Source organism: Brachionichthys hirsutus, chromosome 13 (genome assembly GCF_040956055.1).
Source record: "Brachionichthys hirsutus isolate HB-005 chromosome 13, CSIRO-AGI_Bhir_v1, whole genome shotgun sequence".
Lineage (NCBI taxonomy): Eukaryota > Metazoa > Chordata > Actinopteri > Lophiiformes > Brachionichthyidae > Brachionichthys > Brachionichthys hirsutus.
The window spans coordinates 7,673,248-7,742,365 of record NC_090909.1 but is presented as its reverse complement, the minus strand read 5'-3'; the positions used below and the strand labels follow the sequence as shown (position 1 = coordinate 7,742,365).

At 43.4% G+C, this 69,118-nt stretch overlaps 2 protein-coding genes across 2 annotated transcripts; both read left to right on the top strand.

Annotated features, from left to right (window-relative positions):
• The first annotated feature begins 9,391 nt into the window (after window positions 1-9,391).
• abrab (actin binding Rho activating protein b) lies at window positions 9,392-12,933 on the top strand. The gene is made up of 2 exons (XM_068747189.1): window positions 9,392-10,297; window positions 11,494-12,933. The coding sequence occupies exons 1-2, from the start codon at window positions 9,531-9,533 to the stop codon at window positions 11,975-11,977; spliced, it is 1,251 nt and encodes a 416-aa protein (XP_068603290.1). The 5' UTR covers window positions 9,392-9,530; the 3' UTR covers window positions 11,978-12,933.
• Window positions 12,934-13,546: 613 nt separating this feature from the next.
• Window positions 13,547-43,341, top strand: samd12 (sterile alpha motif domain containing 12). The gene is made up of 5 exons (XM_068747590.1): window positions 13,547-13,636; window positions 26,408-26,625; window positions 32,600-32,729; window positions 42,886-43,026; window positions 43,310-43,341. The coding sequence occupies exons 1-5, from the start codon at window positions 13,624-13,626 to the stop codon at window positions 43,339-43,341; spliced, it is 534 nt and encodes a 177-aa protein (XP_068603691.1). The 5' UTR covers window positions 13,547-13,623.
• Window positions 43,342-69,118: the final 25,777 nt, after the last annotated feature.

Genomic DNA, 69,118 nt, shown 5'->3' with positions numbered 1-69,118 from the left:
GACATTTTCACACTACGGAGCCTGTCTGTTTTGTAATCCTCTAATAGCTTACCTTTCCGAGACAAAATATTCCGCGTCCAAAATATTTTTTCGGAGACACCAACATGTTACAACCTCATAGCCCCCGACATCCTTCTGTTTCTCGTCAATGGCGCTTTGAAAACAAGGAGCTGGAGTCGGATGTGAAGCATGAAATGAACGATTCCACTTAGCGATGCTTGTGAAAACACATTTCATAATTTCCATACAACAACAGAATCCACTGTGTAGAATTTACTAAGGGTACCATATGGTAAGAAGATAAAGCGTATCTGGAACTTGTAAAACTAGAATTGACATGTTTATTAGCATACTAAAATTTTCTAATTTTATGCGTGTGAATGCGGAGCAGTTTTCTTTTCTTTTTTCTTTTTTTTCATGTTTCGTCTCTGCCAGAAATTCCGTTGATGTTTTGAAGTTAAGTTGGAAGTTGAGATAATAACCCTGGATAAATGTGCCTTTGATAACTCTGCTTTTACCTCATTAAATTACAGATTTGCTGATTTATTTAAACATTTTGTGTGTGACATGTGGTCAATGTTGTGTTGCTATAGGTTAAATAAAAGCGCGTGTGATGCACTGCTTTCATTCTGATGATAGATGTAGATTTAAAGTCAGGGTTCCAAAGTTTGGCCCTCATTGCCTTTTTCTTTAAGCCGACGTGCTTCAGCTTCAAAACGCTTTCATTCACAATAGCATCTTTACCATCTGTTTAAATGTTCAGGCACAAAGGCCGCTGCGTATGTGATGCAGAGGACGCTTATTTGACATGAAGACGTGAGATAAATCCCACAGATAGACAGACGGGCTTTCTTCTGCCTTTGTCGGGACTAAACCAGATGGTGCAAACATAAAACTTCCTCCCTACGCTGGCGTTGGAGCAACTATTGTCTCAAGTGGCGACTCGCTTGCTGGCTCGGTGGCGGCAATGACAGATTGCCAAGTGTCAAACGAATGCTGTTGGGACTTGTAGTGTCTCTTCATAGTTGACATTCCTGGCCCTAATCAGAGGTTAAACAAATTATCGCCGCCTGCAAACCCCTCCTCGTCCTTCAGCGCCTGCACTGACCCGACACCCTCACCAGAATGTGGTCTATAGTGTCTGAAGCAGCCGAGTGTGACGAGAGTCCACGCAAGCTGGCAGACGCCTATGTGGGTCTTAAGCGTTGTCCTTTGTTGGTGCTCGGACAGAAGCTGGGGAAGTTTTGTCTCCAGCTGACGTTCAGGATATCAAGTAAAGTGCTCGTTCCACTTGTCGGCAGCACACATTTCACGTGCACGTGCAATGCCGCCAGCACACCCAGGTCGCGCTGCTGAAAGTGGATCCATTCAAGTGAACTTGGTAGGAGCTGAGGGGCCAGCGAAGCAAGGTTCAAAGCTGCATGCAGATGGACGGACGGCCTTGGACCCCAACCAAATCTGATAGTACAGTACCTGGAGTCTAAACACTCAGAGCTACTGAACCCCCCCGAAGAGACCACACATGGCAATGAATGAAAACACGGAAGATAGGAAGTGAAGTGGATGCAAATATAGAACATCAGTCTATGGCCTTCATTCAGAATGCGTCTTAAATGGCTGTTTTGTTTAGTGTAAAATATTACTGTAATCTATTACTACACGTTTATTACAAATGAAGTCACTGGTAAGTGTAGACATGTAGGCATGGAACAATGATCCGCAAGGTGATCAGAGTGATCGCAGTTAATCAGTCAATCCAACAGCAACAGAGGGGTTAAATAAAAGGAGCCAGACTGACGGGCCGACGTTTAGCAGCTAACGATGCAGGCTTATGTCATTTAGTTTCCCCCGTCGGTGTAAGAATTAGTGATTCTACCATTTCTCCCTCTTCTTTTTTTGTCCTTTCGTCACCCATTGCCAGTCGGTGGTCTCCGTTAAGACTGGCAAATGCTGAGTGACGGTGAGTAGAATTATGCTTCTCTAAATCTAACATTCCTGTTTATTCAGTGGTATCGGCTGAAACAATTCATTTCAACTGCTTTTGATGCCCATTGAAAATCAATCAGTACAGACATAGAAGGCTCTATAATGTCAGAAAGAAAAATAAATATTTATCTGACGGTAATAAAGGCCTCTAAACTCATAACATGCATGCGGGACAATGAAGGCTCAGGTTTCCCCGACACCCGCATTGTTACGTGAAAATCTCTCAACATTCTGTCAATATTCTGCAAACTGAATTATTTGATTTAAAAACATTATTATTAATAATAATATGCAGCTGACTGAAGCTATTAGAGGCATGCAACAAGACCAGCCAATCATATGAAAGGATTTTATGGCCTTACCTGTGAGATTTCAAGTGTCACAGTCGACACACACATTCACTCTGTTGGTGTGCTGTTAGTTTTTCTGTGAGCTAATCAAGTTCGCTATCATGTCAGCTGTCAGAGCCTTGCATGGCACCAATGATGCATTCACAGAAACAGTGAACCTGTATCTCTGGATTAAAATCATCAGTCTTCCACATGTGGACTACATTTACCAGATTGACAAACGAAAGCTTTATTTCCTAACATCGCCCTATGCATTCCCTGTGTGATTTGATTCATTGGTGTTAAATAGTATATTTCTTCAAGGAGAGAAAGGTCCATGTTTCGGCTTTCTGTGACAGTGACATCATTTTTGCTGTTTGCGTTTGAATTAATGAGGGGGTCTTAAATGCTTTCACGATGAGGGGGTGATCAACAAGTCGCCTGATCCTGCACACAACTGGCAGAGAATGCCTGCAGATGAAAAGCAAACATTTTAACAGAGCTGCCGCAGCAAGAATGTGGTTGTAAAAGGGGCACTGGGGAATGAGCTCATAAACCAGATCAGATATAAATCAACCTATAATCATCACAGTAAATGCTGACATCAGCAAATGCAATACACATCTTTTCACTGTACATTTTAAACCCAAACCATCTGTGTGGTCCCTCCAGATAAATATAGATTTCATGTTTCAAACTGAAACTGTATCCATTTTCAATATAGACCCCAAATCTAGTTTGGAGTTATTTGATTTCTCAGAATCACCAAGCTTGCCAACTTTAATTATTTCTCGTTTTATTCATTTATTCTGTGCAGTTGTGTGGAAAATAGATTAAGATTATTTTGGTGTGGTAATCGTAAAGTGATATAGGATTATTTCATTCTGGTTTTCAGTGGAAAGTCCTGTGGTTAAAAAAAAAACGAATGAAAGCGTGAGTTTAGGTGAGGGTCTCCCTCACGTAGAAAAAATGAGAAGGAGCTTGACATGATTGATTGTCTTTGGGGTTGAGATTGACATTTGTTTTGCACAGACACTGTGAAGCTAAGAAAGGCTGCAGGCCCCCCCGGAAGCAGCCGTTCAAACTGACAATAGCATGAAGGTATCCGGATATTTCACAGTAGCCCTAAAGTAGAAACTCTGCATTTAATTTTCCAAATAGATTTAGGCCAAATCACCTCCACAGAGATTTTGTGTTACATTCAATCATCCTTGAAACTTCATCCTCCAGCAATGCTTTATGAATTTGGGAGGAAAAACTAATTACATTTTTTTATTATTGTTAAATTGTGGAAAAATATGCTAAAAAACATATTGAGGACAGATTGCAGCAAGTTGGATATTAAAAAAAGGAAAATCAATGTACAAATACACTGTTCCTATTTTAGGTATTGATTTCAGTGCTTTGTGTCTTTACCAGTGTAAATGTTGATTTAACAAGTGAGAAGTGTGTGGAGGATCATTGCTCCGAAGTCTGTGGCGGTCAGAACAAATGAACTGTGATTGCTGAGTGATGTGATTCAGGCCAAAAGCAACATGTTTTTGTAAGAGCAACTCGGCCCACTATTTGGTCTTTGTGCTGTGTTGCATGACTTCCTGAAGCCTTTTTCTGGGGCTTTGTGGCGGTAAAACTTTGATTTGATTTGAAATTATAAACAAAAATGTTTCACTATTTCCTGATGCACCATAGTGCAAGCTTGGTTCTTAATTGCTAATCAGCAAATTTTAGCAGGCAATAGTAAAATGCCCCCCCCCCCCCCCCCCCCCATGCGCCAGCCTGTTAACAGACAAATTAATTTCCTGTAATTCTAATAGAAAGAAGAAGAAATACCCTCACTTGTGTGTCTCCAGTCACACAAGCTGCTCTCTGTGAGCAGCTTGTGTGACTGGAGACACTTCATCTTATTTAAAACCATTAGCAGTTATCAGTGACAGAGAAGAGACATATCTTTAACATAAAGCAGTGGCTTTAAAGCTTCTACAGCCATAAACAAACGTCAGTCCTAAAAGCTCCTGTTCTTTATTAAAAATCGTATTCTCTTCTCTTCTGCTTCCGTCTTCTGCGTCGTGTAAAACAGCGTCCTGAAGCCTGTCACATAAATCTGAACTAGGGACCTCAGGTTCTCTCTCGGCCCCTAATGGCCGTCTGGCCCCGGCAGCGCTCTCTGTCATCCTGTCTGTCCCTCTGCAGGGGGATAAAGCTTCCTCTCAGCCTCCTGGCCGTGCCTCACTAACCCCTGTATTGAGCTCACTCTAATTTACTGTCTTTTCCAACTTTATTTCTTTAGAGCCAAAATAGTAGAGCCAAACAATAACATGCAGCCTCTTCGGAAGGAAGTATTAGTGCATTACTTGGTGGTTTACTCTTCCAGGGGCCGGGACAGATTTGTGTAGCTGGCTTCTTTTGTTGAGGTCAGCACTGTAGAAGGAGTCCCCTGCTATTGGATCATAACTGCAGCGCAGTGCGGTTAATTCAGAGGATTTGTCAAGAGCCGTATGCTTGACAGTTTCTGACGTGATTGTTGATTCGTTTTGGAAAAGAAAGGATCCTTAAATCCTTAAAACATGACAGGAAAAACTTCATCCCCTGGTTTCAGCTGTTCCATTCGGTTATCTTAATGCGCCCTGCAAATGAATGGAATTTAAGCCACTGCTGCAATCACAGCCGTATTTATGTGAGATGTTGGTCTTATCGCTGCCACCGTATACTAGGACTCCAGTTGCGTTCATAACATCCCTAAATGTAACTCAAACCAGCATCGATGGAACAAGGTCCGTTACGCACAAACATTCCTGAGCAATTAATGCACAAAAAGGACCAAATGAAACAATCTCACGACAAGCAGAGAAAGCGAAACAAAGCAGCACCGGCAGATGTTGATAAGCACCAAACACAGGTGCATTGTCTCCATGGCTGGGCCTCCACGGCCTTCCGTGGAGTGGACCACCCAGCCTATTTGGCCCAAAGCTCCCCCAGAGAAGACTTTAATTTAGGAAATCCCCTCTTGCTGCATGTTTTTCTCTTTCTTAGTGAAAACATTGGTCCATTTGTCCAGATGTACAATCATCTTTTTTTTGCATCCAGTTTAATTTATATTATCTTGCACTAACTCTCACCTCGAGTAGGTTCTGGCTTCCCCTGTGTCCTTATTGTTTGGACTGGATATTCAGCAATATTATGGAAAAACAGATTCCCATGAATCTTGGTGGGAGGATGGCTCCTGGTCCAATTTAGGCTCCTTAAAAAAAAATTGCTTAACCAGATAAAGGTGCACATCTTGCATTCCGTTTTTCACTTCCTTAAGCATTGTGAGTTAAGGCATGTACTTAACACAATTTCCCAAGGAAGAATTTATGAAAAAAACATTGAGGAAGATATTATCCAAGCAAAAATCCAGATTGAATTGTTATCCAGATGTAATCACCGAACATAATCCGTCAAGTAGAGCCTGTAAACTGTGATGTATAAACAAGTTTGATTTTGGCCTTCACGTGATCTTTATTTTATTTTGGGGGGTTTTAAATATATTTTTTATTTTAATTCTACGTATCCATGACCAACAGAGAACATGTGTGTAAAAGAGAAGATTTCAGGGGGGACAGTGAATTTACAAAGAATAGACGTAAAGAAGGTTGAGGACTTCAGGTACCTCGGGTCAACAGTCCAGAGTGATGGGGAGAATGTGGAAAGGAGGTGAAGAATCGTGCAGGCAGGCTGGAACGGGTGGAGGAAAGTATCAGGTGTGCTCTGTGATAGGAGAGTGTCAGCGAGGATGAAGGGAAAGATCTACAAGACAGTGGTGAGGCCAGCCATGATGGACGGCTTAGAGACGGTGTCTCTGAGGAAAAGACAGGAGGCGGAGCTAGAAGTGGAGGAGATGAAGATGCTGAGGTTCTCCTTGGGAGTGACCAGGTTGGACAGGATTAGAAATGAGGCAATAAGAGGGACAGTGAAGGTTAGACATTTTGGAGATATGGTCAGAGACCAGACTTTGATGGTTTGGACATGTCCAGAGGAGAGACTGGGACTATATCGGTAGAAGGATGCTGGGGATGGAACTGTAAGGGAACAGGACTAGATGACGACCCGGGAGAAGATACATGGACGCAGTGAGGGAGGACATGAGAGTGGCTGGTGTTGGGGAGGACGATGCAAAGGACAGGGTGAAGTGGAGAAAATTGTCAAATTAGTCCTATTGTATCTACAGATTATGGATTATGTTGATCATTTGTTGAAATATATAGATTCCAATAGTTTCTTTATGTGAGAACATTCCACAGCGACTCAGACCTATTTGTGTCCGTATTGTGTTGCAGCACTTTAACAGTGAGGTGATGGCAGCCTCTGCTGGTGGGTCGGCATCCTCACATTTACCTGGAATTGTTTGAAAGGGCAATATTGGCATTGTCTTCTAACTGTAACTCTATTTAAAAATAGCACCAAATCAAAAAATGACATTAAGCTATTGTTTCTGCCTCGCGAAGACTCTGTGATAATAATGTCTGAAGCAGAATTGAACAATCTTTAAGTGCTTCAGAAAGGATTTTGCTCCTTCATGTGAAATGCCCAGATTGAATAGTTGTTCCATGAAAGGGTAAGATTCCAAAGGGTGCTTCAGAGAACTTTCCGCTGAATTGCATATAATTAGAGCGAATGAAGCAACACCAACGGTGACGAAATCATCCTTGGTTTTCACTGCATCAACAAAAAACAAAAAACAAAACCTTCTGTTTGTCATTTTTGATCACAAGATCTTACATGTGCAGGATCTTCCTACTGTGACATGGTTTTCACATAAATGACAGGAAGGATGTTGGTTCGTGTGATTTTCTGCAGACACACCGACAGAAGCCTATTTATGGAATGAATTATACAGTTTGATGCTGTTGCATAAAATGCTCACGAGAAGAAATGAGACCGCACACTTATGCTAAGCATGTCATTGAATTGTGCAGAGGAGGAGGAGGAAGAGGACCATGAGCTTTCTTGTCCTCCTGGTGGCGCCCTACACCTCCTCCCTGACCTGCATGTGAAATGAATAGTCTCGTGCTAACCTGTGCTGATGCTCGAAGAGTCACTTCCACTCTCTGTGACAGACTGCCAACAGCTGCAACTTTATTTCTCTGTCCGTGTGTGTGTGTGGGTGTGTGTGTGTCCGTGCGTACGCCCAGATCTATTTTTAAATTACCCTCCTCTGCACACACTGATATAAACAACAAATATGCATTACTGTAAGTACGGCTGAAAGCAGCGTTGAACACTCGTGTCACAGCAGCAAAGAACGATGCTGAGTGAGTGGGTTCATTTGGATCTCACTACCAGCTTGCAGGGTAAGACTGAACCCCATCATGGTTGAGCAGGAGCAGGAGAGACTCGTCTCCCCCAGGCATCACGTTCTTTCGTGGTTCTTGTCACACCTCGTATTATCCTTGTACGGTTGATACTCTCCATTTCAGTGCTGCTCGGCTCTCATTACAATTTTGTTTTTTCAGGCTTTGCTTGAGCCTAAAATTGCAAATCACTTATTTAATCAAGTCTCTTTGTCTAAGAAAATCAACAAGGGACTCACACTTGAACAGGTTTTAGGCCTCAATCTGTTTCTACGATCCAATATGTTTTTTGATGCTGTTGCATAAAATGCATAAAATGGAGTGATAACAGCGAAGGCTATCTTTAAATATTCTGTTCATTTCATCGACACTTAGTAGAACTTAGTCAACTTTTAGTCACCAAACTGTTAGTGATGAGTCCAAAATGATCACACCATGTAGGTGAAAGCATTTAATTTGGTATAAAAGGATTCTTTCTGAATTTCATGCCTCGTCTTCCAACAATACAATAAATAATAGTCCACAATGTTGTTCGTACATTTGTATTACTTCACTAATGTTTTGCAGGAAAATGCAAGTTGGATTGTGTTGTCTTGTACGTACTGAACTGCAGTCACTTTGGTCACAGCAACAGGCAGGCATGTCATTTTATAGCTATTACATATTGAGAGCAGTGGAATAAGAACAAAATTGGACACCACTAACATTTTAAAGGGAAACACATTATACTGGCATCCTTATTTAGGCATCCGAGAGCCAAGAGAAGGGAGGAGAACATTAATCCAGTTTTAGCTGCTCTGCGATGGCTTCCGGTTACATCTAAAATTGATTTTGAGGTGCGCTCATTATATATTGGACGCTTCTATTGGACCAGGGTGCTTTGCTAACTCCTGTGTTCACTACTTCTCTCCAAGGATGCAATCTTCACCTGCTGTTGGCTTATTGGGGTTTCATGGAAACAGAACACGAGAAAATCAAGGACACACCTTTCATCGATTGTTACCCAGAACTATTTTAAGAAAATCACAAATGGCTATCATGGGAAGATTTAATAGAAAGGCAAAAGCAGATACAGGATTGATACTGATTTAGGCCTTCCGGAGAATTTCTGCACAATATTTGATACCTTTAATTTGGTTTTCTATGAATAATCCTTATTTTGGCATACTTTTATTCCTATGGACAAGAGTGATGTATTACTTTAAAAAAAAATTGGTTCTTGGGTTTTTTGGGGGGACATAAGAAGAATTAGTTACATTAGTTAATTGGTTGGTTTTAGAACCTTTTGCCGATGATCCAGATCACCGTGCGGACGGTGTAAATCTAATGAGGGGACTGAGCTGCTTGGCGGACGTCTGCGCTCTCTGAGTGCTTTTGTCTTAAAATGTCTAAAAATAATTAAGCAGACATTTTTCAATTAATTTCCCTTGAGTACTTTAAGCCTGTGTAAATGTTTCACTTGTTTTTTTCTTGGAAAGGTTTTATTTGTTTAATAGGTGATAAATATTTAGCAGCATGCCTTGAATGATCTTTGTGTTTGTACACTTGCCAATCAAATGTACCTCCCTCTGCTCTACTGCCCCTTTTAACTCTCCTGGCAAGCGCCACAATTTGTGATGAAACTGGAGACCCGGGGGGGGGACTGGTGTCAGGGAAAGAGGATCAGGTTGGTAGCCTGGGATGACTGGAATACTTTCCACCGTCATGTTAGGGTTTGCTCTCCCCATTATAGCGCTGCAGCCTCAGGAGTGAGGGTGGGAAGCAGCAGAGCGAAGACAAGGGCCAGCAAACAAAGAGATTAATATGTTCAAGCTAATCTGACAGCCGTATAACAAGATCACATCGCTGGATTAATTGTGCCTGAATTAACAGATTAATACTAAAGATGTCTGGCAAACAGGCCGCTCAAGCTTCCCATAGGCAACCACCCGCCAACAGGAATATCAAGAAGCTCCGCGCGAGCATGGTGTGCAGCTTGACCAGCAGCTGGCAGCACTGGGCGAAGGAGAATGAAGAGAAGCAGGCCAGTGAACCCAGTGGTTGGTCCCCATCATCCCTGGGAGAACCAACAGAGAAGCCCAGACAGACACGGACTCTGAAAAAGAAACCTCTTGACCTTGCAGAGTCAACAGACTCCAACAATCATGTCACCCATCCTGGAGAGGCTCAACAGTTTGCAACTCCTCACGAGGAAACCTTTGAAACTTCAGACGAGCTGCTGGTTGCATCTCCCATCAAGGTGAGGCAGGTGGTGAAGACAGTGACCAGCGGAGTCCAGGAGAAAGGAGCTGGCGTAGGACTCCTGGCCGGAAAGATCAATAGAGAGTCTCTGCCGTCCAATGAAGAAATTGACAGGCTTCTGAAGAAGACGAGCTCTCCGACACGGCGCAGAAAGTGCTCCAACATGGTATCGTCTCTGACCAAGAGTTGGAGACAAGTGGAGAAAGGTCAGGAGCATGGAAAACAAGGAGAACCACATGGGGGATATGGCTATGTTGGTGATGAAGATAACGGTGGACATCCTGAGGGAAAAAAGAACACACTGAGCATAGAGGAGACTCAAGCACACGGGAGAAGTTCTGTTAAAGAAACCGAAGACAAAGACTCAGACTCCGAGGCAGCAGTGAAGATTAAACGGTCCACAGTCCAACGGTGAGAATGGATAGTGCTGAATGTCTTATTTCCAGTAGGGGAGATTCATCTTATTGGGTTCAAATGAAGCCTCTGCAGCTGCTAAATGAGACATTTCCTTCAGAAAATAGATATTGAGGTGCGACTTCTATAACAACTGTGAATGCAAACAAGAGCTTGTTGTAGAGAGAAAGACAGTGATAGACGACTATCTTTATTTACTTTATTCATTAAATGATTTGACACCCAGCTGTACACAGTTTGCAGAGTGGGAGGTAAAATGATATCAATATTAATATCACGTGCCTGATTCAGAAATATTTCATAGGATAATATTTCAAATGTTTCCTTTATTGGTTTGCTGTAAAATCACTCTTGACGAGGAATCAGAAACCAAAGATGAATTTTCCCATTTCCAAGCAATCGAGGATACTTTGGCTGCAATGTGAGTGTTTTCAATTTAGAATTTATGGGATTCAACTCACATGATTGACTTAAATGTTTTTTTTTTTACAACTGTACATTTTCAACTTTGACAGGGAAAGTAGCTGAACCACAATTTTAATCTGGTTTTCACTCTGAAGTTCTAAGTTACTCAATATATCTGAAGGAAATGCACCCTCAAAATGTGGGCACTGGTTCAGGCTAGACTGAAATGAGATGCACCGAAACACATGCGTTAGTGTAAATATTGAGTTAGCACAAGCACAAAATACTGAGAAAAATAAAAACCGGAAAAATAACCCCCCCATAAGAATCCCTCCACCTTCTCCCACAGAGTTATTTCTTGTAGAAGGAGTAATTGGTGAAGTGTCTCTGACAGGTGTCTATTCAGATGGTAGAATTGACAGACGCCACCGACACAGACAGCGATCCACTGCCAGGGACCCCCAGTGTCACCCAAGGGGTTGTACAGTCTTCAATGCAATTAACCCATCCTATTTTTAGAGGACAAATTAAATCCTCTAATAATTATAATAACAAATTATAAAGGTACAAAAATAATGTAAATTGTATGTATGATTCATCTTTGTTTAATTGTGACTTTAATATTCCCATTGATGCAGTCAGACCTAAGGAAGGTTTAGGAGATAAATAAGAAAACACAAATGAAGTCCAGAAATCAATGGGGGCAAAAGAAGAGAGAGGGAAGGCGTGTGTTTATTTCTTCTTCTTGACGCTCATTGAATTTTAATACAATCTGACATCCCTCCCAGGTACAAAGAGGAGGCTGGGGATGCCAGCAAGATTAAAGCCCTGTCAAAGAAAAACAGTGCTGTGGGGAACCTCAAGAGCCGCTGGCAGACCTGGGCCTCAGAGCACACAGTGAACCAGAAGCTCAACCCCTTCAGCGAATCTTTTGACTATGACTACTCCATGTCCCTTCGGATCCAAAAGGGCCAAGAGGGTTATGGCCGCCCCAAGGAGGGCACCAAAACGGCAGAGAGAGCCCAACGGGCCGAGAAGCACATCCACCGAGAGATAGATGACATGTGCTATGTGATCAGGACGATGGCTCATCCTGGCCCGGATGGACAGAATCGCATTACTTTCGGAGAACTGTTTGAAAGATACGTTCGGATCTCTGACAAAGTGGTGGGGATTCTGATGAGAGCCAGGAAGCACGGAAAGGTAGCGTTTGATGGCGAGATGCTGTGGCAAGGCCAGGACGATGGGGTGATCATTACTCTACTCGTGTGATGTTAACACCTGGGTCAAAGCTATGCTGGAAATCCTCTTACAGTGAGAGGCGGGGGAATGGAAGATAACACTCAAGAAGAAGGGTTTGAGGGTTTAAGGTGCGGTTTGACCTGGGTGTGTTCACTCGTTCATGTACCAAATCACCATGCGGCTTTGCAGCAGTGTAGCACAGTAATTCAGGGGTTGGGTTTCATTGCCTGAAGACCTGCAGCTCAGCGTTTATTATATTGTAGAAGACACAATGCGGAGGAACGGAGCAGATCACAGCCTGTTAGACTAGCCTGGTATGATTAATGCAAAGGTTGACCGTGTGGCAGACGCTGACTTTGCTTTCCACAAAGCATGAAATAACATCTACTAGGACATTTTAATTTAACAAGTCTATCCCTGTCATTGCACTTCATTCATAAATTAATAAAAAGTATCAGCAGGCACATTAGAAACAAGCATATCAAGCCTTTTTTATTCGTTGCGGAATTCTTCCCCCTCCAAAATGTATGTTCTGTTTGATCTTTTTTTTTTTTAACCTTTCTATTTTCTGTAATTGGCGCACGTGTGAAAACATTTCCTTGTTTGTGACGAGAACAAAAGACGAAGGACATGGTGGGAAAAACCCAGGAGGCTGGCCGAGCAGAACTTAAAACAAATCAGGAGGCAAAAGAAAAGAACATGACGTGATGCCTGGAATGCACCACAGACAACAAGCATGCTGACGACTTCCTCATACTGTCACGTTGTCTGATCTATCACTGAAGGATATCGGTCATAAAAAAAAAAACTACACAAACAAATTCCATGTGGAAAGGCTGGCAGGCTGGGCCCTGCGTGAAGCGTCTGTCCGGCTCTAAACATAAGCATGTCTTCCCTTGGACATGTTACTGCTGCAGGTGACGTATCCTCCTCTTTAATGAGAAGCTTTCATTAAATAAATAAATAAATAAATACACACTACAAAAGCTATACTGTAAATCTCTTCCTTCAGGGCGTAGCTGCGTCTGTGGGTGTGTGGCAGACGGGCTTTACGGCGTTCCACTCTGTGGGCGCAAACACACAAAGCCTGCAGCATTGTCTTCGTTCCACCAGTCTTTGTGTAACGCTGACTAACCTGCTCGACTATCAAGCCTGTAAAGACACAGAAGAGATAACAGTGCAGTCTTGAATGTACCTGCACTCAACAGATTGACTGCTTTTATTCCCCTCTGGATAATTATTATTTATGGAATGTGTTATATTCCCCTTAACTGTGTGTGTGTGTGTGTGAGAGAGAGACTTGGGGCTAAAGAACTATATTTTTGACCTTTTCAGAAACCTGTTTGTGTTCTTGCAGAAGCGTTGCCGTTTGCTCGCTGGAATCTTTATTGATTTCTGGCTTCTAGTTATCTTTACGCTTAAGTCACTAAATAAGAACGGGTCGGGTCGAACCTCTTAACGCAATGCAAAAAAGGATAAAAAAAAAAAAAAACCTTCCTTCATACAGCAGAAAGCAGCTGAGCCTACATTTCCCAGGATCCTTTGGGGGGCGCGGCACCAGCTGTGCGCTCCGGCTTGCCTGCCCGCAGCAAAGTAAGTGATGATAACGCACCAAGCAAGGCGCAATGAGAGCGCGTTGACATTCCACCTGCGCCCCGAGTCCGCGGAGTCGCGCCATGGCCGTGGAAGGTAAGGCGCGTGAACCTGCGCTGTCCGCAGTGACGGAAACGCTTCTATCTCCTGTTCACGCTCCATCACGCGTCCAGCCGGGTCAGCCTGTGATTGGGTGACGGAGCTGCCCCTGCTCTCTCCCCCCCCCGCCGTCTCCTATTAAGTTGACTACCCGCTGACAGTCTTGCGGGGGATCATCCGTGTTCACGCGCAGTTTAATCCCGCGTTCATGTTGCTGCTGCTACTGCTGTACGTGCGCGCCTGGTCGTGAGCGCCGCGGTTAACAGGGCTGTCACGTCGGAGCGTCGGGGCAGCCACGCCGTGTCCCCGGGAGGACACCGTTGCGCCGCGGGGCGGAGTGTTTCGTGTTTATTGATTGATTGAAATTGATTTGTTCTTTGCGGAGACTGCTGTGCTGCGGCGCGGCGCAATAGAGAGCCGTGTGCGCGCTCATCCTGTTCTACAAGAGCCAGTGCGGCTGAGGCAGCAGGTGTGTATGTTTGCGTGTGCGTGTGTCACGTGGACTGGCTGAAGTGATTGTCGGTAAGGTGATCCGGACATTAGAGGTGACGAACACTCGTGACTCGTGATGCTGGGCCAGTCTCCTCACCTGATCGGAGGCATCTTGTGGATCCAGAATCCAATGAGAGGTATGTTGGGGGGGGGGGGCGGGGGGCTGTCACACGCATTCCCTTGAGCTGACTCTGTCCATCCCAAGGCTTTTGTCGTGTGTGTGTGTGTGTGTGTGTGCGCGCGCGTTTTCTGCAGGTGTGACTGGCGTGACCTCATGTGTCGCTCAGTTTGCTCATCTCTGCTGTTGAAGGGCGTTTTGTGTCCACATCTGGTGTTTGGCCAGAATCTGTTTTCTCCTCTTCTTCCTCCGTTCGATTCATATGAGTGGACTTTTTCATTTTTACAAATCAGAATGTAAAGGCAGGAAGAGCTGCATACCGAGGGCTGTCGTTGTCCTACTTGCCCCCGATGAAGACCCAAAAAACAGACGCACATGTGAAATATCATGTTTTGCTTTGTTGTTTTTTGTACTGGTACTGGATTCGGACCGGAACTATTTGGACAACAACATAGTTGTCTTGCTCAGGAGGAAATGGGATTAAAATGACAGGGAATGCAGGAAATGTCATTGGAAAACATTGTTGTGTAATCATCTTGTATGTGTGTGTATATATATATATATATACTCTGTCTACAGGGTGACTCGGCTGGCATGTGTAGCCGAAGCCAATATTGTGTTGTGCTCTGGTGGGTAGAAATAGTGGATCTTTGGCTTCCAAACAAAATGCAGGAATGGGCTCTGGTCCTCTTGCACAAGTAAAAAAACAACACAAACAAGACAAGATGCCAGGGCAATGCATTGAAATCATGGAGTATATAATTCTAATGTTGAGTGTAATGCCTGAGTAAATGGTTGTCGCTTCTGTTGTGTTTCCTGCATGGCATGGGAAGAAGTAGACCTGAACTAGCGAACCGTTTTTCAGAGCAGAGACTGTGGAATATGAAAATATCTCTTTGTTTGTTGACTTAGTTTTACGCTTCTATGGGCGAGTATTTGGGTCTTGGCCTGGTTGCATTGTGTTCTAGTCTCATGTGAAAATGGGGCTAGACACATTAATTAGGTGTATTTCCATCCACGCAATGATTTTTAGGCAGATACAAAGTTCAGACCGGGCAACACTTCACTCCGCTTCACTGACACTCAACCCCAAATTACACACAGTGGGCCTGGCAGTGCCTTGGTTTGTAGCAGCCGTCCACTGGAGTGTGAATGAGTGCATGAATGGGTGAATGCGAGGCCTAATTGTGAAACACTTCGGGCTATATAAGTGCCGTCCATTTATTATCAAAGCAGATCAAAGTTTTTTCATGATTTTAAAATGAGCTAATAACTACTTTTCATTACTTTTGGACATTGTCAGGCTAGATAATCAGCATGCTAAGCTAACCTAACTGACTGCATGCTCCGGTGAAGTTTCATGTTCACCTTACAGGCATTAGTGCCACACGGTCAAGCTTCTAATGTAATTATAGGGAAACCAAAATGTCTATTTGAATTCTACCATATATAGAACAAGAGTTGTGCTAATTAACGCTGCAGCACCAGAACTTACAGATCTGAAAACCCATTTTAATTTGCAGAACTACCTTAGCAGAACTACCTTATCAGGATTTAAAACACTGCATCCGAAATAAGCGCAGCACAGAATCACAAGTAGAGGAGAAGATGTTGAGAATTGTACTGGTGCATTTCCATATTCATGTCGCTCACAGCGTGAATCTGCCACCTGTAGCCTCGACACGCTTCATGCTACACCCTTTAGTCAATTTGAATTGTAAATCACTCGCCGTTTTTGCATGTGAAGATCCTTTTCGTTTAAAGCTGATGCATTTTCTGCTGAGTGATGCACTCGCAGTTTAGAAGATTTGTGTCTTCTCTATTTGGACTTCTAAAATGTACCGTTAACATGTCTGTCAATGTGTGTCCTTGTCTGTGTCAAGAGACTAGAGCAAAATCTATCCTCTTCTTTATGGATGACGTCTGAGCGTCAAGTCGATTAAGGTCGAGGGAAATATTGCTCCAATCCTTCATCAGTCTTGCCACCATCACAAAACACTTTTAGCCTTCTGGCCGATCTCGCAAACGATGACTGTGCTTTTTGTGACTATGTTGCAGCATTTGGCAACCCTGTCATGTCAAGTGCAGAAAGTTGGCAGCGGGTTTGGCTGCAGTCCCTGATGAGCACAACGGTCTCTGTTCTGCTGACTGATTGAAGCTGCAGAACGCAGACGGTTTGTGTGCCGCTGAGTGGGTGTAGATGGAAGGAGGCTGCGTGTACATGGACAAAATGTCTTTAACCCGATCAGAGTTTGGATTAAAATTACCGGTATGACCGGATGCACTGTGTTCATGGACCGTAAAAATATTGATCCGATTAGGACTTGCGTGTTCATGCGTCACACTTTCGATGGGAATAAATTATTTTGACATGCACGATTTAACCAAATGTACTGGAAATGGAAGAAGAAGAAGAAGCCGTATCGGCTTCCGTTGTGAACAAAACATCGCTCCGCCCTTTTCTGCTTGAAACGTTGGCGTTATTTTGCCCGTTTCCCCCATTTGTGCCGTTACTTTCATCCTTTAATATCTCCGGCAACATTTTTGTCTCAGATACAGACCAGTTCTGTCTTCCGCTCGCTCTGCTTCAACTATCGCTGACGTCAGACATGCGCAGTAAGGACGGCTTGTACCGAAACATCGGAATAAGCGTTTTCATGCGCCCGGATCGGATTATAAATCGGTATAAACCACCCCTCTCGATCGGAATAAAATCTTGATCGGGTCAGAGTATTCCGATTTGGGTGTGTACATGAAGCATTTTTAATCCGATTAAATGTGTCCACGTAAACTGTCAGGTGAAAGGTGTCTTTAGCTGCCAGCGCTGCGGTGATTGTTCTAACACCATTTAAAGTAGCAGTGTGCGCTTTGGCAGTAATGCATAAGTTATATGTTTATGCTCTACATGGTCAAGAGGATGATTTAGTCAAAGGAGTGTAATGTCAAATTGAAATACAACAAACTAAAGTTAAAACAATATTTAACGGTGTCACTGACAGCAGTGCTCTACATGGTCAGAAAAGCTGCTGTATGTAATTATGAGTTTGGCCCTTGTCTTTTAAATGTAATGTATTATAAGTGGTGGCAATGGAACATAACATCTGATTCTAACACTGCAATTCTTATCTGGTGCTTTAAGAAAAAAAAATGTGTAAAAGATGGCACCCTGAATGAAGTTCTTCCAACGCACACTGAAAGCTTCCAGACAAAAACAGATTCTATTTCAGTTACAATGCAGGAGACCATTGTGAGAAGAAATGTGTCCAAGCAAAGAACAGAATCACTGTTAATGACAACTAGTGCATTCCTCCACTAATCCTATTGTCACTTCTAAATTGTTGTTTCATTGTACTCCAGATGATGATATCACGAGATGATTTTACTTCATTGGAAACCTGCTCCAGGAATTTTTAATGGTTTAACATTGGTAGTTTGAGTCAACTAAAAATGATATTAATAGGGGACCTTTCTTTTGACACATGTAATCAGTTTGAATGACTCCAAATTGGCATTATACGTCTGCGTACTGGTTCTACCTCTCTGCATGATACTACTGTCATTGCCCTCGAACCACCTGCGGGTCAATTTCCCAGTTCAGTTAGACAATGGATTGAGTTTGGCATTGATGCTCCAACCTTAATCACACTCCATGGGTACCTTTTACATAAAGGCGCGGGGAAGTGAACTGGCGCTCCAGATAGGGGTGTTTGTGTTGCTGTAAGGGCAGGCGGCGATGGGGAATAGAATAGAGATGGGGAACTGTTGCATTCTGTGTCTCGGGATGTCCGTGTTTGATGCCGTTTGGCAGAACCGCCGGCCTATTGTGTAAATGTTGTGTGTATACAAGACAAGTTCTTGGTGAGCTGTCAATGTCTAGGTGTTTTGATTGTTTGACCTATTATTATTTTTATAAAATTGTTCAAGAAAGGAGGTGAAGTAAGGGGAGAAAAATGATCCAGAAATTAAATCGGTTCCAAATTTTAATCCGCTGATCTTTGGCCCAAGATTCACACCGCAGCTCAAATGCGTGATTGACCTTCAATACGAAGGGATTTTTTTTTTTGTGTGTGTTTTTATATTCTGTGATCTCAGTCATTGTACATTCTTTTGTGGTAGGTTACTGGTAGAAATATCCTATGGTAGTATTATAAATTCTTTGGTAGCAGTTACCAGGATTAACAAAATTGTTTCTGTGAATGATACTTAACTTCAGTAAAATCAATCAAAACTGTTGTCAGATGTTTGTGTTTTAGTTATCATTGCAGAGTTTGACAAGGATGTGAATCCTATCCTTTTGATCACTTTTGTTTGATTTATTGACAGTGTCTGCAGCTTTTTTTGCAGCTCTGTGAACTTTGCGCAGTGTCTCGCTGTCATGACCCAGAAAAACGTTTCTCCTCTGCAATAGTCCCTTCTCATCAGGAAGAGGAAGTTTGTGTTGATAAAGGTTACTGAGCTCTAAATTAAAACAATACAGTTACTGAAGCAGAGAATGTTTGCCTCACGGTGCTTCACGCTGAGCCGGAGTCAACCGGGGTTATATTTAGCTTCTGTGCGTTTCTGCCGTAAAGTGGGTCGCTTCACTATTTTTCTTTCCAGCTCTGTCTCTGACTCATTTTCATTCTCTCACTCCTTACAACTCTTTCTTCCTCTTCACTTCCTCTCTACTACCTTTTTCTTATTCTATCCTCTCCTCGTTTGCTGCAGCTGAGACATTTTCAAAGCATAGCTCATCTGCTCCTGCCTGACGCAGGACCGAGTGGGATCTAGCCCCCCCGGGATTGGAGAGGGACACCCGTCTGTGAAGTTTGTGCAGTTAACTTTTGATAGGATGTCACGGTGAATTACCAGCCCGGCAGGGAGTCTGTCTGGCTGGACGAGTTGTCCCATGTCTTAACTTTCAAAGGTATGAAGGCGATCCTTATCGTCTTCATATCTGGCATATGAATGTAAAGGAAGCTCTGGTGCGTACCTGTAAGTAGAAATGAGCTACACATCAGCACCAAAACGTGAATGCTGCATGTTTCTCATTTTAAAACATGCAGCCTCATTTTTAGTGTCACTATTTATCTTTATTTTATTTCCCCTTTTTAAAATTTAGATTTTTCTACAAATCTGTTTTTTGATTTTTTTTTATCCATGAAAGGTTATTCTAAGACCAGTATTTCTCTTGGAAATCTTTCTTTGCCTGGCGGTTAGAGCTGACAGATTCTACTGTACGCACATGGTCCAAATCTTTGATCATTCATTTCCATGTTTACCCATAAAACAAAGCGAGGACAATAACAGGATGACAGTAAACAGAATTCTTCCAGGTGTGAGACGTTTTAGGGGTTTCTTGCATGTGCAGCCTGTTTCAAGTCACCTCACAGCATCTAAATGGGATTAAGATCTGGGCTTTCCGTTGGCCGACCCGGAACTCGCCGTTTCTTAAATCCTCTGTGGATTTACTGCTGTGTTTCGGGTTTTGGGTCCTTGTCATGTTGCAGGGTCAAGTTCAGCTTCAGCTTTAATGTTCTTACAGATGTTCTAACGTGTTCCTTAAGCACCCTCTGATACGTGGTAAAAGTTATGGTGTATTCTATGATGTGAGCCGCACAGGTCCTTCTGCAGCAAAGCCATTCCCTCACCGTGGCGTTGCTATTAATGTCTCTCCTGGAATGCTGCATTGGGTTTACTTATGAAAGTCCTGGTCTTACATTTATTCCTGCAAACTTCAGTCGGGCATTCGTGGTTGTCTTGGAGCGCAAAGGTTTCCTCCTTTTTCTGAAGATCAAAAATGACGAAAGATATCATCGTCTTTGGAAATCTTCTCTTTGCCCTGCATTTCCTCTCACTGAGCAGTGAGCCCCCCCATCCCCAAACGTCCCACACTGAAGCCGATGTGCTTCTGCGCCCATCTCGCTCTCTAAACTTCAACGATCTTCTCATTAAAATATTTGTTATTGTGTAACAGGAATCTGTATCACTCGTGTGTGTGTGTGTGTGTGTGTGTGTGTGTGTGTGTGTGTGTGTGTGTGTGTGTGCGTGTGCCAATTCTTGAACTGCTTTGCTCTTACCAGAATTACACTGATTAGTGATTCATGCACTAAAAGTGCAGCTGCAACGTCCTTCTGATGAGATCCTGTCGATTTGGTGCCGGGCCACCTCTGCTGCCAGAGTTGCTTTTGGAATGAAAACGCCCACGCGTTTTCCATTGTGCACATGACTGTGGGAAGGCTGTGAACTTTTTCCCTAAGGCAGAGGTTTCAAAGCTGGCGTTCAGAGCGTTTTCATTCTTTCCCGTTGGTCCACCTGGATCAGCATGGCCTTTCTTTTCTTTTCTGGGTCATACAGTTGATTTTATACACAAACGGTTCCTGCTGCTCCTCTTTGAGAATCAGCCAATGAGAAGGCCGTCACTGTGGCCCTGACTGCCCACACAGAGCAGACTTCACTTTTGATCACAGGGTGGTTTCCCTTTGAACCGGTACAGGCTGTGAAGCAGGCTTGGACGCTGCTTGCTTTAACTGTGTGTTGCTTCCCGAAAACATTTACTTTCAGCTGGGTTTCTGCATTCATTGCATTCATGATGACATGTTCTTATGGGTCCTGTTTAAAGCCAAGCATTTCATTAAACTCTGTTCCAGAAAATATTCACATTAGCTCAAAGTGCAAACAGACTTTTTATCTTGTTTCTGAACACTGTGTGTTCGGTCTTTGGATTGCTGATTAGACAAAACATCAACAAAGGACAGTGGAAAGCGGCAGATACGATTCCAGAATTTATTGTTGCGTGCAGATTAAACTTAAACGTCAGAGAGAGAAACAGAAGCAGGCTAAAGAGGAATCTCTAGAAAGTTCACCTCTGAATCGTCACATAAAGTGGATCATCTCCACAATGTTGGCTTCAGCGCATTGACACCTAAATATCATAGGATGAAGATAATACTGAAAGGAATCTGATAAATATTATGATCTTGCTGGTATCGTCATGTGAGCTCCATCTGACCGTTCTCTACTGACATGATGGAGACAATCCTGACCTAAAAGAAAACAAGAGAGCGACTCAGACATCTTAAAGCATCTGCTTTAAAAAAAAATATATATATATATATATATATATACCGTATGGCATGCCGTTCAGGAACTTATTATATATATATATATCAAAAGTGCTGGAATATATGGACCGAACTATGAAAAGTCTGAGAATATGGACCAAACTCTGGAATATATATATGAAAAGTCTGAGAATATGGACCGAAGTCTGAGAATATGGACCGAAGTCTGAGAATATGGACCGAAGTCTGGAATATATATATGAAAAGTCTGAGAATATGGACCGAACTCTGGAATATATATTTTGATATATATATATTTGGATATTTTCATATATATATTCAGACATTTTCATATATATATTCAGACATTTTCATATATATATTCAGACTTTTTCATATATATATTCAGACTTTTTCATATATATATTCAGACATTTTCATATATATATTCAGACTTTTTTCGGTGCACGGGAATATATATTTGAAAGCCGCGGTGTAGTGGTTAGGGCTCCGCACTCACACCCCTGTTGCGCCTGTTCGGTTCCCGGTCGCGGAGCCAGATCGATCTTGTGTCATAAATGGAGTCAGCTCGAAATCTAGTGCCGGCAATCCTCAGTGAGGAGATAATGAACGCCCTGAAACAAATCCGCAGGTTTTTTTTTGAAACGCTCCTCTTAGACAGGATGTTTGACTGTATTTGTAATGTAATGCATGCTGTGGGTGTCCGTCTGACGCGCGACAAGTCACGTGATGGCTGGCGTGCCGACAGCTGTTCGTCACGCCCCCTTGCTGGCCAAACTGTTCTGGCTTCATACGGCACTTGACAAGTCGCGTGATGGGGTCGAAGCTGCCTGCCCCGGAACATGCATAGTTCCGGTCGAGGCTGCCTGCATGCATGTTCGGTCGAGGCTGCCTGCCCCGGAACATGCATAGCGCCGTATAAAGCCAGAACGGCGCTATGCATGTTCCGGGGCAGGCAGCCTCGACCCCGTCACGTGACCTGTCAAGTGCCGTATGAAGCCAGAAACAGTTTGGCCAGCGAGGGGGCGTGACGATCAGCTGTCGGCACGCCAGCCATCACGTTACTTGTCGCGCGTCAGACGGACACCCACAGCATGCATTACATTACAAATACAGTCAAACATCCTGTCTAAGAGGAGCGTTTCAAAAAAAAACCTGCGGATTTGTTTCAGGGCGTTCATTATCTCCTCACTGAGGATTGCCGGCACTAGATTTCGAGCTGACTCCATTTATGACACAAGATCGATCTGGCTCCGCGACCGGGAACCGAACAGGCGCAACAGGGGTGTGAGTGCGGAGCCCTAACCACTACACCGCGGCTTTCAAATATATATTCCCGTGCACCGAAAAAAGTCTGAATATATATATGAAAATGTCTGAATATATATATGAAAAAGTCTGAATATATATATGAAAAAGTCTGAATATATATATGAAAATGTCTGAATATATATATGAAAATGTCTGAATATATATATGAAAATATCCAAATATATATATATCAAAATATATATTCCAGAGTTCGGTCCATATTCTCAGACTTTTCATATATATATTCCAGACTTCGGTCCATATTCTCAGACTTCGGTCCATATTCTCAGACTTCGGTCCATATTCTCAGACTTCGGTCCATATTCTCAGACTTTTCATATATATATTCCAGAGTTCGGTCCATATTCTCAGACTTTTCATAGTTCGGTCCATATATTCCAGCACTTTTGATATATATATATAATAAGTTCCTGAACGGCATGCCATAATACCGGTGTGTGTGTGTGTATATAAAGAAGAGGCTTCAAATCAAATACCATTCAGTATTCTGAGGCGTGTGTGAAGATGTGGAAGGTTCAGATCTGTGTGTGCATTTCTTCCTCTGATCTAGGATCTCAGTGAAATAGCACAGGTATCATGACTCGGCAGTTTATCCCACACAGTGCTCTGGTTGGATTTTTCTTTTTTTTTAAACGCCACATATCGATAACAATCCTGGTTGAAAGTCTTATTAAGGGAGATGTACTTGTATAAGATTAATCTGATTCTTCTCTCATCTTCCTCTCTTGCGCTGATGGAACTGTCCTTCAGCACATCCACGTGAGCTTCCATTCATTCTCTCCCCCTGTCTCTCTGAATCTCATTGAGAAAAAGAAGAAAGGGCAGAAAGGAGGCAGCCGTCCTCCCTCGTCTGTCTCACTATGCATGCAAAGTGCATGTAAGGGAGGAGAGGGGGGAGAATGGAGCTATATATAGTAACTGTCTCCCTCCCCACCCACCCTTCGTCTCTTAAAAGGACAGGGAGGGGTGCAACTGTCCTCCCTCTGTGCGTTGTGTTCCTTCCCCCCCCTCGCTTTTCATCTAGTCATCCGTCTATCCTTATAGCCTGCTTGCACCATTGTTTAGATGCTTTTAGCGGAAGATGTATAATTAATTTCTTCCTCCAGAGTTGTTGCACAGCATTCATGTGTTGAGTCTGGGTGAGGAGGCGGAGGGGAGAAGGATGGGGCTGCGAGGCGAGGCGGCAGGGAGAGGGAGCAACGCTTCGTGCCACGCATCTCAAGTTGGCTTCATTGAGAGTGAGGCCCACTCATGTATGTTCCCGGGGTTTTAAATGAGACGCCAGGGACACAAACGGCAGGTTCTGCAGCCTCGCATATATATATATATATCAGAGTAAAAGTAATCATTCCACAGAAAATAATTCCTGAGGCTGCTCAGTGTTGTGCTACGGCTGCAGCTAAACTGAGCTGAGGCTTAATGTTAAGTATTTTTATAGTTTGTAGCTCTGACAACCGAAGTGCAAACAGATGTTTTGTAACTTACTAGCAGTGTGTATTATTGGGGGGGGAAAGAAAATCTTTGCATAATGCATTGCCTCAGTGGTGACATTGCAGTATACCTATCTGAAACCCAGGAGTGAGGCAGCTTCCAAAGATCAGTTTTATCTCGTACCTTTGGGTCCTTTTCTTCCAATGATGGGTGTGATGTCAGTGATGTCACAGATGTGTATCCTCTCAGTTCTGCCTCGTCATGAATTATCAACCACGGCCGGGCGTATCCATCCAGTCTCAGTCCATGTTTGCGTTTGATGTCTAGAGTCATATGTCTGAATTGGACACTCCTATTGGCTGTCGTGGGTGCCATCACAACCAATCACTGTCTGATTCAGATGTTTGCTTGGACAGCAGTGATTTGGAGAAGACCGTCATGCCAGAAGCTTTATGTTTAATTAAAGAGAGGAACTACCATGATACCTCTATATAACATTATTCCTGAATAGATAATGCTAAAAAATATATTTCTAACACATTGCACAATAATTACAGTTTTCCTTTTTTTGTTTTTTTTATTGGTCATTTTTTATGAAATTCTGAGAATGGAGGAGGATGCAATAAATGCTCCTTTTCCGCGTTTTCTTTGCATCATGTCATGGCCGGGGACGGGACCTCCTGTTATGTTGAATGGCAGCAGCAGATGTTGTTGTCGTGTTCCCATCAGCGTCATCTGCGCCAGAGTTGCTGCAATTGTTCGCTGACAGCGACCTGACGCCGGTCGCTAATTGGCTGTTTTCCTGAACTTGTCTTTCCTGCCAGCAAACTGATATTTTTTGGGGGGGGGGGCTGGCATATAACTGTCATCATTTTAATCCTAGCCGTCACCAATTTGTCCAACAAATAGTCATTCAACATATCCATTTGCAACATGCGTAGTCTTTTTGTGTATGCTTTATTATGCATCCAGTTACAATGTCACGGCAATGAAATCTTGAAAAGTCGAATTCAGTTTCACGAAGCCAGCTTCAGGTGTGATCAGGGAGGTCTTCGGCTCAACTGAGATGAACTGTCCGTTTTTTTTAAGAACAAGGAGGCAGATTGCATAATTACAAAAGGCTTATTTCTGCGACACCTTGCGGCTCACCGCGGGCTGTCGCTCCCGCGCCTGCATCAATGAGCGATGAGATGAAAATAGTACCTGAGCCTGACTCGCCCAGTGAAAAAGAAAACTAAAAATAAACCTGGCGTGGAGGAAAGTGGACGCAGACGCATTTATCAGATAAAATCACTGAGATGTGTGACCTCCCCCCCCCCCCCCCCCAGGGAACTCCAATTAATGATATCCATCCCGCACTTCTCAGGATTTGAGCTTGAATTATTCTCTCAAGGCCCTGTTTGAGGGGGGGAGGGAGGGGGGGCATCAATTTTCTTCAACAAAATACCACAGCAACCACTTTGACAGAATAGATGCTTCTTTAGCTGAAGATGAAACCTGCTGTTGCAGCGATCAGTAATTAACTGCAAGCCAAACATCACCAGCATCTATCTAAGCATACTGGAGGCGTGGCTGGTTTTGAAATTCAGCCCTTTCATGTCCAAAATCCAGAGAGCATGTCTACTCTGGGTTTGAGGAAATGCCTCGTGAATATGCATCAATGCATGAGGTGAAAGGAGCACAATGGATAACTGATTGTGGCAAGGTACCGCACTCATCACAAGATATTCTACTTAGGGTTACATTTAAATATCATAGTTTCAGTTTCTTAAGTCTCCATTTGAATTGCAGTATTTATTATTATTATTATTATTTCCTGTTGTAATTTATTGCTAAAATACATTTTTAAATATCTGCAACTATACTGGATGACCGCCTTCGTGGTATTAATATGTAGTTTTAACTGGCTGGTCTTGGATCTGTGACTTACGGCCATGCATCCTTAGTGAGCTGCTTCCATCTAGTGGCTTTCTGATGGCATTGGTTAAATGTGGGTGGACTGATATGATTTAACGGCAATACAAATGGCATCAGTAGACGTAGCGGCGCAACACAGAGATGGATATCACCCAAGATGCTTTTAAAACAAGAGTGAAATATGAGAATGTAAACAGACTGAGAAAATGTTATGTATAATTTTTTCTGCGGGTACGAAAATACAGCTAAATAGCACCAGGTATAGCTTTGATTACAGTACAGTAACTGCAGCTGTGATTTGTAGTTTAAATACTTCTAGCTATACAGACAGTATACTCGATAAGTGCCCCTCGGGTTACTTTCATACAGTAAACCAGACGGCGGCCTCATCCCCTTCTTTACTTTTCCGCACAGCTGTTCACTGCAACCTGAACCAGAATGGCATCGACCACCAGGTGTGTCCGGAGGACATGACGTCACAGCTGGAGGAGGAGGAGGAGGAGGAGGAGTTGGTGGATGCTGGGGCGGTGCTGCTGGAAGACGACAGCTCGAGCTATCATGATGTCACGCCTCCGATGTCCCAGCGGCGTTTGCCGCCCCATCGCTCCGTCTCCGAGTCTGAGCTGACCCGGGTAAGTGTTGGTGTCTGTTTAATTCATTAGGATTCTACTTGCGGACACAATACCTAATTGCGTCTTCATTTTAATGCAGCGTCCTTTAAGTCACTTAATTGAAATATGTCAAATACAGCCGTCTCAACCATATTCTGTTTTCGGAGAGGAGATTAGGAGTTTGTTCTGCATATCTTATGATGGGTTCTTTTATTTTTTTATTTTTTTATCACAGACATTGTGGATGAGTTTGAAGCAGCCGAGAACAACAGGCTAAACTAGAAAAGCACTCGGGCAGCGCAGACCTCCGCCGAGCAGCTCATTCCCCTCATTAGATTTACACCTTCCACATGTTGATCTGGATCATCATCAAAGGGTTATAAATTGTTCTTTGTATCTTTATACACCAACATTAAAAAGTAGAAGTAAATCAGAGTTGATGTGTATTTGTAACAGATCTTTAAATGGGGTTTTTCGATGTTAAAATCAAACACATACGCTCACACTTACAGCCAGTGAAGGTTAACTAATTATAACAGCTTCATGCAAACTGAGTTGTTTAATCTGTGATAATACATCTAAATGTATTGATGGTCAGAATTTATATTATTCATGTTGGTCGTTCGGCTCTTCACCGAAGTTCAGTAATTGTGTAAATCTATCATCAAGTAGGTAATCAAATTAATAATCTGATTGCTTCAGGCAATCTCTTTTTAAATCCCATTTTTCTAATTGGAAATGTCCATTTTTTTGGTGGTCGTGCCATTTGCTATTTGTTTTGGCCACTGTGGCAAATCAAAAGAAGCAACAACAACAAGCGAACAAGCAAATGCAAACAAAAGCTACATTGACATAGCCCTTCATGAAGTCAATGATTAAGTTTACATTTGCTAACAGGAAAGAGATAAAAAACATTTGTTTTCATTTGGATTCGAGATTCTGAATATCTGATGGCTATGAGTCCATAATCGCTCCAGTTTGTTTGTTCTCTGAGGCAACCGCGCTACCCGTTACGCCACCGTGCCACCCTAATGATATGGTAAATTGCATATTTATTAATGAAAAATCATCTTCATAACTGTTCATCATGGCAACCAAAAGTACCCGAATTTAGCCCATATAATTGGTGCACTGCAGAATTATTAAACTTAACACAAATTATAAATTATTTAATTATGCATGATTATTTTCAAATGATCATGACATTTGAAAAGCCAACTGCCTCCAATAAACCCATCGATACGCTTGGTCATGTCGGCGTTATATTTAATATATCCGGTGGACGCTGTATCCTGTGAATGGTGGTATTTGTCACTGAGCCCAGGCTGAGCCGGGGATTGAACACGAGGGATCAAGTAGCATTTAGACAGAGTGGATGGTTGTAACATCCATAGCAAATCAGCTCATCTCAAGCGGAATCAATATCAAGCCCAAGGTGAGTATCTTGTTTAGTGTTAACATCCCTTGAAATGTTTCGTGCACCTTGTCGAATCCCAAGGTCAAACACTGTGAACACTCGTGCTTTCTCAGATCTAAATGGGGGGGGGGGGGGGGGTGAGGTTCGCACTGCCTGTTAACAGCAGCTCCTGATGAGAGCTTATTAGCTTGCCCAGCATAGCATGTTATTCGGTCAGGTCTCAGGACACGCATGCAGTTTCATCCCCTCCTCTGTATATAAGAGATTCATTAGTGGGGTAGAGTTTCATCCCCTGCCAGCCCTGGCTGAGAGAGATTGAGCAAGGTGGAGAGAAAGTGGAGTGAGTGGAGCAAAGCAGAGCTGCTAATTAGCTGTGGAGATAGGAGGGCCGACGACACGGGGCTCCGTGTCGCAAACAGCCATTCAGTCATCCGACATGGCACTAATGGCAGCCACCCTCCTCCTCCTCAACACTTCTCTGTAGTTGAGCTAGAGTAGTGACAGCAGGGTTCAGCTACACCACTAGAGGGCAGTATGTATCAGGAGATGAGACGGGTTTAACTTCTGCAAGCGTAATGTAATTCTGAGAAACTGACCAAATAAATTACCATTAGGCTACATTTATTAGGTCTGCCCCCCATATTCAGCCTTTATAAAAAGCATATACCCATTTAAGAATGTATTACTATGATGTCATTATAAGCCGATGGATATAAGGTCTTTAAGTGTTGATCATGTACTCTGATATACTTATAGTTAGGTGCTGCTAAATATATATTGTGTGTGTGTGTGTGAAAGAGATGGTACAAGAATGTCTTAAAATTCAAATTCTTACCTTTTTAGGCTCACTTCTATCTTAATAAAATCTATATCTGTTTGCACATAAAATAAATCAAACAAACATCTAAAGCTGCTGCTTCTCCACCTTTGCCGTGGCCATACATCCCAGTCTGTGTCATATTGCATTTTAAAAAAATCTGACTTGACAATGAATGAAAAATAAAATGTATTTTAGACACGGCCACAAACGATATTGCTCCTAATGAAGGCTGCTAGACAGCTGTAATGATTCTGAGTAAAAGTACCAGCTCTCATGCTGTCAAGGAGCTATTGAATATTTGTTTTTCGCCCTTGCATGAATTGTGCTCAGTAAAAGAACTCTGCCCACTTCTTTTGTCTGGGGAAATATCCAAAGCTGAGCTTCAGTTTCATTTATTCTTGTGAAGTGCTAATTGCTGCCATAGTCAGCGTTTCTAATTGAGAGCAAAGCTTATCAACGTTTGTGGAGCCAAAATGGAAATTGTAATAATCGACGGAAACACGTAGCCCAACTGCCAAAGTCTGCATCTCACGATGTTGGTGTCTAAATGCTTTTCATGCATTTCAATACTGTGTCCACAAAGACGGCCATCATGTGGTTGCCTCTTGATTCATTTAGCTGATTCATATCGGTGCTATTGTGATTACATGCTTCATTAAGTAAGTAACAGATTTCCACTGCGGTTGCTAATTTTTTGATGTTTATCTCACACTCTGGTTTGAATTCATGTTGTGTGTTTTTCCCTCGAGGCTTTTTTTTTTTTTTATGAGGTTGTGGTTGCTCTGTTGCTAAGGTAACATGAAGAACACTAGGCTATCAATTAAAGTCAAGGGAAGCACCTATGGATGCTTGTTAGCAAATGTGGTGATCATCCGTGATTCTATAGCATGGGCTGTACATGTGGATCAGAGTACTATACAGTGTATATATATATATATATATATATGTGTGTGTGTGTACACCTATTCCCGGATGTACTGCAGTTAGAAATAAAGTAGACCCCCCCCCCCCGTGCTGTCACTCAACTCTCTAATTGGCCCAGAGTGTCTTCAACACGTCTCTTTGACAGTGATTGTACTCCAGTCTTCTTTCTCTCCCTCTGCTCGCCTCTTTCTGTCCTCTGGCTGGCGGGCCGGAAGGTACCGGTACCAGCTCACCTATTGTCCCGGGCCCAGGAACACTGTATACCAGCTCAATCAGTGAATAATGAAAAACACACATTGTCATTGACTCACAAATGGGTTAATAAAAAATGAATCTTCTGTGTCAAGTTTGGCAAAGTCCACCAGCTTATTTTTTTCCTCTGCTCCATCTGTCAGTCTAGCCATCCTCCAAACCTCCTCCTCCTTCAACTCTTCCAAAGTCCCCCCTCCTCTTTTCGCCACACACACTTGTCTCCCTTTCCCTTGAATGCCCTCCCTCAGTTTTTCCATTCGGGTCCTATGCCTCTCTTGTCGCCTCAGGCTCCTTGTCGGGCTTAATTAGCATCGAGTTGAGCTGTGTTTAGCGGTTAATGTGATTTCTTGTGATATTGTTCCCTTCCCTTTCTGCAGGTTCAGCATCTATCCAGGCTGCTGAGTAATTGCATTTCGAGCGGTGGCCTTGCATGCCTGTATACCTGCTTTTGCCATCTTGTCGTCTCTCCTACTTGCAGGGCGATCTAGTTGCCAAAACCAGCTCTTACTTCTCCCTCGATATCTCGTTTTCTCCAGAATGCTAGATTTAGAGTGAGTGGGAAGGAGCTGTGGAGGGAGCGAGGTAGCGCTATATAATAAGGGACGATGGGAAAGATGAGAGCTACAGTGTGCGGGGCGAGGAAGTGAGGAAGACAGCGTGATAGATCTGACAGGGACCCAGACGGGAGACTGAATTTGGGAAAGAGACGAGGGATGGATGGGGAGAAGGAGCGAGGAGGCTCAGCAGATCTTCTGCCAGTAGCTGTTATTCTGCTCTGCTCCCTGGGTGGATTGGAAGGAGGGGGGCCTCCATTGCTATGCCACACCACACAGCAGCCAGTGAAGCTGCTGAAGTGGAGGAGAGTGGGGAAATGTGAAATTTTAATCACCTCTGTCTCTTTGTAGTTCTAGTAGCCCCTTAATCAAAATCAGAGGCGTTCTTGAAGGAGCCTTTGGCAGACTGCAGCTCCAAGGTATTCAAAGTAATGCAGCCATGGTGCAGTCTAATCCAGATAAGTGTATCTAAAATATGTGTACCATTACATGCAATTTAATGTCATTCATGCTTCACTCTCTGTTCGGCTGTATCACTAGTTTCTGATCAGCAGAGGCGCTCTAGAGCGAGTTTACTTTTGGTGATGGTTAAAAGCAAAGGCTCGACCGTCAGGAGCTGCACAAGCACTGCCAATGGCAGGGGATGTAACCGGAAATTATATTCCACTCTAAAATTTAAGAGTGAAATTCAGACAAAAGCTACGAAGCGCAGTTAAAGGATTTGATGTCAGTCCAAAAAAAACAAAGAAAAATACGGCTGTGAAAACAGGAGGTCACTAATCTCCAAAAAGCAAGACAAAGTGACGAGGCAGCCAAAAGATCACCGGGAAAAGCTTAAACTAAGAAGACACAAGGAATAAACCGGGAATAAGGATCAGAGACGAGCTATTAGGACTAAATACAGTCAGGTAATGAGGCAAGGTGGGTGAACAGGTGTGGACGAGACACAGCGGTGTTACAGAATTTATTTGAATAATCCTTTCACAGAAAAACTACAACATTCTCTGGTTCCAGTGTCTTGAATGTGAGGACTTTTGTTGTTTCGCTTTGTTCCAAATACTGCAAAAATAATTACTGTCAAAATATTTGATGGCGTTATCTTATTGCTTCGATATTGGTCAAGAAAACATATTTTTGGTTTAGCCTCCTCTATAATTAGAATAGCATTGGTCATATTTGCTATTTTTATGTCGTGTTGTTTTGCATTACTTTAGATAATGCTCTGATATTGGTGTGTTAAATTGTCCTACGCTACCGTTTTGGGATGAAAACTGAGTGAAAAATTAAACATTTACTACTACTGTACTATTAGCTTGTCCCGGGAGGGGTCGCCACAGCAACCCAACCGTCTCCACTTCACCCTGTCCTTTGCATCGTCCTCCCCAACACCAGCCACTCTCATGTCCTCCCTCACTACGTCCATGTATCTTCTCCTGGGTCGACCTCTAGCCCTGTTCCCTGGCAGTTCCATCCTCAGCATCCTTCTACTGATATAGTCCCTGTCTCTCCTCTGGACATGTCCTCTCTGACCTTGTCTCCAAAACGTCTAACCTTCACTGTCCCACTTGTTGTCTCATTTCTAATCCTATCCAACCTGGTCACTCCCAAGGAGAACCTCAGCATTTTCATCTCTGCCACCTCTAGCTCCGCCTCCTGACTCATCATTTAAATGATGCCAAATTGATTGTGTCGATCAAACCTGTTTCTAACACAGTTTAAAATTACACTACACTTCACAGCTAAATCTTATGTGCAGCACTTTATTTATTCCATGTTTATGAGGATTTATGATGATGCATTAAAGTCACTGACTTGTATCAAAACTTAAATGGTTCCTAATAACAAGAAGAGACAAAAGTAGACCGTGTGCCTCTCTTCCATTCACATACTGTACATAAGGGATTTTTCAACTCTAAAAACAGAGTCTCCGGTTGCAGAGCGTCCAAATTCTTTTGTCCGCTTCATGAAAATGTAGCCAGGATTATTGATTACGACATGTTGATGACGGCTGTTCTTGGTTTATCTCAGCCTGGGTATGTGAAGCTCTCCAAGCCAGTGGCCCTGTGGACGCAGCAGGATGTGTGTAAATGGCTGAAGAAACACTGTCCCACTCAGCACCAGATCTACAGCAGCTCCTTCAAGCAGCATGACATCACAGGTACGACGCTGCCACAAGCTCTATCTTCACATTCACTCTGCAGTTTGGTTTGTTTAGTCACATTAAACTTGAAATGTTCAAATCCCCAGACCTGTATGACACGTTCACCAGGGGTATCAGAGTAGGAACGGATGATTGTGATTAGATTTTGAGTAGAGGAAGAGGACGTGTTCAAGGTTTTTCCTAAACCGGATGTATAGATGGATCCAAATTATTTTATGGCGTCAACTTTTACTGTAAAGCTACTTGTAGAGAAAAGGACACCATTGAGGGAATGCTCGAGCTTGATGGAGGTTTGCAGGCTACAATTTATCTCAATTCCATGCTTGCATCAACCCAAGTAGCAGGCGTGGCTTTGATGCTGGACTTCACGTGGTTGTCCTGACTTCATATCAATCCACGACTGCTGGTGATCAACGTTATGGAAGGAAAAACGACTGCATCTATGCACATAAATTAAGTGATTGATTTGTCATTGTAGAAGAATAAGTGAGAAACGGTCAAAACTGAAGCCGTCAAGTTAGACAAAGAAATAATAATTCTTTCATGACGGGACATGAAAGCAACACGTCTCATTTCCCTGATGTTCTTGTCACGTCTTCTCTGGAGGAACCAAATCTCATTCATGACTTCCCAGGTGTTCTCCGACCTGACACCACACACAGCCCTGCCACTCGGCCCGCCCCGCCCTTTCTACCATCCGTCATGCTTTTTGACTGATGGATGTGCACATGGGGCGTTTGGTGATTTAGCATCCTCTGGTTAATGGTCTGGTGATATGAATCTTTCTCTTCTGCATTTCAAACCATGCACATTTTCTCACCAGCGACTCCGAGGTCCAGAAGATAACTCGTGGTTCATTGCATCTTCGGCATGCCGTGTTTTGGGTATTATTGTTTTTGCTTCTTTCAAAACACAGATAATCTGTTTTTCATAGCCATTCTTAATGGAGTTATGGAAAATAAGTGTTATAACATAAAAGCTAAATTGTTTCCATTCTTCCATTTGGCACACATTTCTCATGAAGTCTAATCAAGGAAATCGGTTCAAATATAAAATTAAAGAACTCTGTGTTCCTAACAACCCTTTTGTAACCTGTAAATAACATGTATGCTTTTTTATCAGCATCCCTCTGATTAAAGCATGAAATCTTAATTTCCTTAATGACATGTGTTTGTCGTGAAGGTGTAACAATTTTAAAGTATCAACCAAATAAGCCTCCTCATATCGAGCAAACAATACACCACTGGCGCAATTAGTACTTAATGACATTCACGAAGCCCCCAACAAATTCAGTTTGTCTTTGTATTAAGCATTAGTTAACAAAATCCAATTAAAACAGGCCAAATCGCACCGATTGGGCACACAAGGCAATTTGCATTCCAATCAGTCCTGCAGATGCAGGACTGATATTTTATTCCGTTTCTGCATCCTATTAGAATAAATGAGAGGGAAGCAAATGATGAATATGGAAACTGGAATACGTTGTGGGAAACAATCCTGTGCAGACAAACAAACAGTGAATGGAACATGTTTGTTCACGCATGCAAGCAAGCAGCTGTGAATATTTCAGTGTGCTTTTCATACCACCTCTGACCCTTGAAGATTGGGTGGGGCTTTCCTCCCATGTTGTGGCTGCAGGAGTTCATCACATCATCAGAGCATCAGTTTCTATAGACCGTAGCATTTCTTTACTCTATTTTCTGTCCAACCCATCTGTAGGAGAACACTCAATGTTGCCAGTGGTGCTCAATCTCACTTGTCTTTTCCATCTTGTCGTCCCTTCATAAAGAAGCGCATCAATAAACAGTGTCTATCCCAGATCATAATTCAAACAGGCATTTGCGTCCTCCCTTTTTTTTTTTTTTTTTTTTACATAAAGCAGCGGCGAGGGAAAAGCATTTCACTGCATACCAGCGGCTGGTGCGATATTTGTAACCTCGAATGGCTTCGGTGTGCATTAGCCGCCTCCCTGCAAGGCTCCCATAACCTCAGCCAAAGAAATCAATGTTTCCCTTCCTCCTTGCAGCCCATACTGCCAAGAAACCCTATGCCTCCCTCAATCTTCACCTCCCACCCTCGACAGAGACGGCACAGGGTTTGACTTTAACACCCAGCTGCCATTAAAAATGCATTAAAACATATTACGGCATAATTAGATATTAGCCCCTAATCCGTTGTAATTACAAGGACAGAGCACTTCTGGTGTGAGTATCTTGGCACGATAAATTAGTTGGACACACCGTCTCCTCAGATGTGATCAGTGCAAAAGGTGTGATATAGATAATCAAAGCCACGAGGGTGGGAGAAGGGGCGGAAAGGATGAGCCACTGTCGTGAGTTATAGCATCTGTCAAAGGCCATTACATCGCCTCTCTAAAGGCATCTGAGTACGGAACTAGAAGCGGCCGTAGTTTCTGGATGCAGACGCACCTGAATGGGTCAAATTAGCAACGCGCCATAGTTAAGGCCTTTGTTCTTCTTAGTAACTAAGAACTCAGTAACTCAGTGGCTATTCATTCATTCATTCATTCATTCATCTTCCTCCACTTTTCCGTCTTTTGGGTCACGGGAGTTGCTGGAGCCTAGCCCAGCTTGCTGTGTGTGAGAGGATGGGTACACCCCGAATGCGTTGCCAGCACATCGTGGGTCCACACACAGACAGACGATCACTCACGCACACACTCGCACACTACGGACAATTTGTAATAACAAATTCAACTACGTTGCAGCTTTTTGGAGGAAACCGGAGAACCCACGCGAACATGGGGAGGACATACAAACTCCACACAGATAAGATTCAAACGTGGTAGCGCTAACCACTACGCCACCGTGTCATGCTCAGTGGATATTTTACAACAAAAAGAGGGGCAGATGAAATGATAATGTGGTAGAATATGATTTACATATCATTTTGGTGATGATCCACAAGAGATCCTGGATACTGGATCACTGACATTTTTGGTAACGTTGCAGTGGGGGGGGGGAGCTGCTTGGCGGAAGTCTGCTTCTCTGAGTGCTTTTCCAGTTTTGTGTGATTTTTTATTTGAACATCTCAGTAGCTGTTTGTGGGACAATTTGATCTGTAGACAGAAAGAATTATGGTTGGCAAGATGATTATATGGCATTGTGTAATATAAAAATAGTTGCTGTTCTGCCAGTTGCATGTTTTGTAATCGTTTCCATGTGGAGAGTTTGGAAATTAATCCTCAGGGAACAAACCACAACGTGTAATTTGGGATATTGTGCAGCATGTTTTCAGTGGAGTACCGACACTGTTGATGATCGGGGGGAGGCTCTAAATAAGCATTATTCTGTCCACCTTTTGTAATCACATTAAGATGGAAATCCTTGACCTTCTGCAAAATAGGAAAATGGATTCCTCTTATTCAAGTCATTGCAGCTCTTGTCCCTGGCAAACCTGCTGTAACGATCATAACAAGAAAATGACGACTTTAGTCAAAGACGATCCATTTGATCACTGCTGTGTGTGGTCGTGTGATTACAGTCTCAGTAATCGCACAGTGCCTCCCACCAGACTTCCACCAGTGGGACTGGGCAGCAAAGAAAGTGGTTTCTCTGTGAGGCCTGCTGTCATGGATGGAGTTGCGTACAAAGCTCTAAGCCTAAGGCGACCCTCACACAAATTTCACTTCTGTCTTTTAAAGAGGAAAGAGCTGATAAGATTTTTAGGTAGATTCGTTGCATAATCATGGCGTGTGTATGTGTATCTACCAGTACTCTCAACGTGTGTCTCTAGTTATTTATTTTTGACCAGTATTTTTTTTATTATCAAATGCCTAACATTATACTCTTATAAAATGTTCTATTTGGCTCCAAAACATATATTTTTTTTCCCCCTGAAAAAATTATCAGATTATTTATAATATGATTCTTGCATTTCTGTTTCTCTCGTGAGTCACACCCCTTTTTGGGCGTGGCCGTCCACCATTTTACCACAGTCGGCCTCAAATCTGAACATTGCTTCGAAGGAAATATTTTACAATTTAAACAATCTTCTTCTTCTTTCTTTCGCAGTTCCTGTATTTTTGAGGAATATGTTTCTGATTAAAATGAATTCAAATCGTGCACAAAAACTTGGACTAACTGACTTTTACCAGTTTTCAATCAGTTTTTCTAGAAAATGTGTAAAACCAGAAGTTTTTTTTTTTTTTTGTACAGCATAAGACTCCAGGCAAACAATGGAACGAAATAAGATAAACGAAATACAGTTCTATTGAAGTCCCGAGATTCCTTGACGTCGATGAACACAATAAAAGAGTGTTTGAGAAATCCATCGCCTAAAGGCACAGGAGACGAAGGAAGACTTTTTAATCATAACATGATCAATAACACAATATGATCATATCATCCGGACACAATAACGGATGGCATTGAATTATCTTCCAGCGTTGTGTCTCACTTAAATCCGGGTGGTGTGACACGTAATCTGGACGTGGCAGCAACTCGAATCTCCCACGCTATAAAGGTAGGCTTTCTCCAATCGCAGCGTCAGTCATCAGGACAGCTTGTGGCACACAATAAGTGTGCGCATGAATTCTTTGTGATCTCCTTCACCTGTGGCAGAGCGTTTTAGCGCTCTCTCGTACCAGTCCCTCCATACTGACTGATACACAGAGTGGTCTGTTTAACGTAGGACTGTTTAGCTTCACAGTAAGCCTGTCGCTGATTTCGGCCATTTATAATGACTGCACAGCGTTCCGGCCTCAGCGAGCTGTCCACAGGTTGTTAGCTGTGCTTTAGCCCAGCGGTCCCCAACCATTTTTCTGCCACGGACCGGTTTCATGCCGTGATTTTTTTCGCGGACCGGGGGGGGGGTATAAATAAATATTTAATATCAATATCTACTCACCATAAATTGTGGTCCCAATAATTACTTCTGTCCTTCATGGTTTTTTGTTTCATAAATTCCACATTCTTGTCTTTTAATCCGGGTTCTTGTTTTTTAATCCGGGTTCTGGTCTCAATGTGCCGAAGCAGGTTTGACCCCTTCATTGCTCATTAACGGAGCGAATCAGCTGTTAATACCCGTGTTTTAAGTCTTAGTCCTGGTTTCTCTTCTTGGAGGTCCTCACCTCCTCTTCTTCCTCCTCAGTAGGACTTTTCTCCTTAGCAAAGAAGCTCTCCAAATACTTTTGTTTCTTTTTATTAATTTTTGCGAGTTCACGGCTGTTTTTTTTTAGCAACGTATCAAGACGCGATTGTTACGTTAGAGAAAATCCGTTTGTTTTTCAAAATAAAACACCTTTTAGATGCTAATAATCGATACAACGGAAATCGTATACATTAGTTGTTCTTTCTTTGCGGCCCGGTAACAAATGGCTCATGGACCGGTACCGGGCCGCGGCCCGGTGGTTGGGGACCCCTGCTTTAGCCAACAGAGGTGTAATGATCAGTGTGAGGCTCCTGCAACTGCGTCAAGCCAGAGGTGGCTTACGTTATCGGTGCGTGTTTGTGTGGGTCTCTATCTCCCTCTCTGGCCAGCTGGACTAGCTTCAGTAATGGAGCGAGCCCAGTATCTTTTAGGATTACAACCGGCCTCCTCTCCTCTACAGTCAGGAATGATATTATCACTGGATCGCAGGCGCTCGGTGGCTGCGCTAGTCTTTAGGCTGCAGGGGCTACAAGCATCTCTGTGACTGGAACAATCAGCCATCATTTAAGGACTTCAAGCTGCGCCACATCAAGGCGAACAACAGTGAAGAATCCAGCCCTGCTCTGATTTGTCCTGATTAGCTCATTGGATCCAGAAGCAGTGATGCCACTTGAAGAGGGAGGATCAAATGGCAGCAAAAAAATTTTTTTGTTACTATCCAGATCACAACACTTGCATCACTTGTTATTCAGCACTTGACTGGGTGTAGTGGCGGTTTGGAGAGCAGTTTGCCAGATGCAGCCCGGTGACGTTCGTCCCCAGAGGACATGCATACGGACGCACAGCTGCGTGGTAGATTCAAGAAATATGTGCGACTGCTGTGGAAGATTTACCTGAAGAGAAGTCGCTCTAGAATACAATCTTGCACAGGTGGCCAAAACATGTTGGGGATGAAATGTGAGTTTTGAAGTGGAAGAAGAGAGGGCTGTATTTTTGTTGCCACTGTGCCGCCGTCCAATCCCTTAGCTGATGAATGCACGGCCACAAATAACACGGCATTTTAGCCGACTGCTGCAGGATCATTTTCTGTTTGCGGATATGCATGCGTGTATGTGAGTGGTTAAGAAATGCTTCCCATTATGGACATGCTTTTATATATTTGTGTATGTGTGTGTGTACAGATGCACTTTAAGCCCCCATTCATCTAAGCCACGGTTGATGTGCCAGGCTATTGCTGCAGATTAATGTGCTTCAGCCCAATGCTGCTGCTCACCCACCACTCATTAATCTAATTCCCAGGGACAATGTGTTTGTGTGTTTCTGTGACATCTGTGTGTCCACATCTGCAGCCGTACTTGGTTTGTGTGTAATATTCTCATCATAAATCTTTAAGCCTGGTTACATTGTAGCCGTTGTCTAATGCAATACAGAGCCCTGGATGAGTTGGAGGAGAATGTGGTAGGAATGGCCCCCAAAATCCAGGAAGTCCGTGAGATGGAGGGGAACGTTTGGTTTAGTTTAGTTTAAACGCGAGGCGTGCAGCATTTTAAAGAATGCGTATTCAGTACAGAAGTTTTATACCAATATTTTCTTCTGCATATTTTAAATTTACACTTAAAAAAAAAAAATCCAACCTGAGCTCGATAAGATGAGACATGGAAAAGCAAAGATGTCATGCAGGTGATGCCAACGGATTTCTATGGCGCACCTTGACAGTATCAGGTCGCTGCTCCCTACTCCAGATAAGCATTCAGCTCATGCTTCTGAACACAGTCGCCACCGATTCACCAGAAAACCCTCCAAATGAATAAAAAGAGCAGAACAACATCTACATCGTCCACAGTCGGAATTTAGTTCCTAATTAAAAGCACTGCTGCGCGTGAGAGACTACAAATTATTTCTACAGTAATGAAACACGGTAATGTATTAGCGAGAGTTTCTGGTGCTCAATTAATAAGTAGAGGAGAGAAGAAAAAAATCTTTAAGCTGGTAAAAGGCCAAAGCGTATTTCATTTTAGGAAATCCAAGCATCAAATATCTGTTTGTACCACATCTGGTAAACCTCCATCCTCATGGGAGCAAATTAAACTCCTTTGTGGAGGAACGCTGCGAGAGCACCTGAGGTTTCTGTGTGGTTCTGGCTTTAATGCCAGCGGCAAAGACAGTTTATATGGTGGCAATCGGTCATCGTTTTCACCGGAGAGTTTTTTGTTTTTCAGACCGAGGCTACGAAACCAGCAGATCTTAGCCACTGATTCCTTTAAGTAGGAACGGAACCATTTTAATGGAGACTTCTTGAGTCAAATCAGGTTTCTCAGGAAAAAAAAAACGGGGAATGACATTATAGGCTGCCATTCAGTGATGCAGGAAGAGATGCATCTCATCTTGTCACGCTTTTTCTTTTACCTCCACTATTTATGTTGGTTTGTTTACTTTCAGATGGATTACACAGAAACGACTGTCGGGATTTTTCACCCAACTTCACGGGAGGATGGGTCTTGGGCTGGAATACACCCCCATTAAATGTTGGTGTACATCTGGGTAAACGGGGCTTTGATTTATGTCTTCACTTACTTTAACTTGTGAGATGAAATTTGTTGAAATAGAGAAGGGGAGCACTGAAGAGTTATGTTGCAAAAAAGAAGTTCTAAAATAATCTGTAGTAACGGGAGCCCAGAGTGAGCGGATTATCCTTCAACATGTCTCGGTGCTGGATGCTCCTACTGTGGCTGTGATGCCGCCAGAATCGCTTTTCTTCCATCACTTCCAGAAATTCAACTTTCGTTCATGCGTCAGTTCCCGTCTCACCTCATTTATTTCCCTCTGGCCAACTCCCACGTCCGTCCTCCTCTTCTCATGGCCATGCTTTACTGCTCGGTGTATTAATTGTGGTCTGAAGGATTCCTGGCTGAGGCTCGCTGGGATCATTGAAGCCAATGACTCAGAACTGCAGAGTGAGAGTGTTGATGCTCTTATTCCAGAAATCAGCTTCCCACCTGCCCTCTTTAATACGCTTGTGGTTAAAAGACGTGTCAGAAAACCTAATGTATTAAAAACCCAAGCAGAAATGGCTTTTGTGAATTAAACATCGACGTGAAATGATTTTAATGATTCTAAATCATGAATGGAATGTTTCATTATAGTATCTTGTGTTGTGTTTCGGGTCCCGAAGGCCCAGATCACATTAAGAACCGACAAAAGCTATTAATTAGCATGTTTTAGCACCGGTCTACTTCTCCCCTCTGATTTTATTCTGACCTTTATTTTAGATTGGAAATGCTATCTTTTGGAGGTTTGTCTTACTTTTTACTTTTAATAGTTAGTTATTTACTTCTTGCCAAGATGTAATTGAGAAGATTGATACCACATTTGAGTATATCTAAATCTAATTCTTGCAGCAAACAATGTTAGTTAAGCGTTGGCATCCAAAACAAGGGGGGGGACTAAAAGCCTGTTTCTGTTTACTTTTATGTTTTATGTATGTCATCAACTAATCTTCTCAGTTGTTGTTCCTGGGGTGATATGTTTAAATTAAATCAAACATAATACATAAATATCAAAAATAGATGCCTTTATTTGACATAATGATCAGGTGTAAGTTTGTTTGTTTGTATTTTGTCTTTTCCATCAAGCCCCAGTTTAAGCAAAGAAACAGACATTCACACCAACAATAATAATAATAACAATAATGATTCATGCAAATATCATGGAGTCTGTGGTCCAAGAGTGGAAAAGTTTTAAAGAGACCGTCTCTGTGCTTCAACATGTGCAGACCTCCATAAATATAGATTGTGATAAGAAGATTCAGAGCCAGAGAGCTGTGCTGGATTGGCCATTATTTAAGAACGACGTGGCTGAGACAGAGAACCTCTGTTGCCCTTCTGATCTATCTTGGTCATAGAATGAAGTGCCAAGTGGTAGTGGGGCAGTATTTATAGACTCATAACAGCATGCTTTATGTTTATGTCGCTTTTTTATCTGTCAATCCAGACACCTCTCTCCTCCTCCACCCGGCACCTCAGCTTTTATTTATCAGATTTGTCTCTCCGCCTCACTAATCTTTGTATTTTCCATCTTCTATCTAGCGTGATACACTCCTCATATCCTATGACTCTCCTTAGCTCCCCAGTGTTTATCTAATGGGTACTTTCAGCACCATTTTGCCATGAAGTTCTTATCTAGGTTATTTTACCCTCATCTGGCCATAATTCTGAGGAAGAGCTTTTTTTTTTTAAGGAAGGAGAAAATTGGCCTAACGCAGTTGCACCACTAACACTTGAGATTTCCAAAAGGCTCCCGTCTGTTTTATGCTGCAGCGCTCCTCGTTTTCAACATGAATGACTACAGATGTTAATTTAAAGATCTCGCATCAGTGAAGAATAAAGCATCATCTTTGCTCATCTTACAGAAGCAGAGAGGACGAAAAGAGAAGGAAACCAAGGAGCAGAATGTTACGGACTAACCCTCACAACCCTATGAGGACTGATCTTTAACCCTTTGACCAATCAGAGCCAGCTTCAGACCCTGAGAGGAAAGGATGCTCTCGGGGTCCAGCTGAATAATTACTGTGTATTATCATCGTGCCCGTTTACCACCCCACAATGCTACAAAGGCACCCGTAATAAGCATTAATAATTACGCCACATTCTGCGCTTGTCTTACCGGCATCCTAAATCCCCCCCCCCCCCCCCCCATAGAAACTGATTGATTAAATTATGGATTTTTATCCAAGGATTTGAAATTAAGTAAGGAGCTGTGAGGGTTTCCAGCTCTATAGGATGTCGGCTTTTTTATGGAAAGCGTGACCTGTGTTTCAGAAAAATGTTTTCACTGAGTTACATGCGGTTTATTAGCAGACTAATTGACGCCGACGTAAAACACTCTTTAAAAACAATTTGTTTTTATTTTGAAAGCAGCGAGTCGGTCTCAAAAAGCTATTTTTAATTTCATTTCCTGTTAACATTAGCTTGTCCCCTGCTCCACCTGTAATCTGTAATTATCTGCCTCTTTATCCTTCTTAATGTTTTTTTTTCCTGTTTAGGACGGGCTCTGATGAGATTGACGGACAGGAAGCTTGAAAGGATGGGTATCATTCACGAAGCCCAGAGGCAGCACATCCTGCAGCAGGTCCTGCAGCTTCGTGTGCGGGAGGAAGTCAGGACCCTTCAGCTGCTCACACAAGGTAGATTTCTCCCTTTGAATCCGACATAGATCACATAAAACGCACAACTAAACATCACAGACGACAGCAGCTATTGCTGCATCCACATTCCTCCGGGGTAAGATTTAACAGCTCACACTTTGATGAATATTCAAGTCGTTTACTGCACAGCATTCATGTGCATGCCCATCGGTAGTCATGGAGATCACTGCAGGTTTTGAAGCTGGCAGGAAGTGAGGAATCGAGTGATTATGCAACAGGAGTCGTGCTCTAATGTTCTTTTTCGCTCTCGGCTGGTGTGAAGCGATCAGAGACATCTTTAAGGACCGGACTTAAATCACAGATTGGTTTATAGTGATGACCCGAACGCTAACCCCCACGATCAGAGGGTCAAACTGACCGGCACAAATGTTACCTGCAGTATTAAACTTGGGTGTTGTTAATGGATGGTTACTAGGTAGTAGGTACATATCAGCTTAGCAATTGTGTTGCACCATCAAACCTTCATTTTCTTTTTCTTTCTTTTTTTTAAAGAGCAAACGTCAGGAGACTCCTATTAGAAAAGAGCCAAGGGTGTAATGCGACTTCCCATTAGCAAGCTTATTACCCACATTGTCTCTTTTCAACACTGTTCTATTGAAGACATGTGCATGCAATTAAAATAGCAAGAAGCTACTGCAGCTATCATGATTATCCCAGCCAAGCCAGTTAGCACATCTAGCCTCTCAGCTCCAGCTATTCACACAGTGCTGGGATTAGTCACTGTGTCACCAAGGCTCTCTTATTTATTATTTTCTTCCGTGAGCACTGATGAAACTGCCACTCTGAGACTTTGGAGTTTCTTGTCAACAAAATAACGATGTCATCCTTTGTTCCTCACCACAATGCAGCCTGTCTATTCTCGAGTCTTAATGAAAGCCCTCATTTGAATGAATTTCTTCTCTCCTGAAAAACTTTACAAGAAGCCGTACTTTGTATTCATCAGTCGTCAATTGCAATCTAGCTGTCGTTGGCTAATTCTACGTGATGATGCTTCAACCAACACAGTCTTTCATACCTCACAAACTCAAATGTGTGTGTGTGTGTGTGTGTTTGTACATCCCTCATCCTGTGGAACTGTTTTGGTAAGAAAGGTTTCTTACCTGTACAGGCTGATAACTTAGGACGTGGAGAGAATTGTTGAATCCAGAGACAATTTAAGACGCACTATATGTGGATGATATTTCGCTCTATTGCAAAAACAATGGAAGACAGTGCTGGTGTTGTGACCGTGTAACAACTGCCTTCAATATTATGTGAGGAATGTTTTAACACACTTTTTTTTCTCAGAAAGGAAACCAGTTTAATAGCAGTTCCACATACATTTCTTGCACCACTCAGAAATCAGTCGGCTTCTTGAAGACACAATTAACAATAGTGTTGGTGAGAGACGGTGTCAGCATTAGATGAGGAGACATAGCTCTTGATTAGTCATGACGAGAATATATCATTTACGTAAACAACTAAAGGGTATTTTATTTAGAATATATCAGATACATTTATCGTGATTTGCAATCGCAATAATTTGATAGATGCTGAGGTGAAATAATGAAATTAGTAATTATTAGGTGGAGGGGATTTTAACTTAATCTGACAATATGCATCAGGCTTAATTTTCATTTCAAATATCAACTTCGATAGTATGTATAAACTATTCAAGTTTAACAAATGCGGAGTAATACAAATATCTTTATTTTCTTGCTAAATGTAGTTTAAACAACTATTAAGTTCAATGAAATGGATGTACTTGAAAACAGTAATGTGTGTGCTGTGGGACATCCATGATGCTACATGTCTGCCCCCCCCCCCACCCCATTCCTTATTTAAATTTTTCTCAAATTCTCGTCCCCCTTAAAAATAAATAAATGAGAAATAAGTCATATTCCTGTAATCTCACACCAGAGCTAATCAAATAATGGAAATTGCAATTTACTCGATTAAATTAATTTGACCAAAGACGAGCGGCACCCATCAACAGTATTTTCTTCAGAGACCACCGGCAGTCTCTCTCTCTCTCTCTCTCTCTTTCTCTCGGGCAGCCTGCAGTTTCTCAATTCCACCTTATTTCTTTGCCTTCTACACAATTCACTCCTTGCCTTGCATGGCGCATCTTCCGTATGTTTCATAACTGCATTCGGGCCTTGTTATTTTCCACCATCTCCTCGCTTTCTCTTCCTCACCCGCCAATGCAGCTTTCTTTCTCTCTTCCTCGGTTATTTTAGCAGCTGCTCTCACAGGCTAACAGCAGCACCTCACATCGCCGCCGCTGCTTCCATCAGCACCCATCTGCTCGCACACTCTCAAGCAGAACTTTGCTGGAGGGGCCGAGAAATAAATTCTTGGGATCCTTGCCGCTCTGAGAAACTCTTGGAAAACATTTGGAGGGCAATAAAGCAGCATCCACACACCCCCTCTGCTGTTCTGTTCTGTTCTGTTTTAGCTGAGTGATGAGAATTTGCTCAGGGCTACGCTCAGTCTCTCACCCTCATTGTTTCTGTCTCATTTTTGCCACTCCACTCATCCCTGATCTCTTCTCCTACGCCCATCTTGTTCAACATCCCACCGCCCACTTCGGGAACTGACCACTGGCCTCTGTAGGAAGCATCCTGTCAGAAAACACAACTTGTAATCCTCTAACAAATGGCAAACTAGCAGGAAGAAAAAAAATATTGATATTTGGTGGATCTCGGGAATAAAGAATTGGAAAAGAACTATGGGTTAGAATCATAACAAAGCCGTTGTTTAAAGTTCAACCTATCGCTCCTTCTGATGGATTGGTAAACAAAAGCATCATAAGTCTCATAAGTTTTGCTTCTTGAGATAAACATTTGAGGCAGCCGAGAGAGTGGAGTGTTTCTAGGCCTAAGGCATCCCTCCTCGAGATTTTGCTAGAGGGGAAATGCTGTTGTAAGCATTGAGGAGCTGAGCCAGAGAGCAAGAAATGAGAAGAGAAGGTGGTGGTGAATGGCGATGAGACAATGAAGCGAAAGACGGGGAGGAATGTGAGAAGCGTGAGGAGAGACAGAAGGTGACAAGAAGGTAGAATGAGAAAAAAAGGAGAGAGCCGCACTGAGAAAATGGGGAAAAAAGGTGAGTGAGGAGTGGGAGAAAGAGCAGAGGTGAAAAAAGGGAATTATTTCTCCTCTGAAAATGGATGAAAAACACAAACCTGGAACAGAAAAATATCTAAAAGTGTATTTATGTGTTCACAAACCTAGGATTCCACTAACGGCTGCTTTTAAATAAAAGTTGAATTAATAGTAACACACTACAGGACTAAACAATCTGCTGAATAGTTTCCTCTATTTATAGAATCCATTTTTCACTTAAAAAAAAATCCTGTACCTTTTTTTTTAATTAACTTCCCATCAGCTATTTCAGAATGAAAGGCTGTCAGTCTTTCACCACATTTGAACCACTGGGAAGCTTTAAATGTGAAACGTCTTCACAGGAAGCGTTTTCAATTTCATTGATGGGAAGACATTGAGGCCCAACAGTCCATATGCTGTCATCACAATGGCTGCCCTCAGGGTTCTTACAATGTTAGATTCCTGATCATCTGTCCTCTGGTTTCAACTGATAGAAACATTTAAAATTGAGAAAGAAAATTATCTAAAATTATAAAGTACATTTATTCATTCATTCATTTTCCAACCGCTTTGTCCGTTATCAGGTCACGGGCCAAGCTGGTCAATGGGCCAGAGGCGGGGCGCACCCTGGTTTAAAGTACATTTAAATAATTTAAAAGATATCTTATTGAATGCGGTCTCATGGGTAGTGCAGTTAGCAGGAGCTAACGTAACATTATCAGTTTCTCCCTTGAGCCGGTCCCAAGCGCGGTAAAATGTAGAGGGTGGCATCAGGAATGGCATCCGGCATAAAAGTTTGTTAAAAATCTATCTATATGTCTTTCTATCTATCTCTATGCACACACAATAAGGACATACAGCAGCAATGGGAAACTGACTGAGAGACATCTACTATCTATAACGAGAGTGGGTGCAGAGGAGAGCGCTGGAGCGAGCAATGTGCACAATAGAAAGGCGAGCGAGCGAGGTGTTGTAATTACTGCAGTGTACCCAGACAGAATTAGCTCGACGGGCAGTGATTAACCTTTTCAGGTTTCCTGGGCCACGGGAGAGAAATAATTAGATTTCCCTTCCCTCTCTTTGCCATGGGGACAGCAGAGAATGGAGGCTCATCACTTGCTGCTTACAGCCAACAGACACAGACTGAGGTGCTCCAGAATAGAAACCGATACCCAAACATCAACTGCCTCAGAGTGTTGGGTGGACATCCTGATTGTAGCACTTTGGAGCCACTGCGGGGTGAAAAACAAAGGGTGCATGCCTCCAGCATCCGCCTACACATGCTGCGAGAAGAATGAAAGAGCGCTTGATAGAAAGAAGTGAAAGGCTTGCTGACTTCGTCAACTCCGCAAGTCTAAAATGTCTACAAATAATCAAAATCAATTTTTTTCAAAAGAAAACAGAATAACAGAAACCAAACCCATGAGACAAATCATATCAGAATTAGTAGGTTGAGAGATACCAAATGTGATCAATAATGTTTTCAACATCAAATGACATGATCTTTGAAGACAATTACGAGTATCTCGTCTTCAAGAAGATTAATGAATGAATGAGTAAGCATGGCCATGCAATGAACTGGCGACTTGTCCGAGGTGTCCAGAAAACTGGGATAGGCTCCAACGTAACCTCTGACCTGGATTCCGATAAGTGGCTAAAGATCCGTCTCGTCTTCAAGAAGATGAATGAATGTGTGAATGTATAAAAGCAAACAGAAGTGTTAATCTGCAGCATCTGACTCTCTACTGGCCAATTAAAGGGAGTAGCAACCTCTCTGACAGCCCAAAGAGACAATATACAAGACGATGGAAAAGGACAATGAGACTGTTCTCATTAATTAGGTTGATAATGGCATTCAAATTGTTTTTCCATAAAAGCCTCGAGTGGCTGCATCAGATCTCCCTGAATTAGCTCTAATGTAAAGATGGAAAGCCATTAAGCTGTCACATTTCTCCTGCCCTCCAAAGGAATCTCGTTTTACTCTTTCTTCAGTATTCAAGTTCATGCTTAGCACCATTTTTGAGTTTTTAACGAACATCCCTGTGCCTGTAAATATGCTATTACTGGCTCGTGAAATCATTACTCTTAAAAGAACAGAGCTGTATGAAAGTGGATTACAGCTGTAATCTGTGAACGCAGACGCAGGATCGCCATTTATGCTTCGTTTACTGTAACAGAGTCATTTTAAAGGGGAGGCGAAGACGAAGTTAGAGGAAATCAGACTGGTACAGTTCACATTTTCAGTTGCTCCTGTTAGTATTCAGCAGGATTGTTTTTGAGACTTTTGTTTGCTTCATCTCGTGGTTTGAACAAAGAAACAAGCGAATTATTTTAGAATGTAGATCTGTGTTTTATCCATCCATCCATCCATTTTCTTCCGCTTATCCGGGGCCGGGTCGCGGGGGCAGCAGCCTAAGCAGGGAAACCCAGACTTCCCTCTCCCCGGCCACTTCTTCTAGCTCTTCCGGGGGGATCCCGAGGCGTTCCCAGGCCAGCCGAGAGACATAGTCTCTCCAGCGTGTCCTGGGTCTTCCCCGTGGTCTCCTCCCGGTGGGACGTGCCCTGAACACCTCACCAGGGAGGCGTTCAGGAGGCATCCTGAATAGATGTCCGAGCCACCTCATCTGGCCCCTCTCAACGCGGAGGAGCAGCGGCTCTACTCCGAGCTCTTCCCGGATGACTGAGCTTCTCACCCTATCTCTAAGGGAGAGCCCAGCCACCCTACGGAGGAAGCTCATTTCAGCCGCTTGTACCCGGGATCTCGTTCTTTCGGTCACTACCCAAAGCTCGTGACCATAGGTGAGGGTAGGAACGAAGATCGACCGGTAAATCGAGAGCTTCGCCTTTCGGCTCAGCTCTCTCTTCACCATGACGGATCTGTGCAGAGTCCGCATCACTGCAGACGCTGCACCGATCCGTCTGTCGATCTCTCGCTCCATTTTTCCCTCACTCGTGAACAAGACCCCGAGGTACTTGAACTCCTCCACTTGGGGCAGGATCTCCTCCCCGACCTGGAGGGCGCACTCCACCCTTTTCCGACTAAGAACCATGGCCTCGGATTTGGAGGTGCTGATTCTCATCCCGGCCGCTTCACATGCGGCTGCGAACCGATCCAGTGAGAGCTGGAGGGCACGGCCTGATGAAGCCAACAGGATCACATCGTCTGCAAACAGCAGCGATCCAATCCTGAGGTCACCAAACCGAACCCCCTCAACGCCCTGGCTGCACCTAGAAATTCTGTCCATAAAAGTTACGAACAGAATCGGTGACAAAGGGCAGCCCTGGCGGAGTCCAACCCGCACTGGAAATAGGTCCGACTTATTGCCAGCAATGCGGACCAAGCTCTGGCACCGGTCATATAGGGAGCGGACACCCCGTATGAGGGGGTCCGACGCCCCATACTCCCGGAGCACCCCCCACAGGACTCCCCGAGGGACACGGTCGAATGCCTTCTCCAAATCCACAAAACACATGTGGACTGGTTGGGCAAACTCCCATGCACCCTCAAGGACCCTGCCGAGGGTGTAGAGCTGGTCCACAGTTCCACGGCCAGGACGAAAACCACATTGCTCCTCCTGAATCCGAGGTTCGACTATCCGGCGGACCCTCCTCTCCAGTACCCCTGAATAGACCTTACCAGGGAGGCTGAGGAGTGTGATCCCTCTATAGTTGGAACACACCCTCCGGTCCCCCTTCTTATAAAGAGGGACCACCACCCCGGTCTGCCAATCCAGAGGCACTGCCCCCGATGTCCATGCAATGTTGCAGAGTCGTGTCAACCATGACAGCCCTACAACATCCAGAGCCTTAAGGGACTCCGGGCGGATCTCATCCACCCCCGGGGCCCTGCCACCGAGAAGCTTTTTGACTACCTCGGCAACCTCGGCCCCAGAGATAGAGGAGCTCACCCCCGAGTCCCCAGGCCCTGCTTCCTCACTGGAAGGCATGTCGGTGGGATTGAGGAGGTCTTCAAAGTAGTCCCTCCACCGATCTACGACGTCTCGAGTCGAGGTCAGCAGCGCACCATCCCCACCATACACAGTGTTGACCGTGCACTGCTTCCCCCTCCTGAGATGCCGGATGGTGGCCCAGAACCTCTTCGAAGCCGTCCGGAAGTCGTTTTCCATGGCCTCACCGAACTCCTCCCATGCCCGGGTTTTTGCCTCAGCAACCACGGTAGCTGCACTCCGCTTGGTCTGTCGGTACCTGTCAGCTGCCTCCGGAGTCCCACAGGCCAAAAGGGCCTGGTAGGACTCCTTCTTCAGCTTGACGGCATCCCTCACCACCGGTGTCCACCAAGAGGTCTTGGGATTGCCGCCACGACAGGCACCGACCACCTTACGGCCACAGCACCGATCGGCCGCTTCAACAATGGAGGCACGAAACATAGTCCACTCGGACTCAATGTCCCCTGCCTCCCCCGGTACATGGTCGAAGTTCTCCCGGAGGTGGGAGTTAAAACTCCTTCTGACAGGAGATTCTGCCAGACGTTCCCAACAGACCCTCACAATACGTTTGGGCCTGCCAGGTCTGTCCGGCATCCTCCCCCACCATCGGAGTTGGCTCACCACCAGGTGATGGTCGGTTGACAGCTCCGCCCCTCTCTTCACCCGAGTGTCCAAGACATGCGGCCGCAAGTCCGGTGAGACGACTACAAAGTCGATCATCGAACTGCGGCCTAGGGTGTCCTGGTGCCAAGTGCACATATGGACACCCTTATGCTTGAACATGGTGTTTGTTATGGACAATCTGTGACGAGCACAGAAGTCCAATAACAAAACACCACTCGGATTCCGATCAGGGGGGCCATTCCTCCCAATCACACCCCTCCAGGTCTCACTTTCATTGCCAACATGGGCGTTGAAGTCCCCCAATAGAACGAGGGAATCCCCAGAAGGAGCACTCTCCAGTACCCCCTCCAGGGACTCCAAAAAGGGTGGATACTCTGAACTGCTGTTTGGACCATAGGCACAAACAACAGTCAGGTTCCGTCCCCCCACCCGAAGGCGGAGGGAAGCTACCCTCTCATTTATTGGAGTAAACTCCAACATACAGGCACTGAGCCGGGGGGCAATAAGTATTGCCACCCCCGCCCGGCGCCTCTCACCAGTGGCAACTCCAGAGTGGAAGAGAGTCCAACCCCTCTCAAGAAGGGTGGTTCCGGAGCCCTTGCTGTGTGTCGAGGTGAGGCCAACTATATCCAGTCGGAACTTCTCAACCTCGCACACCAGCTCAGGCTCCTTCCCCGCCAGAGAGGTGACATTCCACGTCCCTAGAGCTAGTTTCTGGAGCCGAGGGTCGGACCGCCAAGGTCCCCGCCTTCGGCTGCCGCCCAGCTCACATTGCACCCGACCCCTCTGGTCCCTCCTATGGGTGGTGAGCCCAAGGGAGGAAGGTCCCACGTAGCTTCTTCGGGCTATGCCCGACCGGGCTCCATGGGTGAAGACCCGGCCACCAGGCGCTCGCCATCGTGCCCCACCCCCAGGCCTGGCTCCAGGAGGGGGCCCCGGTGACCCGCGTCCGGGCAAGGGAAGCCCAGGACCAAATATTTTACTCGTCATTGGGGTTTTCTGAGCCACCCTTTGTCTGGTCCCTCCCGATATCTGTGTTTTATAAAGTCTATATTCTAGGATTATAATATATTAACATGACCTTTGACCTCTTTTCCCAAAGGCTGGATCAGACACCGTAGACAAAACTGCTCACTTGGGTTCCAGGGTGAAGCGGTTTAGAACAGATTTTGCGTCCCTGCGGCAGTAAATGAAGGAAGGTTTCCTGTTGTGCACTGATGGAACTCGATTCCTCTGCTCCAGGCACTGTAATGAATGATCTCCCTTTGCCTCATTGCATCATAAAATAAATCGCATCTGTCCTCTATCTTCTCTCTTCATTCTTAACTAATTCAACATGTGAAGTTTGCTAACATATTAAAATTGAACTGAATTAAGCACAACTAAATAAATATAAACGTAATTGCTCAGTGATGCTGGTAGTCTAGCACTCGATCTAACGCTGGTGGCTAGAACAAGCAGCCAAATCAATAACTTCTAGCGGGCTAGCAGAAATAAATTTTTAGCATTGTGCTATATGACTATATAAAATAATTGTTTGAGGAAAAGACAGGAGGCGGAGCACAAGTGGTGGAGATGAAGATGCTGAGGTTCTCCTTGTGAGTGACCAGGTTGGATAGGATTAGAAATGAGACAATAAGAGGGACAGTGAAGGTTAGACGTTTTGGAGACAAGGTCAGAGAGGACAGACTTTAATGGTTTGGACATGTCCAGAGGAGAGACAGGGACGATATCGGTGGAAGGACGCTGAGGATGGAACTACCGGGGAACAGGACTAGAGGACGACCCAGGAGAAGATACATGGACGTAGTGAGGGAGGACATGAAAGTGGCTGGTGTTGGGGAGGACGATGCAAAGGACAGGGTAAAGTGGAGAAGGTTGGTTTGCTGTGGGGACCCCTCACGTGACAAGCAGGAAGTACTGTTTTAGTAGTATTATTTTTGTGTAGAGGACACTGATTGTAGTATGATTGTTCAATACAACATTTATTTAATTACATTTTTTTAGACTGGGATAATTTATTGAATGTAGATTTTGACATTCAGCAGGGTATGATGTAAGTTAGGTTGGTATATGAGGTTTTAAAATCTAGTTCCATGCACCCCTTTTTAACTTTGACTCTGTTTGATCTGTCGCTACTGAATACATCATTCATCTGTTCCGTCGCTTCAGCCAAGTAGCGTCCATGTGGCCGTGGCCTTTGGGGAAGGAAGGCACACATTTTCAGCATTTGCTGAGCAAATGAGTGAAAAATGTTTCCTGCCTTGGCCATTCTGAGCAAACAGAGTATCGTTCCTCCAAACGTCTTATTGAAACTATTCCCTCAGAAGGCTTTAGGGGCTCAGGGTGTCGACTGTCCATCCTTTGGTCTTGTCAGTGAATCAGATGTCTTGCTCCAGTGTGTGTGTGTGTGTGGGGGGGGTCATTATCCTCAGGACCCCCCATTGGAGATTCCATGGACAAAATATATGATTAAGGTGAAGACTGAATACCTGCGATTGACAAAGTGAATGATATTTTGTTTAGGTGTTTACTTTGGCACATTTCATAAAGTCTCCCACAGTTTCCTTTTGACTCCTCTTTGAATATGAATTTGCATCTGTCTCTGAGGGCTCTCCGCAATTGAGGGCTAATAAGGGATGTTGTTTAGGAGCAAATGGCTCGACACAGTAACTGTGCTTATTAATGCCGCTGGTCTCTGAGGGTCTAAATGCCTCAATGCAGACAACCACAATATAGCTACACACCTCTGATTATAATAATGTTATGAAATACTAAGAGTAAATGCACCGCCCCCCCTGTTGTGAAAGAAAATGCTCCTTTCATTAAGGCATGAATTGATCCGTGTAATGAAGGCAGAGCAGATGTCCAATAGATGCTGCAGCCTTATTCAGTCAGCAAATGTACTCCAAGTTTTATCTTGAAATGAGGAAGGAATGGAAAATAGAATGTGCAGAAGTAGTAGTAGAAGTAATATTGACAAGAATTCCCTCCCCCCAAAAGAATACTGTTTTATAACCTTAAGCTATAATTCTCATTGACATGCAATAAATGCTCCCTGCTCAGCCCCCCCCCCCCCCCCCCCCCCCGGATTACAGATTTTGGCCGCAGAAATGCTTCCACGCTGGCCTGCTAGTCGGCCGTATTTTTTCTTCTCTCAGGGAAAAGCAGCAAAGAGGGAGATGAGCCATGCCAAGGTTAGGCGAAGCACATTGTATCTAGCCTTACCTGGGGAGAAGCAACAGATGCATGAATACAACAAACCCACTCTTACCACCAACTCCGGCTCTCAAGGACGTCAGAGCAGGGTGGAAAAACCTTCACAATGAAGCTAAGAAATAAAGAGGGCAGTGCTTGAGTTCAGAACAATGTGAAGGAATGGTAAGAGTTAAAAATGGAGTTGAGCGAAGCATGATAATTAAGAAGGATGAACAAAGAGGCAAAGGACGAAGACTTGCACAGGTGGAACGCTTGAGGCAACGCACCATCTCTCTGTACACTCGGGGTTCTGGTCTCTGACCCACGGCAGATTGCTTTGACAGGTCTGCTGACATCACACGAAATCTTCTGCCCCCTTATCAGAGTCTCTGGAGAGTCACTGGCTGCAAAAATGTCCAACGAGGTTAAAGGGAGTGCAGCATCTTGTGTGCCGTTATGCGACTTCTACGCAGGGAAATTTGCGGTGAGCCATCTATATTACCGTTTACATAGATTTGATCTCTCACCACAAAGGCTAATTCTTGGCAGAGTCTGTGTCCCGCGAGTCATGTAAACTCGATGAAGCTCATGCATCTTGCAGAACAGAGTTCTACATGTTGGTGTGAAATCACAACCTGAATAATATGTAAGAAAAACTCCTCGCCTGGTCGATGAAACCCAACCGCTCAATAGATTGCTCCTTTCTGGCTCTTTAAACCCGAGACGGCGGGTAAGGTTTCGCCGCACAGTGCCGCATTCATTAGTTTCTAGTGAAATGAGATGCCATTAAAAAGTCATTGTATTGGTCGCCTGGCAGCACGGCTGGTTCCACTCAGTCTGCTGCCGTCTCCAGCGTCTCTGACCACCTCCGGACATCCCGGAGCCCAGACAAAACGGACAGGCCAGACTCCTGGGCACTTCGGCTTCCCAGCATCCGCTCACGGTTTTACCAACCTGGATCGATAGACATAGGACTCTTATTGCACTCTAAGGCCAGTCCGTTACCCCGTAAACATGTCTGAGCACTGGCTCTGGACTATCTGTATGTACAAGTAAGGGAGAGGCAAAGCATGGCACTCGATACGTTGTTTCGCCCGCCTTTCTTTACAAGGACAACTGTTCTGAGCTAATCAGTGAACGCATCATCAGTCCAGCTTAATGCGTTGATACGGAACCCTGCTTCTTCATTTCAAATGATTCTACGATGATTCTGTAGTTTATAACGTTACACCCTCTCTCTTCAATTGAACTAAGAGAGTTACCAATCAGGTAGGGGTGACTTTAGAAGGCCATCATGCAGTTAATCTACATAGCCGAAGCATAAATTAGGAATTTTGCATATTGATGTTTATGACTTTAACAGACCGAATGAGGATTTTGTGGAGAAGCAGAAGTGCAGCGGGGGAAACGTTCTGAGTCGCCTCTGTCCATAGATTGCAACTAATACACAAAGGCACAAGCAAGTAGAAGATTCATAGAGTTGAGGCGCCATTAAGGTTTTATTATGTCTCTTTTATGGTCAGTCTTGTTTCCTCTGCTGTCTCCTTTGACTTTCAACAAGCACATGAACTTTGCAGCCATTAAGGGTTACCGGCTGTTGAACATTTTACATCTCCTTTGAGACGCTCTGTATTTCAGGTGCTGATTTTAGATCATGTGGTTTAAAATTATACAGTATTTTAAAGTTAATCCTTCTTGGCACAGCTGATATTGACAGTAGTGCATGCAGTAGGGCAACGGTATCTTCTTTACGTTGAATATTTGCAATAAATATTTCTAAAATATGGTCTGGGTATACAGTATATTCACAATTCACAATTATAATGCAGCAATTATTTCACAAGTTATTGCTGGGTTTTGTTTTTTACATAAATACAGACATAACTGACAAAGCCCCTGGCCCGAGTAACAGAGAAGAATCTCAATGAGTCACCTCAGAACGCTGAGAACCGTAGATGCATAAAGGATGGTGAGAGAAAAGTGTTGAGCAAAAAGGAGCGCTGGATACCAAGGACAGTTAAGGGAAATGGGGTGCAACGAGTAGGTGCATAAAAGGAAATGATGTATATGACGCTAGTCCAGGATCATGTTTTGTGTATTGAGGATTTATATGGGGGGTGTGCAGCAATAGCATAGCACCACGCATGAGCATCCATTAATATTGTAATATCTCTCACTGTCGAGCTGAGTGTGATTGATGGGAAGTTGTTAATGACTTTGGAAGTTGTTCTTACCTTGCTGTTTGCAACTGGACATTGACTTAAAGTGGGCGTGGTCATTTGTCCAATGGGTACTGTGGAAAAAAATAGATCAAAGAATGAAGGAAGCATATCATTAAGCATTCTGCCTTGGGAGTACCGACATGAAGCAATTAATAAAGTTGAACTTTACATTTTTACAGCGTGCAGCGTCTTGAAGGTTAAGTATGTGGGATTTTGAATGTACTTCAGATTAACGGTGCATTTCTGAAAATATTTGAGACAAGAATAGGTTTGGGCTTATTGAGCACTCCTCACTTCAACGGTTTGATCTGATTTTAGTAAGCAGTGTGCTCGAATTGGGTGAAGGAAGGCGGCGTTTGTCTTGGTCTGGTGGTTTTGTGTGATCTCTAGGGGCAGAGAAAGACGTACGTTATGAGTTTTTAATTGATTGTCTCATTTCTTCATTTGCATATTCTATGACGAGTCCAGGGTACACATTTTGAGCTGCTCAGTGCTTTATTTTCACTCCATTATGCGGAATACGAGCAAAGCTTTTCATTTCCGTGATCCATGGAGCACCTTTTTAAATTCATGTGATTGAACGTTTGTACATTTTAATAGCTGCACTCTCAGTCACTTAAAGGTCCCATATTATAGACCTTTTTCCACAAGTTAACGGGGTCGGGATGGAATAAAAATGCTTTGAATCATCCATCCATCCATCTTTAAACCGTTTATCCAGGGATGAGTCGCCAGACTTCCCTCTCCCCGGCTGCTTCTTCCAGCTCTTCCGCGTTCCCAGGCCAGCCAAGAGGCATTGTCTCTCAGCATGTCCTGGGTCTTCCCTGTGGTGTCCTCCTGGCGGGACGTGCCCTGAGCACCACACCAGGGAGGCGTCCGGGAGGCATTTTTAGATGCCCGAGCCTCCTCGTCAGGCTGCTCTCAATGCAGAGAGGAGCGGAGATACGCCACGCTCTGACGGAGCGTCTCACCCCGTCTCTGAGGGAGATCCCAGCCAGCCTACGGAGGAATCTCATTTCAGCCGCTTGTACCCACGACCTCGTTCTTTCGGTCACTGCCCCAAAGCTCGTGACCACAGGTGAGGGTAGTGACGGAGATTGTCCTTTCGGCTTCAGTAGGTGAACGGAACTACGGTAACTACGCAGGGTTGACTGGATGGTTTATTTACCGGTTCTTGGGTTTTTGGGTTGAACCCAAAATCACCATTATCACCAATAATGTAGAAACATGGGGAAAGTGAGTTTTTCACAATATGGGACCTTTAAATTAAGTACATGACACGAGACTAAACCAAACACTGTTTGATTTGGGACAAAGTTCAAATGTAAGATGTGCTCACGAAATGTTGTAATTAGTGCCATTAGTCTTTTAATGCTTTGTTTCAGTGGCAGAATTTAAAACGAGACAGTTTCGATGTGTTTTGTCAGATTGTTTATATTTGTTCTAAGAATATTCCATGAGATTCTAGATTTTATGTTCATTTTAGCATCAGGTTTACATGTATAGAGTTTGACTGATTGTCTGTATTTCGGGAAAAAATAATATATTTAGCAGTTAAAAGTTACATTTCAATGTTACACAAATATTTAAGGAGTTTGAACCACATAAACAATGTTCGTTGTTGAATTGTGGTTCAAGTTTGTGAAAGCAATGCTTCTTATTGCAAAGCAGGCCCTCTGTGCAGGTATTCTTTTCTGCATGTTATTCAGAGGAATCGGTCGCCTGCTCCTTTCACCCTCCCATGCCTCCGACTTCTACTTGATATGAGCGTGCTACAGGAGAGACGTTTGGGGCCGAACTTGCCCTCCATTAAAGATTTAGCTTGTTCACAGAGGGGAGTTATTAGAGGGAAAGCCCCCCTGCGCCTCACAAAGAAGTCTCACATCAGGACCAGTTTGTTGCTTTGTCAAAAGATTAAAGCCATTTTCTTGCTGCTCCACATGATTGATCTTCTTCCACCGACCTCCACCCCCATCCCTCTTTCATATGCCAACCAGGAATGGAAAAACTGGTCTCCTTTATTGTCCTCTCCCTTGATTTTTGTTTCGTGTCTAGTTTGCATCTACTCTATCTGTTTGAATGATGTCAATGTCTCACGTCTTGCATCGTCTGTCTACATTTGTCCTTCAATCCTCCCACACTGTTTCATTATTAAGAGGGCAGCATTTCTCTCAAGCAGCAGCTTGAGAATCTGGGCTCCTTCTTGTCTTTCCTCTCTTTGTTCATTCAACTGTTGTCTCATTGTGTCTGTAACTTTTCCGTGTTGTGTGTTTGATTTCTGTCAGACAGCCCCTGTCAGTCACTGTGCTAATATAATTGCAGCTTTTTATTATCCTGCATGTTGACCTCGGGAACGCCTGACCCTGATGCAGCGCCAGTCTGCCAGCTGCCTCTGCAGCTACAGCTAATGAGGGACACCTAGAGTTTCCAAATGCTGCCTGACTACTTGATTTATTGTTTGACTCTGTCCGTACGTGCAGCTGCAGTCCTGTATAGTAGGAAGCACTTAATGACGTTTACTCTGAGGCTGAAGTACCCCTTCGGTGACCTTTTGCAGACAAGCATGCCGATGCTCAAAAATCAGGGGGGGGGGCTGCATAGTCCGTCCTGTGGAAATGACCACAGCCTCGCATTATAAACATCACACAACATAGCGGTGACATGACAAGAGAACCTGGAACGTTCTGCAAAGAAAAGTAGGCTTATTGTTACAGTGCGTCATCCATTCCTCATGACGATAGTCATATTATTGGGAGCTCGGGACGGACCTTCATCCTTCGTCCTCTACCTTCTCATAGCTTCAATGTGAAGAACTGAATGCAGTGAGAGATCGTCTGCATTGGCAGAATAAAGATGCTGCCATATGTTTGCATCAGCCTGCACCTACTTCAGTACCCTTAGCCTTTAGATCATGTACATGCAGGCAAATCGGATTTCCAAAGCGGAAGTCTTCAATGTAATTAAAAAAGGAAATTCTGAATTTAATTGTTCAAAACAAAACAAATAAGCTGACAATACAGCCTGTGCGTGTTGGCTTTGTTGAATACAAGCTCGATACTGTATGTGTGTTTATTAACATTTATATAATCAGAAACCGTTGACTGCCAACCTTGATGTGCTTCACGGACGAGGACTCGTATGAATTATTCTTTACAGACTCCACGCAAAGCAGATGCTGACATCCCCAAGGCCAAAGCAGCCATTCCTTACAGAATATGCATGCATTATTATTCTGCTAACCTTTGTGATATCACACACTTCTGCAGCTGCGGTAATGCAGAAGGCAGTGTATTGAACATCAAAGCGTGCAGTAGAGGAGTAACCAAACTGGTGGCCCGCGGGCCAAATCCGTATTACGAGAGGCTTGTAGCTCGGTCTGGAGGATGGGAAGATTGCACTTTACGAGTTACAGGACAGTGTAGACAGAACTGGCCTGGCCTGAGAAGATTGTTTTTGATGAAGCAGCCATTATTATTCATTCATTATTTTTTTTCTGCTTTGCGGGTATTATTATTATTATTACGTAGATTTCCTGCAACCCCTCATCCTGTGTAGGATCCTTTCCCAGCTAACAATGCGTCAGAGGTGGGGGCCGCCTTGGACGGCGTGTCGTTCATCACAGCGCCAACACACAGAAAGACAAAATGCCCGTCTCGCGTTGCAGTAGTAGTAACAGTAGTAGTAACAGTAGTAGTACTACGTTAGCGTTATGTGTCATCAGACTGGACCTTTTGCAATTGTATTATTATTCTTCTGATACACTGTAGTAGCATATTCATGTAAAAGGTCAATCTGACAATCAGGAGACGTGTTTAGCTGTGAATAAAATCCCAGCAGTGCACAAACACACATTAGATCTGGAAGCACATAGTAGCACATACGAGTGATGCTAATGACCTGCATGCTAACGGCAGACCTGGGACGGTTGTAAGAGCAGACCTACGTATGATCATTGCTTAGGCATGTGGTTCTTTGTGTGTGTGCATGTGTGCTGATTGGGGGGGGGGGCATGGCTCTTGTTTATAACCTCGGCATGTCAAAGGGAACCTCTATGACCTCTGACCTCAGTGTGATGCTCACACAAAGACACACACACAGCGATTGGTGTCCTCACCGTTATTATGCAGGGGAAGAGAAAGTAAGTGGCTTTAATTTGAAATCATCATCATCGTCCTCCTTCCCCCTTCATGTTCCACTACGGTAATAGTTTCGTTTATAGTGATTTGTTCCGCCTCGGGCAATGACTCATAACAAAGGCATTTGGCTGTAAAACAAATATATCACACGCATGCATTCAAACGCGCATTCACTCCATTTGTCATCTCCCTGATTCTTCACACACTTTACCTCCCCTCCTTTAACTTTTCCCAGTTCCATCTCCGCCTCCATCTCTTCTAGACTATCAAAGTTACAGCATTTGGCTGCAGAGCGTGTAGAATTATGGTATGTCAGTGCTTTAAGTGCTGCTGCTATAAAATGGGCACAGAGAAACCATAAGAAGGAGAATGAGGCAGGCAGGCCAAGCTCTGCTGCCAGCGTTTACGGCCCTGGCACAGCAATAACATGATATAAAGCCCACTTGGGGCACATGACAAGGAATTTACCCACTAGATATTTATGAAGGACATGTTATTTTTCATTCTGCACATATTAAATCATCACTTTAAATATTAGACAAGGCTTTGCACCTTTTATTCCATCTCTATGACCCTTTTCCGGGTCTTTAAAACATTTCCAAGCATTGCTTTTTGCTTTAGGATTTTATTTTCCCATTCTCACAATTATGTGGAAGTAGCTCACTTTTGAGTGCCTTTAACTCCAACACTGTCTGACTCTGACGGAGGCAGCACAGATTGCTACTTAACCAGTTCCCAGTGGAAAGTGAGCAGCTATCTGAGTCATAGTTCGCTGTGGTGGGATCTTCTAGTTCTTGCCTGACTTAAGTCGGAGTCATCAAAGTTCCCATAATCACAGTACAATCCTCAAGGATGTCATTACATTTAACCGGCAGTTTCCACATCACACTCAAGCTTCCTGGTTCCCATAATGCCTTGGTCCTGTTTAATGGGAAGAACAGGTTGACTGTTTTTCTTTGTTTGATTTCAACGATATCTCCTGACAGCAATTTCATCTATGTGCTGTGTGATTGATATAAGATGCGCTGCGTCTCAGCTATATTCCACCTACATTATCCTCGCTGGCGTTCTCGGAGTTAAAGGTTCTGGCGCCACAGCAGAACATTGATTCCTGATCAGACGGATCTGCATGAATTTGTCAGAACGACGGAAATAGAGGAGTAGTTTTGACTGAAACGCTGTTGGATGATTGAATGCTGTGTGTGCTCGCAGGACGATGCATTCAGCATCCTAGAATGAGCATGTAAATATTTTATTGCTGTTCTAGTTTCCCTTCAGTATCTTCACTGCACATGTGGCAATATCAAATCTGTTGTCGGGGTGATAATAACTTGTAATTGGCCCTAACCCTAACCCTAAATGTGTTATTTCTCTACCTTAAACATCCAGTGTATATTTGCTAACCCGAATTTAGCATTGACACGTTTTGCTCTGTTGTTTAAAATGAATACCTGAGGTGTGCTATTTCTGTCTTTGGCGTCCTTTTTTTCTTTTTCCATCATCATCATCTTCTCCCTGCATCAGAAATGTTTTTCTAAATGACTATGATCCAAATATTCGCTTTACTCTGTCTGAAACCTGAAAACCTGGCTGCATCTTGCTTGACTGATTCCAAATAGGCCGTCTTTATACTCCATAGCAGATTCGTCCACCATTCGTTTGTCTGCTCATTTCATATACAGCTTCTGTTTGCCACCAGCATGGCTGCGGCAGCAGAGTGTGCTCTAAAGGCACCCTGTCTGAGCTGAGCGTGCACAAAGACGTTTCCAAAGATACAGAAATAATGACAAAACCCAGGACACTCTACAAGGATTAGCGAACTCTAGGTCTGCAGAAGATGAAACCTATTTGGATAGGAACATTCAGAGTCTCGTTCCTGCTAAATTGACTCATTGCAGGATTTATGTCAGCACACTGCCTCCGGTTTGTTGCTGCGGCTTCTCCTGAGAATTCCTTGTGAATTTAACATCCTTCACTGTCTGCATGTGAATTTACTTATTTTAATGACAGTCCCAGCTGATAAACAGGCATGCCATTTTACAACCCCTGCTGCTATTCTTAGACACTTTGCCCATGAGTCTAGTCGCAGGCTTCGTTCTACCTCTCGCGCGGGTCCTCCGGGAGTTTCTAGCAGACACAAATCAAGGCTGCTGTAATTAAAGTCCTGGACTGAGGAGCTGATTATGCTTCTCTCTGTCATAATTTGCCAGGTTATTAAAAGGTGAGAATCCCTGGCAGGTTCATTGTTATTCAAAATTAAAGTGTGCCGTGTAATTGCCTTTGCTTACGTAATGACAGTGTCTGCACGACTTATTAGCTTTGCTCTGCGTCACATACAGTCGATAAAGAGAAGTGATTTTAATATAAAACTGGTGTCTTTTTTTTATTTAGGGTACATTTACTTGTTACACAGATTTCTAGAACATATCTATTCAAACTATATGTACTAACAGCAAACAGCTGGCTAAGCGAGTAGGCTCATTTGATTAGCCACGTAGCAAACTCTTTAATTTCATCTGCAGCAGTTTCAGGCATACATTGAAGGACAGTGTGAAAATGTATCCTGAAGTGTTGTTGTTGTTGTGACCGATTCATACCAGTGATGATTAGCTAAGTGGTTTGTCCAGTTGAAACAATGTCAAGATCATGTTGGCCAGATCCACAAAAGCTGTGCGCAGTTCTGCAAACCCTTTTTCAGATGCATCCTCAATTAAATCGATATGTTCCACTTCCATATCCTTACAATCTGACTTGTATTTTGTTGTCAGATTTATTTAACCTTATATCAATATCACTATCAGGCTCAGAGCTGTAGGCTCAAAATATACAACACAATTAATATCCACTTGTCAATTTTCAGTGTTCATTATGAGCAGAGGTTTCTGAAAAGAAACATTGATGGAAGGAGGAAAATAGGAGATGGAAGGAAACAGTTATGAGTGGAAGAATGAAGCCTCATTTACGTCAGCTACAAGAATCAATTGTTACTCATCAGTTCAAATCTTCTATTATTGATGATGCAATAGTTTCATATAGATTTTTAATCTGTTCAAGGTTTATATATATATATATATATCTATACACACACTGTCATCTGAGGACAATTTACAGCCTTTTTATTTTTATCCTCAAAAACTCTTTTCTGTGCCTTCCCTCAGAAAGTCGACACAATCCTGTGACAAATTACACTAGAGAAAGGTCCCTTTTTTTCACACTACAAAAAGAAAGATGATGGTCATCAGCTCATATTACGTCCTCCTCTCTCGATGCCATCTATCCTTCTTGACAATCACATGGGAACGCTGGGAAAATGTCAGACAAATGCTTCAAAGTTCATCACAATGGACCCTTTTATGACACGAGGCCATCATTTATATGTAGGAAGACACACACACACTGGCGTGCGATTAAACGCGTGAAACTGCATCACCCACTGCCTTTTACTGATGCCTTAAAGATGCATTAGGCAGTTTTCACGTCTTTAAAGCACTTTGCAAATTTGTCAGTTGAAATGACCATCATGTTGTGACCTTTTTAAAATATACAGTCTCACACATGCCGGCTTGCATCTGCATACTTAGTTCTTAAAAGCAGCCAAAAACACTGACTCATTTGTCACCTCCGTACAGAGAAGAAGAGAAAAAAAATGTCCTTCTGTAAAAGAACATGAGATGAAGTCTCGGACTCCTTCCCACACATTCCATCTCTTTCATAATCCTTTATGTGCTTTATTCCCTCTCCCTGTCCCTGCTGCTGTCTTATTCCTCTCCTGCACTCTTGGGACTTTTCCCCCCCTTTAATCCCATTTCCTAAAATGGTCTTGTGCCAGCGCGTCCGAGCTGCAGTGGGAAAATTAAGGCCAAGACGTTTGGTTTCCAAGAAAGTGTAACTGAACAGAACAGAAATAGGGAAGGGATTGGAAGGGAGAACCGCTACCAAAGAGGCGCAAAGACCGTGAGTTGGGGAAGGAATGAGAAGGGAATAATAAAATTGATTGCGAAGCTGGCATCATTGTCCCTGGACCCCGGATTGGTGCTGCTTTGCTTCGTAACATTCAGGGACTGAACATTTCATTGCTTTGCTCTTTTGGCCTTATCGTTAATATCTGCCATAGCTGCCTCCCCTCCTCTCTTTCATTTTGCCAAGGGGTCTACTTCAATTGTTCAATGTGACAAGCTTGAATTAAGAGGTGCCTTCATTTAGTGAGTGCAACGGAAGACAACCCCTATCAGGAAAAAGTCAACGCATGTCATTTATTTTAAAAATAAATATTGTTTTTGAGAGGAGGAATCTTTTCGATATCATTACCATGAAACATCTCGGGAATGAGGTCAAATAAGTAGTTGAGTATTCTCAACTAACTTGATCAGCAGAGACAATAGCTCACATCCCATCATTTACTAGAAATCAGACTGGTTTTTATATATATAATTTAAGTGTATTCTTTTTTACAAGAAACAAGGCAAAAAACAACATACACAAAATGGTAAACACAAGTATAGTAAATACTTTATTTTGTTCATGGGGTATTGAGAACTTAAGCATTGATTTTTGTTTTTTATTAAGCCTTAATGCATTAATATTCAGGTGATAGAATGTCTTGTGTGATGTGTGTAAGAAGAGGGGAAGGCCTTGTTTTCTTGTGGAAGGCGCAAGGAGGAGTCAGAGAGACAGGTTGAGGCAAAGGAGGCGACAAACAGATGTGAGCGAGACCTAGAGAGAATACTGGCACTGCAACAGGCCCGAGGGAAATCTAACCAAGCAATATCCAAACCGAGGCGCCACCTTAGCCCCACACAATTACAATACCATCTGAAAAAGATATTGAGCACAGATCCCTTGCTATTTCTGTGGATGTGTGTGCCCGGGTCGAACCTGCTTTTATATAAAAGTACCAAAAATGGCATTAACGCTGACTTGGTCAGCCAGACCGGACAAACGGTAAGAATATGTTTGCTCTCCAGAGTCCAGGAGAGGCAACATAGGACGTGACTGAGAGGCTCGTTTTCTTGCCTGAGGTGGTGGTATATTTTTAAAAAGTGACCTTTACCTCCATACAACCTCTTAAAAGGATTCTCACTGACATTATATGGGCTGGAAAAGAACAATCCATCCATCCATTTTCTTTTAGACAAGACAATGGCAATCGTCTCGTCGACAGCCGCTTTATATGCGCTTTGCCAGATACGGGTCTGCTGGAGCCTATCCCAGCTGGCTACGTGCGAGAGGCGGGATACACCCCGGACGGGGCGCCTGACAAACGCACACACCCTCACACCTACCGACAATTTGGTGTGACCAATTCACCTAAGCTGCATGATTATGGGGGTGAGAAGAAACCAGGAAACGGGGAGAACATAAAAACTCTGCACTGAAAAGGAATCAAACCCAGAACCTTTTTGATGTGAGGGACCTCGAAAGCTTTACTCCAGGTTGTGAGAGAGAATGCTGAGCAACATTGCTTGCAAGGGGGATCTTGGGAGGTTGTTTGTCCAGTCTGCATGTGTTTTCTGGATTTCTAGAAGACCTATTTCCTCATCAGAGTCCTGTAGGCGATAGTTTGGGGTTTTGGAGTACCTGGTCCCTATGTGACCAAAGAGTTGTGTCCTGTAGACTTTGCAGAAAGTCAAACATCGTATCAATGGAATTGAATTCCACTAAGGCTGCCCCTTAATTTCACTCCTGAGTCTGTCCAAACATTATTGACATTCAAGGACAAGGATTTCATCGTGGAGTGTCCATTTAGGGACCTCAGAATTCCAGATCTCCTTTTTTGCTGATGACATGGTTCTCTCTACTTCATTGGTCCATGAGCTTCAGCATATGCTGGAGTGGATTGATTCCAACTGTGAGGCAGATGGCCTCACAGTCCTCACCTCAAGATGTGAATTCATGGCTCGCTGCTAAAAATCGTCAGACTGTGCCCCCATGCCATACTCGATTAACCGACAAGTGGGAAGCCTGACTTCTAAAGCACTTTCTTTGTGTTAGTCTCCTGAACCTTAACTCGATTTTATCACACATGAAGCTGAACTTTATAATAACCTCAGTAATTATAACATCAACTTTAACATGTTCCTGAAAGGAAATGGTGGTTATTTTATTAAATTAAGTCAGAAGAGCCACCTGTCTCAGCTTAGTCTCTCTCTCAACCTCCCTCTCTGGTCAAAAATAGATTTCTGGCCATGTAAATGTGGCGCACCCAGATATGTGCGACCACATTTGTATCATTATTGAAACATAATTATAAATTACCAAAATTAGTAGCCTTTAAACTAGATACAGATTTACATAATTTTAATAATTATTAAAATTATTATTTTACATGTTGCCAATATGACCCTGTAAATAGTCAAAGCGGGGCGGAGCCCTTTGTCGCGTGAGTGGGCGGGTTTTCGGGTTGTGCTCCAGTTCTGAATGGAGAGAAAAGGATAAGGGTGTGTCTGATCATTTCCCTAACGATTCGTCTCTTTACAGGTGAGAATTGTGTTGGATGTTCTTAGATAATGAATCCGATGTTGTGTGTCGTTTACGTAGGCTATATATGTGATTGTATGATTTCGTAATTGGTTAGATAACTTTAGGGAGCGTTTGAATGCGAGTTTGAATGGCAGTTTGAATGGGAGTTTGAATGGGTTGGCGGATCACGCGCGATTTGTAACGGTCGCCGGCTCGCGCCCGTCTTCCAGGCTCGCGCACATCTTCCGGGCGACGGCTCGCACATATCCTCCGGGCGCCGGCTCGCGCCCGTCTTTCCAGTGACGTCAGTTCATGTGAGCAGTTAATTCGTTGGATATATATATATATATATATATAAATTGTACATATATGTAGTAAAAATAAATAAATGAGTTCTGAATGGAGAGAAAAGGATAAGGGTGTGTCTGATCATTTCCCTAACGATTCGTCTCTTTACAGACTTTCTTTTTGTTAATGCGGTCACCATTTGGGACCCGTAACATAAACAAACCATTTCGATAATATGTCCACCAAAAGTGGGCATTCTCATGGTACTTCTGCCTCTTACTCTAAGGCTTTTATGTATTTTTTTATGATTTGGATTTTTGACTAAAACTCTGAAAGAAGGAACAAGGAGACCCAATTGTAACACAAGTAAGATTAAAATTACACTTGTGATTTTTCTTGTCTGTAATATAAACTCAACACCCTGGTTGAATATCGTCCATCATTTCTGTCCTGAAGGTTTTGCATTATGTCTATTCAGGATTGAGGATGTTAAGTTTTCGTATTTTACCACCAATCAAACCAAAAAGACAGGGTATAAAGAATATGAAAAATGCAAAGTCTTAGGTGCAAGATTATCATCAAGTCTTTGTCTTGCAGATAAAGTACCTGTATGTGGATACCTTTGGGAAATAGCAAGCTGTACAAGTGCTTTTGTGGACCTCAAGGGTTTCACCAGAACAAAGATAAAAGACTACTGTAGTCAGTAAAATGAATCAGGCTCATGAAACACTGGGGAAAATGCCTGCGGAATTTAGGTGGTGTCAGCATTCTAGGTGGCAGAAAGTGAGAATAAAATGCTCCATATGGGGAGTTCATGCTTTTTGAAATATGCCAGTCATCTGAGATGTCTCTCATGTGCACTCTGTAGCTAGGAGGGAAATACTTTCTCTATTTCTTCAGTTTCTTTGTTTGGGTGGGAGCAGAGGGACAGATTTCTGAGTTTCACATGTAGACCAGTCTTAAGCTGAAGATTTTTCTGCTAACATTTTTAACATATACATTTCTCCCTGATGCTTTGAAAACAATCGTTTGTGCCTGCGAGTCATATCGGTTGCCTTGTTCATCTGACTGCTTTCCTTTTAATGAATGTCCGCAGCTCATGTTATATTTAAATGCCTTGAAACTCTGTTGTCTACCCTCGTCCTCACTTTACCTTTCCAAAGTTGTAGCAATCAAGCACCGGAAGATGCCAGATGAAGGTTAAATTACATTTAAAGACATAATAACTACCAACAAAGATAACGCCCACTTCAGGTAAAACGTGCCATTATCGCTATTAAATGATAGCTCTGCTTGATCTTTTACATTCTTACTCTCGCTCTCTCTGTAACCATGTGCCTCTCAAACCAAAAGATCTTCCATAACCTTTACTGCAGCTCAGCTGATCAGCCTATTATCGTACAGCCCTCGTTTAATAAGGAATACGTGTGTCCAGCTGGGATATGCATGCCCTTGAGGCTATATGGATTTATCATTGATAGCCAAATAATTATGAACCGGTTGAATGCATGCAGGAGGAGAGGGGGGGGGGCTTTTTGGGTGAGGGGTGTTGCCGTTCAAAAGCTGCAACTGTAACCTTGGATCACTAAAATGAAGTTGTTATTTCTATTTGCCGAAGAGAATAATTACATTTAATGTATTGGATTTCAGCTCATACACTCTTTGTCTTTTCAGACTCTCTGTCTCCGACCTTTGTCGCACCCACAGAAACACACACCGCCTCTTTTTGCAGTGTGTGTGTGTGTGTGTGTGCTGGCAGCATTTGGTGCCAAGGGGATGTCTGACGCCTGACTGAAGCACTGAATGATACAGTAGAAATGCTATAAATGAGTTCATAGGCAAGGTGATCATTTAAAACCGTTACTCCACATTAAAGCGCGGCAGCCGCAGCGTCAAGACGAAAAGTTGTGTTTTGAGTGAAGAAACGAGCTTAAAATGTTCTTCGTCCCCATTTGTCTGACAGGTTGCGTTAGGATTAGTATGTCAAAAGAAAGCGTGAACTGAATCTCACGCTGCAGGGTCTCCCAGCAGCAACACCCAGTGGCGTGCAGGATCCAATTGAGGCCATGATTAAAAAAAGCTTGTGTCACTGCATCATTTTTGTGCATGCA

Bases quoted from the DNA above. Each gene is read 5' to 3' on its own strand.
- samd12 (XM_068747590.1), top strand. The intron at 32,730-42,885 runs GTACGACGCTGC...TTTCCTGTTTAG, and splicing joins CAAGCAGCATGACATCACAG to GACGGGCTCTGATGAGATTG. The intron at 43,027-43,309 runs GTAGATTTCTCC...GCTGGTGTGAAG, and splicing joins CCTTCAGCTGCTCACACAAG to CGATCAGAGACATCTTTAAG.
- abrab (XM_068747189.1), top strand. From the start codon at position 9,531: ATGTCTGGCAAACAGGCCGCTCAAGCTTCCCATAGGCAACCACCCGCC. The intron at 10,298-11,493 runs GTGAGAATGGAT...CATCCCTCCCAG, and splicing joins AAACGGTCCACAGTCCAACG to GTACAAAGAGGAGGCTGGGG.